Source organism: Petaurus breviceps, unplaced genomic scaffold (assembly GCF_028583685.1).
Source record: "Petaurus breviceps papuanus isolate PSGF00001 unplaced genomic scaffold, PetGlider_PUasm1.0 90792, whole genome shotgun sequence".
In the NCBI taxonomy this organism is placed as follows: Eukaryota; Metazoa; Chordata; class Mammalia; order Diprotodontia; family Petauridae; genus Petaurus; species Petaurus breviceps.
In genome coordinates, this window is record NW_027187347.1 from 17,833,773 (window position 1) to 17,894,720 (window position 60,948).

General features: G+C 39.6%; 2 protein-coding genes across 4 annotated transcripts; both read right to left on the minus strand.

Moving 5' to 3' along the window:
- Positions 1-9,888: 9,888 nt before the first annotated feature.
- Positions 9,889-40,506, minus strand: POPDC2 (popeye domain cAMP effector 2). 2 transcript variants are annotated; one of them, XM_069069990.1, is made up of 4 exons: positions 39,361-40,506; positions 23,818-23,926; positions 19,419-19,961; positions 9,889-10,248 (listed from the first exon to the last, which is right to left on the minus strand). In XM_069069990.1, the coding sequence occupies exons 1-3, from the start codon at positions 39,849-39,851 to the stop codon at positions 19,464-19,466; spliced, it is 1,098 nt and encodes a 365-aa protein (XP_068926091.1). In that variant the 5' UTR covers positions 39,852-40,506; the 3' UTR covers positions 9,889-10,248; positions 19,419-19,463. The 2 variants fall into 2 exon arrangements, with proteins under 2 accessions (XP_068926091.1, XP_068926090.1); XM_069069989.1 differs by having other exon boundaries at positions 19,556-19,961; positions 39,361-40,505.
- An 8,097-nt stretch (positions 40,507-48,603) lies between these two features.
- COX17 (cytochrome c oxidase copper chaperone COX17) lies at positions 48,604-60,717 on the minus strand. Of its 2 annotated transcripts, XR_011164812.1 has the most exons (5): positions 60,560-60,717; positions 60,256-60,399; positions 53,390-53,499; positions 52,121-52,255; positions 48,604-48,744 (listed from the first exon to the last, which is right to left on the minus strand). XR_011164812.1 is itself a non-coding variant. In XM_069069984.1 (4 exons), exons 2-3 carry the CDS (start codon positions 60,369-60,371, stop codon positions 53,415-53,417), a joined length of 201 nt encoding a protein of 66 aa, XP_068926085.1. In that variant the 5' UTR covers positions 60,372-60,399; positions 60,560-60,717; the 3' UTR covers positions 48,604-48,744; positions 53,390-53,414. The 2 variants fall into 2 exon arrangements, 1 of the variants encoding a protein (XP_068926085.1); XM_069069984.1 differs by lacking the exon at positions 52,121-52,255.
- Positions 60,718-60,948: the final 231 nt, after the last annotated feature.

Here is a 60,948-nt window from a genome sequence, read left to right on the forward strand (position 1 = left end):
AACCAAAAGTTGATTGAACTTATTCTGGTTATTTTTGGAATTGTGAAAAGTGAAAATTATCACTCTTAACTTGATCCTAAAGATAAGCCAGAATTCATTATACTATTTGGCATTAAGGCAACTTGAGAAAATACAAAGACCTGAAAAAGAAATACCTCAGAGGTGAAGCTTTAAGCTCTCCAGTACAGGGGAGAGGGGACATGGTGCCACTGGATCTATTTCCAGAGTGCCAACACACTGACTGGCAAGTTAAAAGTTCTCACTATCAAAGAAGTTTTTAAGGAATAAACATAGAAATGAAGTTTACTGAAGTAAAAGTTAAATCAGCTGAAAACATTTTACAAAAATTTATTAAAGCTTCTCATCCCAGATCAGATTAAAAAAGAGAGTGCTGAAGAATAAGAGAAAATTGAATTACCCTCTCCAATTTGACAAAAGGGAGGAACATACCAATTATATCAAGGACCCCACTGGTAACAGCCCTGGGCACCCTGAAGCCCACACTTTTAGGCAAGCAGATGAACCTCTCCTTTCAAACTCCAAAATCCACAATCAGACTCTGCAACTATGGGGAGAGAAGAAAAACCTCTGCACTTGATAAGCCCAATTTTTTATCAGTAATTTTTGTATGTGATGATTTGGAAATGCAATTAATATCATTGTGTTATTATGGTATTCCTAAACTATAGTAAAATTCTATTATATAGTAAAAAATTGAATGTAAGGAGGAGACTGGGTGAAAGCTTCATTCAGATTAATTCTGCCCATTCAGAACATTCCTCCTGCATGTATGAGAGTTGGCAAAGCAGGGACATCACCAATGGCCCCTCCCTAGGGTCCATGCCAATTCTCCTTATTTTTGTAAAACTGCCAAGGCCCCTGGAAACCATTTCTATAGGCAGGGTCATCAGCCTGGGAAAGGAACTTGTTTTAGTTATATAGTTCCTAAACAATGAACCTAACTTGCTGAGAAGTTGCAAGTCTATGTACAATAAGCAGAAGTAATTTCTAAAAACTGGCTTTTATACCAGGACAAGTTTAAATTTGAGAAAGAAAGAAGTTAAATGGAATCCCTTATGTATGAGAGACCTAGTAAATCTTTATTGTTTATTAAAGCTCCATGAGAATAAAATTAACTGTGATTGGCTCTAAGCTGTGATTGGTGAAAATTGCTGTTTAAGATAAAAAGCTCTTAAGACTATATTTAATTCACATATTCCTACTTTTTTCCTTCTATAGCAAATTTCTATGATCAGAGCAAGTAATCAGTAAAGGATATGAACTCTTTTGTGCTATCTTACTGGGAAATCTAATATTATTTTTCACCAAGAATTAGAACATGTAGAGAAATCTATACAAACTATTTAAGGCTCACCTTAAGATATTCCCATTGTTAGAGGAATTCTAAAACTAATAGCTTTTAAAAGTACTGTGATCATATTCAATTACTATACCTTTTTTGACTAAAAAAAACTTTGTGATATCTAAGAACTTCTACAATTAACTAGAAATTTAGTTTGTTAATAATACTTTGAGAGTTTATATTACTTAAGGATATTACACCAACTTAATTTTAATAAATCTTAATTTTAAAAGTTTGTTTTTGCTTTAAGGCAAAAAAACCCCCCAAAAACTGAAACTAAAACCCCAAACTATCATGTTATAAGTTTTCAATCAATGTTCTTCATAAAAGTTTAGTGATTATTTATAAATCTTAAAACTAGAAATATAGCCTACAAATTGATTCTAATTATAAAGTTATTAATATTCACTTAACTTCTTCTCAAAATGCAATGCTTTCAGCTATCATATTATTGTTAAATGATTTTCCTTCTTCTCCCTTTAATATTGTGTCAGATAGCAAATATTCAGTGTATATATGCCAACATATTTATGCTGCTAAACTTAAACACACACAGAATACAGATCTTTTTAAACTTTTTCAAAAATTACAAACCCTCATAAGATAGAGGCCACAACCTATATTACAGCCCATTCTTCACTTCCTGGACCTCTTTCCCAACTAATGTGACTATTGATTAAAAAGTTCAAGTTTTTCCAACTCTGTTTTCTTCAAATATTCATAAAAAAGCTATGTTATCTCACTCTCATTCGCATCAAAATGTACATACTCTTGGGGTGGTGGCTAGGTGGTACAGTGAATAGAGCACTGGCCCTGGAGTCAGGAGGACCTGAGTTCAAATCTGGCCTCAAACCCTTTACATAAAAACTAACCATGTGACCTTGGGCAAGTCACTTAACCCCAATTGCCCTCCAAAAAGAAAAAAAATGTACACATCCTATATAAACAATTCCATATTACTAGGGAACAAGCTAGACAGATCATTAAAAACTGCCCTCAATGTGTTATCTATACTACTCCCCTAGTTATTGCCATTAACCCACAGGGAATTAAACCTAACCATATCTGGCAGATGAATGAGACTCATTATCCTTCTTTTGGTAAATTATCATATATAAATATTACAATAGATACTTTTTCTTCTTTTACCTTTGCTTCCCTTTAGACAGGGGAAGCAGTAAAAAATGTAATTAACCATATGTTATAGTCATTTGCTTCAACGGGCATTCCAAAACAATTGAAAACTGATAATGCCCCTGCTTACCCTAGCAAAATCATTTCAATCTTTCTGTGATCATTTTCAAATAAAGTTAATTACAGGCATAACCCTTATAATCCCTTTGGTTAAGATATAGTCTAGAGAAGAAATAAGGATATTAAAACCTATTTACAAAAAAAGGAGGGGAACGTAGACCAATATGCCACAAAGTCAACTAGCTACTGCCTTATACACTCTAAAAAATTTTAAACACCACTAAAAATGGTATACACCAACAGAAAAACAATTTGAAAAGGTGCATACTCCCCAAATTGAGGTAATGTGGAGAGATCCCCAAACAACGAAATGGGAAGGGTCTGACCCTTTACTAATGTGGGGGCGAGGCTATGCTTATGTTTTTCCAGAAGCTGCTGAATGACCAGTGAGGGTGCCAGAACAGAATGTCTGAGCGTGTTCCACAACTCACCACCTAGATGCAGAAACTGAGAATTCAGAGAAAGAGGATTGGGAGATCCCTTGCACAAAGACAACTCAAGAAGACGTGGCTCAGTGTCCCACCTTTTCACAAGATAATACTACCCTCTAATGGAACATTACTTGTTTAAATTATCCCCTTGAACAATGTATTAGTGGTTATGATGTCATTGTTCTATTTGTAGAACCACCCTCTTTTGCTGTTTTTTCCACTAATCTTTCTCATAATTGGTTTCAGACTTCGGGGGGACATGCACTTCAAATAATATCTGATTCTCTAGCTAGAAAAAAGTAATTTCTGAACTTTTAATCATGAGACTAATTGCCATAGCCTCTCTCTCTCTCTCTCTCTCTCTCTCTCTCTCTCTCTCTTTAAAGCAATTGGGGTTAAGTAACTTGCTCAAGGTTACACAGCCAGCTGTTTCTGGGTGGGTGCTAAGTGTCTGAGCCCGGATTTGATCCCAGGTCATCCTGACTCTTGGGCCAGTGCTCTTACTCTCTGTGCTACCTGACCACCCCCATAGCCTCTCTTTTAATATCAACAACTATGTCTTCCATTTCTTCACTAAGTGAAATACAAACTGCTCAATTTGTGAATGGATTGGCAAAGTATATTAGCTTGGCTTTAAAAACCAAAGAATCTACAGATAAAACATAATTTATAAAAATCAACTTGTTGGAACAGTCATATATCTCTGGACTAGTTAGAAACACTTAAGACCAGACCCCTCCAATGTAATTATGGATGTACCTATATATGTATAACTCCTATGTATGGAATATTACTTGAATTAATTGTACTCTTACTTAATGTATATCTAGTAGAGATTCTGTTATAGTAATTGTTGAACAACTTTCATTTGCTTTTTCCAACTAATTTAACTCATGCTTTGTATCAAACATATGCATTACATATGATTTTTGATTTCTTAAAAAGAGAGGGGACATGTATGCCCTGGGGAATATTACAGAACAAATTGAACATAGCCACAATGCAGGAATTGATCCCTCTGATTTAAGTAATAAGATTCTTCATAATTTTGATAAGGTCAATCCTTTCCAGAATATTAATGTCCATGTTATTACACTTTGTACCTATGCTTATTATATTATTCATCCTTTGTGCTTGCTTCCCATGTATACTGCGTTTTGTATCCATAAACTTGAGCACCCTTATTGCTGAAATTCATGGCATTAAGTTACTTGCAAAGAAAGGGGGAGGACCATCTCTAAAGTTAGGCAGGTAGAAGCAGCCAGCTCCTCGCAGCGGCTCTCAGGCCAACAGGATGTTGGCTCACCACTCTCCGTGGTGTGCAAAGAATAGAGCAGCCTGAATTCTTGCTCATCCTGTATGGGAACAATAAATGAAGAAAGGACATGAAAGCCTTCAAGGTCTGCCTGACATTATGGGAATATAATGACCAATAGTTACCTTCTTTGTCTCTTTGCTCTATAAAAATCTTGTTCAGAGAATCAATAAACGGAGTTATATCCTGAACTGCCCTCCTGGCCTGGTTCATCTCACATCTCTGCTTACACTTGATGCTGGCAGCAAGTGGCCCCTGGTAAATGGCACCCAATGCATTATACCTGACTTTATAAAATGATACTGTGGGTTTGGAATGTGTAGATTATAGTGAAGATACAATTATATGAGGTGATATACTGGGGAACTCTGGATCAATTTTTTTTAGAAGAGCTGTGATTTCACTGATTAAAGGGAACTCCCAATGAGATAATTCCCTTTGTCAATGCAGATCAGCATTTGCTCTGCAAATTAAAGTCTTAGATTAAGGTGAGGTAAGAAACTGAGATCTATCAAAGACCTTAGCTTAATAAGGCCAAGGTCTCCCACTGAATCCAGGGCCATTTCCAGTTGTCTTGATCTATATCTGCCCACTGGACCCACATGGCTTTGGAGGAGAAAATGAGGCTGGTGACTTTGCACAGCCCTCTCTCACTCAAATTCAATTCACTTGGATGTCATGGCATTGCCTCCCTGACATCATGGTCCTCTTAGAGAACAGAGGACAAACAACCACAGTCTTAGAGAACTTCCTGAATCACTGAGAGGGTTAAGTGGCTTGTCTAGGTTGATACAAACATCAAAAGGCAAGATTCGAACACAGGTCTTCCAGACTCTGAGGGCAATTCTTGATCCTGTATGCTGTGCTGTCTTCAAGGAAATTGAGCTGAAGCAATTTAGCAGCAAAAGCAGAAGAGCTGTGGGGAGAGGAGAGTGAAGAGGAAATTAATATAAGGAAATTGTCAGTTCAATAAGGAGGAGAAAGTTGTTGAAGAGGAAAGAAGAAAAGACGGACCATTTACAATGTGTTAGTTTCCTGGGCTCTAGATTCAGGTAAGAGATAGACTGTATTAGGAAGACTTCTGTGCAGGAGTGGGGCCCTGGGCAGACATTGTGGCTGAGATCTCAGGAGGCTGCCTAGAGTCTAACCTGGGAGAAAGGAGACATATAGGACCTCAGTGTTCAAGGGAGCCAGAGTGAAAGGGAAAGCACCCCTGGCTTGAACTGAAGGGAAAAAGGACAAAGAGGAACTGGGAGGAGAACTAGAGAGGCCTGTAAAACCCTGGGTTATGTCAAACTGAGCTGTGCTGCCAGTGAGTCATGAGATACCTTGTTCCAGTAACTTACTCAGTCTGGTGTTTTGTACTCTGAGATGGAAGAAAGTTGTTTTGTGCTTTAAATGACTGTTTGTATCACCAAGATTCTATATATGATCTATTGAAAATGAACTATTCTACATAAAATTTTTTTTTCAATAGATCATATATAGAATCTTGGTGATACAAACAGGTAAATGACAGATACAAAGTGCAGTTATAGATCCATATTCATTGAGTTTAATAATATGTCTGACTTCTCTCTTCAAATCTCCCCCTTGTTTCTCTCCTAGGTCAGCCATTCTCTGTCTTTCTGTCTCTGTCTCTGTCTCTCCTCTCCCTGTCCCTGTCTCTCTCTCTCTGTCTCTCCTCTCCCTGTCCCTGTCTCTCTCTCTCTCTCTCTCTCTCTCTCTCTCTCTCTCTCTCTCTCTCTCTCTCTCTTTTGCCTTAGACAAGGAACTCTGTGAGCTATTATGGCCAAAAGAATGCCATTGTCTTGTGGCCAAAGACCTCTTGTCCTCTGTCTGTGAACTGTTCCAACATAGCTAGGGTGATGCTATGGACCAATCATTTCAAGCATTCTCTAAATTCTGTCCCTTCTGATTTTCCCTTCTCATTCTCTATTCCCTCTGGAGATTTCAGGACCTCAAAAACACTCTCCAGGTACGTGATAAGAGATCAAAGTTTCAGTCCCCTGCTGGGATCACTGCACAGGGACCAGCCCTAGGATCCCAAACTTCTGGATCTCTAGTAGCATTACAGACATGGGGCCAACCTATAACTCATTCCTCAAACGAAAATAATTAATAATAGCTAGTAATTTCATAGCACTTTATGATTTGCAAAACACTCTACATACATTATCTCATTTTATCTCTCAACAACCCTGGGAGGTAGGTGCTATTACATCTCAATTTTACAGATGGGGGAACTGAGGCAGATTGAGGTTAAGTGTCTTGCCCAGAGTCACACAGCAGGTGAACATTTGAACTCTGATCTTCCTGACTACAAGATCACCATGTTATCCCCTATCATCCTGGATGCCAAACTAAACCCAGAACTGGCTCCAAGGACCTACTCTCAGAGCCATCCTGGTACACTAGTTACCAAAGTGGGTTCCATGCCAAGAGAGTGTTCCTTTCTTCTGACACTCACCTCTCTACTACACACATACAACCAATGATTCACACTTTTCATACTTTCTCCCTCTCAGTCTCACTCTGCATGTCACCCCTTCTATAACCACTTGGGCTGGTTCGCAGTGCCTGACCCACCGCTCTCCCAGCAGTTACAGATATACTGATCACTCCTCTATAGCTGCGGGGAAGGTAGTAAGATGGGAATCAATGATAGTAGGTAGCTTTTCATAAGCTGCCTTACCCACAGACAGGTGTCTTGCTTTCTAGCCTTAACAGCTGGTCCTTAAACAATAGACATAGAGTCCTTTTACCTTCAACCTTTCTAAACTGACAGGACCTGCCAGATATTGTGTTCTGTTGACATAGCTTTTGAGAATACAGGATCACTTCACATGAGGATGAAAGAGGACTTTATGTTAGTAAAAAGCATAAAATTATTTTCAGGAGCTGAGAGATAATATTATCATAATCCTATTCAACTTAACTCAACATCTCCAAAACAGTTTTTAAATGTCTGCTATGTTAAAGTCACTGTAGTCAAATGACAGGCATACATGTGTGCAAACCTCTGCAATAGACTTCTTATTTGCTAATAGCTAGAAAGTCAGACTGTTGAGAGTTTATTCACTATTCTCCAGCCCTCTGGATATATATGGGACTCTATAGGAAGCAATGACACAAGGTATAAAACGTAAAGACTCATAGTTTGAATCAATTTTTGCTCTTTCCCCTCTCCCTTTTCTTCCACATCCAGTCAGATTCTTAGATCTATAGATATTTAATAGGTCACTTTTTTATAGAACTTTATGGTTTATAGAACTCTACCACTCCCACAGAAACCCTGTGAAGTAAGTAATTCAAATTTAAACATGTCCATTTTATAACAGAGGGAACTGAGGAGCCAAGGGGTGAATTATTTGCCCATCATAGCACACCAACAAAGTTTAAGGGGTCAAGAAGTGAACCCAGGCTTTCTATTCCTAAGATGAGTTCTCTTTTAACTATACCACACTAATTTCACAGTGTGTCCAGGACTTGTCCCCTTCTTTTCATTCCCACTACCATTCTTCCTAGACCTTTATTGACTCACTCCTAGAAAACTGTAGCCTCATTATAAGTCCCCCAATTAGTCTTCTTACCTTCAATCTCTTTTCTCTCCAATTAATCCTGTGCTCACTGGCACAAACTTTTGAAAGTATCATTTTGATCATGTCACTGTACTGCTCAGAAACCTTCAGTGGCTCCCCATCACCCTCTCCCAATAAAGTCAAACTCCTTACCTTATATTCAAGGCTTACCACAAAATCATCCCACTCTATTTTCCCATCCTTTTCACCCACTACTACCATATATGAATTCTATGTTCAACCCAAATCGGACAACTTGCCATGCTCTGAAATAGAGTAGTCTATGCCACTTCTAAGGTCTTTGATAATGAGCTTTCCTGTCTCATCCCGCCCCATCTTTGGCCATCAAACATTTTTTTCTATACTTCAAGTCCCAACTCAAATGCTACCTCTTCCATAAAGATTTCCCTGACCACACCAGATGAAAATAATCCCTCCTTCCATTGAACTCCTATGTAGTATCTTGTTTCTACCATTTATTTGATTCATCACATATGGGCCTATATTAAAGTCATTTGTGCCTATTTTTGGTCTTTCTCTAAGATCTCTGTGAAAGGTAATTCTTTGTATATTCTATAGCAGTTTGGATATAGGAGATGCTTAATACATGTCTATTGAATGGTTATATAAGCAGCCAGATTTAAAATACATGTTTTGGGCCATATGCTGAAGAAATTCTTCTTCTTCAAAATATGTACAGCAGCAGCTCCCCACATATGCTGCTATGATCATTTCCTAGACCCAGGTTTTGGCAAACTATAACATGTGACAAAGGTAATACCAATATGACCAGGGATGGGACATGTTATGAAGGAGGGGGAGTTTTTCTTTGGTGTCCTCTGTCTGCCCTGTTCAACTGTGACTCCACTGTCCATAGCCTTAGTTACTTCTCAATAGCCTATGGCAGAATCCCACCGCCTCACTTTCAGATGGCACCTGAAATCTATGAAATCACACAGCAGAGCTTCTTTACTCCCCAGTTGCCTCCTGATCAAAACTAAGACCAGGCAAATGGGACTTTGCCCCTGGTTGCCGAAATTTAGAGGGGGGCACTATTAGCACTTTCAGACCTTAAGTAGCTTTAAAATTAAGCTTAACACTTAGTTAACAAGAATAATTGATTAAAATATGAAGCAATCAGATTGGCAGCTTCTCCCAGCAGCCACACCTCACTTTAGTTCCTAACTAGCCTAACTCTGCTTCCTTAGCAACAATACCCTCATGATTTTTTCTCCCTACCTCTTATACCTAACTATAGGGGGTACATTAGATAGATTGCCAGGCCTGGAGTCAGGAAGACCTGAGTTTGAATGTGGCCTTACACACTTTCTAGCTGTGTGACCCTGGCTAAGTTACTTAACCACTGTCGGCCTCAGTTTCGTCAACTGCAAAATGGAGAAAATAATGGCACCTTCCTCCCAGGGTTGTTGAGAGGATCAAATGAAATAATATTTATAAAGCACTTTGCACAGTACCTGGTACATAGTGTTGTCATCCAGTCGTATCTGACTTTTCACGACTCTGTTTAGGGTTTTACTGGCAAAGACATAGGAGTGATTTGTTCTTTTCTTCTCCAGCAGATTAAGGCAAACAGAGGTTAAGTGACTTGCCCATGGTCACATAGCTAGTGAGTGTCTGAAGCTGGATTTGAACTCAGGTCTCCACATAGTAGCTATTAATAAATGCTTGTTTTCTTTCTTCTTTCCCTCTCTAAATAAAAAAATCATAACAGATTAGAGCATAGTGGAGTGTGTATGTGTGTGTGGGGGAGACCTGAGGCCTTGAGGCCACATGTGGCCTGGGGGGCCGCAGGTTCCCCACCCCTTAGACCAATCCAACCCACTTATTTTATTGGTTGGCCTGGAAAGATCAGGTGACTTGCATGAAGTTAGACAGCAAGCCACAACGGCGGCACTGAATGAAAAAGAAACATGAATCAGGACTTTAGACAGTTTAATCCCATGGTACTTTCTAGGCATTTTAATTAAATGACCCAGAGGGAAGGAGTGGGGAAAATACAAAATGGCACACATGGTGATCACTGTGGTGTCACTCAGGTGAGGAGTCTTGTGCATCCCAATGGAAGGTGCAGGTGAGGAATCTGGTGCATGAAAATTCAGGTGTTCAAGTTCATTGGTGGCCTCCTTGTGAGCACAAGCTTGTGCAAAGAGTGGGGCTGGTCATCACCATAAGAGTTACCAGCTGATCCCTAAAGTTCGGGGGTATGTGTTGGAGCCAAAGGGGCCTGTCCCTTTGAGCATTTGGCTTTGACGTGAGGATGGCTCCTAAGAGGACTTCCAGAATCTGGAGAGAGAGAGAGAGAGAGAAAAGCAAATTCAGAACTGAGATTCCCAATAGTTTGCCAAGCTCCAACTGGAGCCTTTGCTAGGTTTTGTAAATACAGTTATCCCTTCCACATCAAGACTTTCCCCATCATGATTTCAATGTATCACGGGCTGGCATAAGAAATTAAATGGGGATTTTGGGGGGAGTTTTCAGGAAGCTGCAGACAACATATGAAGGCCGGCAGATGACACAGAAGAAGCTTAGACACCCAGAAAAGCTTGAAATATGTGTATAGGATTATATAATATAAACATTTTTTATTTTTTAATACTGTAAACACCCCATAAAAGAAAAAGAAAAAATTCATCCTTCTTCTCTGGTACAAAGGGAGGGCCCCAAAATTTTACTCGGATTTTCCAGATCTCAGGGGTACCAGGCCCCTAACCCCTGTGATGTGGAAGGGATAACTGTATTTAACTTGGTTTTCTATTTTCTGCTTCAGTTGCCCGAGTTGTAACAATCTTAAAGTAAATTGGTGAGAAAAGCATTGCAGCTGTAATGGCTCTAGCTAGTAAAATAGTTCATAGAATTATAACTAAAAGAAGCAGTTTCAAATCCTACTTGGTGGTATTCAGGGTTTTTTTTTTCTCTACTAAGGAACAGAGATTTGGAGTGTACAGTAAACTTTGGGTTATTGAAGGGCTAATTAACCATTTTGTAGTTTTCCTGGGCCTCTCACTTCTCCTTCTCCAATATCCTTGGTAAATGGACTAAGGACTAATCTCTTTTACAATAAGATGGGGCTAGGGCAGCTAGGTTTCCCTCAGGCTATTCCACTGAACTTCATCTTTCCCCTAAAATTTCTTCTTTCTGACTTCACTGTTTCAATGAATGGTGTCACCATCTTCCCAACTTGACTAAAAGTTCTCTTTTATTCCTAAACCTCACCTCTCCAATTAGCCACCAAATTCTTTATGTTCTACCCCACTCTCCCCATTACGGAAAACGTCAGGATCTGGGCTGGGACATAGGCTGGCAATTGGAAGCACTCAGTTCTAGACTCCTGGATGAACCACAAACCAGCTATGTCACCTTGGAAAAATTGTCACCTTAAGTAGGATAAGGAGAATGACTGATGTGATGATTGTAATGATGGAAAGGAAAAGAATAATGAAAGCCTTCAGAATTCTGATTAATGAGGTGACCCATCATGTCTTCAGAGGTAGCTGTTGGTGCAGTGGATAGAGAACTGGGCTTGGAATCAGGAAAATGAGTTCAAATCCAACCTCAGATACTTAGTAGTGGTGTGACCCTGGGCAAATCATTTAACTCCCCCATTCCTCAGTTTCTTCAACTGTAAAATGGGGATAAAAATAGCACACATTTATTGATGTGAGAATCAATTGATTTATAAAAAGTGCTTAGCACAGTGCCTGGAACATGGTAGAAGCTATATATGAAAGCTTGTTCCCTTCCTGTCTACCCCTACACCACCTTCAGAAGACCAATGGAGAAGTATATCCCCTACTTCTCAGAAGAGAGTTGTGGAATGAGGCATACATGGGAAGGATCTGGAGGTGGAGAGCAGAGAGAGAGAAGCAATAAGAAGTGATTTGGGGAAAAGTATCAATAAGACTTTGTAAAAATTCACTTCCTTTATCAGAACTGTGTTTTTATTATCTAGAAGATAATGGGGTGAAAATAGGTGATAACTATGACTCACTTCTTAAATTCTCTTTATTTTACAACTTAATTCTTTAGGCTCTGGTATTATGTGACATGCAGCTATACTGTATCTCTGGAAGCATATTTATACTTTAAAAGGCTCAACCTCTTTTATCAGGACAAGTTCGTGGTCATTAAAAACATTTAGCAATTTTCCAAAGTAAGTATGGCCATGTTTCTCTTCCTCCTGAATTCTGATACCAGCTCATTGTTCAAAGTGCCCATCCAAAAAGTAAGTATTTTTGAACCACCTCTATGGATTATCCAACTGACCAAAAATTATAGTCTAGACCTGAGTTCCAATCCTGCCTCAGATACTTAATAGCTGTGTTACTGTGGGTAAGTCACTTCACCATGCTCACTGTTAGTTTTCTCATCTGTAAAATAGGGATGATAACAGCACTTATTTCCCAGGATTGTTGCAAAGATCAAATTAGGTAATATTTGTAAAGCACTTAGCAAACCTTAAATAAATACTACATAAACACTAGTTATTACAACTATTACTTTCAGACAATAAGCATTCTTTCACATATTTGTGTGTGTTTTCCTATGAAGATAGACCAAATTCTTCTGATCTTATTTAAGATTGCTTTGCAATATTCTGGGACTCAAAATAATTAGCTTGATATCAACAAACGGGAACCACTGGAGGACCTTTCTACCTATGACATAAGAAATTAAATGGGAATTTTGAGAGTTTTCAAGAAGCTGCAGACAACATGTGAATGCCAGTAGATGACACAGAAAAAGTTTATAAATCCAGAAAGGCTTAAAATATATGTATAGAATTATATAATATCAACATATTTTATCTTGTAATACTGCAAACACCCTACAAAAGAAAAAGAAAAAATTTAGCCTTCTCCTCTGGTACAAAGGGAGGGCCCAAAAATTTTACTCGAATTTTCTAGATCTCAGGGGTACCAGGCCCCTAACCCCTGTGATGTGGAAGGGATAACTTGACTTGACATGACTTTCTGTTTCCTACTTCTGTTGCCCAAGTTGTAACAATCTTAAAGTAAATTGGTGAGATTTAATACCAAGGTGGGCATGGTACATCCTGCAAAGTTGAGTGGTAAAAGCGCCTTTGGCAAACATACCACCTAGTTTTATATGTCACCTGATATTAATAACCAGGGGGTCATCAAACAGACATGGGATGATAACTTTCAAGGAATCATGTCATTTTGACAATATACATTGAAGAAACCTTTTGGAGGAGAGTCTTTCAAGGTAGTTCCAAATCAAATTCATTTTGAGAGTCAACAAACAGTGGTTTCTTGCAATTTTTTAAGACCTTTCTGTCAAGTGTGTGCAGCGAAATGTGCTCTGCTGATACTGTTTTTAAAAGTCTGACCATTCCCTTCTCAAGTTAGGTCCTATCTGGTACTAAAATCAAGGATACTAAAGATTTTTTCTGTGCTTACATCAATTTTATATTATATTATTAATTATATTATATTATATCATAAAGATTTTGTAGGGATGGGAAAATAAACAAATGAGGAAGTAATTGTAGATATTTTCTCAGTCACTTTTTTTTAAAAGGCCTATATTTTTTCCACAAAATGTTTGGCATTTTCCTCTCTTCTAGGTATCTGAAGAATTGATTTCTCAATGTCCTCAAAATTATGTTATGTCCAGCATGGGCTTTCTTTATGATAGGTTACCTCGGCAAAGTGCTATGTCCATCTCTGTTTTCTTTAGTATCATTTCTACTTCCTCAAGCAACACATGAAAGCCTATGAAATTAGAATATAAATGTGGTGGTTCTACTGTTATTGATGGAGAAGAGAATTTGTTGAAGCAATCTTAACAGATTTCCCTCCACCTTTTTTTTTGTCTGTTTATTGTTCATCCACTTTCATCCTTAAATGCTCTTAGAATTATCTGATTTAATTAGACCCCATATCAAACTTTCTATAAATCTGTTTTTCTCTTTACTGTTTCTCTGATTTGTGAGATGATATTACTCATGATCTTCTATCATCCTGTAAGATTTCACAAATAAGTTTATATTCTAAGCCAGTGGTGCCCTTGTCTACCATACTTCTCTGCTTGTCAAGGAGATAATATTTTTTCTGGCTAAGGCAGTTCCCAGGCTCTTCTAGTATCCTTATTTTAGGGACAGCTTTACATTGGTTAAAATTTTTTAAGAAATGTTGGTGGGGCAGCTAGGTGACATAGTGAATAGAGCACCAGCGCTGGAGTCAGAAGGACCTCAGTTCAAATCCAACCTCAGATACTTGACCCCCTACCAGCTATGTGACCTTGGACAAGTCATTTAACCCCAATTTCCTTGCCTTCCCCCCTCCAAAAAAGAAGAAATGTTGATAATCTATATAAATGTCTGTTCATTTATCAATTATCCATCTCCAGATTTTAGTTACCTAACCTGGACATTATAATTTCTTATTTTTATTCACAGGTGATTTGGAAATGATTCCATCATCAGTAACTAGACATTTCCTGTCTGTTAAAACATAATCAGTTTCATTATTTGTGATGTTATTGTCTAGAATGTTTTACCTCTTTTCTTGAAGAAAGTATTATAAGCTTTTGGTCTCTCTCTCTCTCTCTCTCTCTCTCTCCATATATACACACACACACACACACACACACACACACACATATAACTTGGTCTATTTATAGCTTTTGGTCTATCTTGTTTCTTACTCCTAAACTATATGTGTATGTGTGTGTGTTATGTGTGTGTGCAAGCATGCTCATGCTTGCATGCATACACATGGATATATGTATGTATGCATATAAAATATATTATATAATGTATATTATATATCACATTAAACATATGTATATCAATATGTGCCTATATATGTATATACAGACATATGTATTGATGAATATGTTATATGTCGTGAATATAATATATACATATATACATGTATATAAACGTGTGTATATACATGCATGTGCATTGATAAGCATATATTATAATATCATTAATATAATATATACACATAGATATATATACATGTATATCTATGTGTGTGTACACACACCTTTCATGTTCACCTTGGTATTAAAATCACAGAGTATTAAATTATGGTGATTTAATTTGGAGAGTCTTATTGGGATCCTAGGCTGTTTTGATCTCCCTCTTGTGGGTACTGATTTGCATTAGCCTTCCTAGATTTATGTACTAGCACAGAAAGTTCAAAACATGAAGTTGCCAGAAATACTACTAGCAGCTTCCCATCTGGACTCAGTTTCCCTAACTGTAACATGAAGCTGCAAAGCTCCGAATTTTGTTTTGTTGATACTAAATGCGTGTCACTTAGCAGTGTATGTCCCTAGAGTCATATGAGGTAGCTTTGGCTGTTGCTTCTCCTTCTTCTAAAGTTATAGGAAAGGATGAATATGGAAGAAAAACTTTAGACAAGACAGTATTAGTGACAGGGCAGGACTTAGAGGCTTTGTTTCAGAAACCTTAGTAGATGTCAGGGAGTCCTAAGGACTCTTAAGTTTCAATCAGCTGTAAAATGATCCTAACAGGTGCAGGATGATTGGGAATCCCAGTCACCAGGGGAGGGGGACATTCCAAGGTCACCAGATAGAATTGAGTGGCATGAAGACAGCATGTTGCAATGGAGAAAAACCCTATGCTAGCCCAGGCTCAGTCACCAAATGTATCACTGTAAGAAACAGATAAATCACCTAATTATTCTGTGTATTTGCTCTTATAAAATTGAAGCAATTATAATAGTTATTATATTATGTTAATATTATATAAAATATTAATGGTATATTAATAATATATAACATTATGGCAATGTATTGTTTTAATAGTATGTTAATAATATATAATATTGTACATTATGTTAATAGTATATAAATAATATATAATACTATGTATTATGTTAATAGTATATTAATAATGTGTTGTATTGATAGTGTATCAGTAGTATAGTATAATATTAATAGTCTATTAATAATATCATAACAATTGTATACTATTATATATTATATTGATAGCATGTATTTAGAACTTTAAGGTTTGCAAAGCCCTTTATAGATATTATCCCATTCAATCCTGAGAGGTGACTTGTATTATTATCCCCATTTTAAAGATGACGAAATTAAGACTGAGAGTGGTTAAATGATTTGCCTAGGGTCATACAGCTAGTAGGTGTCTGAAGCAGGATTTGAACTCAGGTCTTCCTGACTCCAATTCTAGCATTGTTATCACCCAGAAAGTTTTGTGATTATTATCCCTTACTACTTCAAAGGGATACTTGAATTTTAGAATTGAAGAAGTCTTCAAAACTAATCAATCCGGTGCCCTTATACTCAAAAGGAAGAGCCTGAGGTCTAAAAGTAGGTTGACTTTTTTTTTTAAAGTGACTTGCTTAAATCCACACCGCTGGAAGTACCAGGACTTGTTCCTAGTTTTCCTGACTCCAAATCCAGCGTTCCTTCTATCTCATCATTCTTGCTTTAGAAGACAACATGATCACCATAGAAGGTGACCAAGAAGAGAAGAACAATGAGAAAGCTAAACATGAACTGAATGGGAGGATGGGAGAGAAAGCATCTGGGCAGGTGTAGGTGGTTGGTCAAGCAGCTGCAGGCTTCAGGACTTGCTACTGAACCAAACCTATGATATCTAGCACTCCAGCATGTATACTGCTTTGAGAAATGCTTTTTCTGTCTACAAAACAAAATCCATCATTTTAAGGGCTTTAAGGAACTTAGCAGATCGCTTAGTCGAAAATCTCCCATTTTGCCGATGAACCAGAGAGGTTAAGTGATTTGCCTGAGGTCACACAGCTGGTAAGTAGGACTGAGGCTTCAATTCAGGCCCTGTTTCCAAACCCAGGGTTCTTTCCCACTTTTTTTGGGGCTTTTTTTTTGGAGGAGGGAATGCATGGCAATTGGGGTTAAGTGACTTGCCCAAGGTCACATGGCTAGTAAGTGTTAAGTGTCTGAGTCCAGATTTGAATTCAGGTCCTCCTGACTTCAGGGCCGATGCTCTATTAACTGAACCACCCCATCCTTCCCACTTTTTTTCACTCTGACTCTCCTCTATAATTCTCCTGTTTGTTCTACAATAACTAACATGTATAATGATCATTACTTATATAATTTGTCTTCCAAAATATGCAACCATTCATTAATCTCTGTGGTACTGTCATAGATATCACACTGTTCTCATTTTGAAGCCTTGCATCTGGAGAAACATCCCCCCACTGATCCCTGTTTTGAGCAGAGAAGTGGATGGATGGCATTTTTATAACTGGAGGGGAAAGTATTCCATATGAAAGGAATTAGGAAAGTGAAAGGACAAAGGCAAAGGTGACCATGAGCTAGCCTAACTAAAATGGAAGATGTGTGCTGGCAATTAATGGGAAATGAGACTGGACAGGCAGGATGGGATTAGCTAATGGAGGACGCTGAGAACTGGGTAGAGAAATTTGCTTAGATAAGGCAGTAGGCAGTAATGGGCTAGAGTGGGATGTGAAAACTCAAAAGAGCTGATTGTTAAATTTTCAGTGTGAGCATTTACACCTTAGAAATTGGTGAATGCTACAAATCAGGGCTTGATTTATTGTTTTGTTGATTTTATTGTCTAGACTTAAGAAAGTGATGGAAAATGTTAGTAATGCAAATTAAACTTAAAAGTCTAGCTTGCTTCCTAAGGTACTCCCCCAGACAATTGTTAAACATTTACTAGGATACCCCTAGCAATAGGCAATGATGAGTCCTATGGGATCCTGGACCAATTTTACTGGGCATCAGTTTCCTCATTAATAATCTAAGAAGGCTGGATTAGATTGTCACCAAAGTAATTTCTAACATTTTGTAATTCTGCAATTTTTGCTCAAAAGTGTCTTCCTGGGAGATGTTCTCTGCATCAAACACAGTGGGATTTTCCTCCGGAAGACCCATGCAAGATCTGGCCATGATTAGGTAGAGTCCCTTGGGGAAGTATTATAGCCCTGTGAGAGACCAGTGTGGGAAAATATGCCAACAAGTCTCTGGAATTTGTTCAATGGGAGCTTTTTGGGCACTGTCCCCTGCTAGGAGAGGAAATCCCATGAGCCGTCCCAAGCATTATGAGATTCATTTGAGGAAGTGCTGCTGGGCCACCTTGATAGGTGTGGTTTTGGGGGGAATGCCATCTTCTGGCACACACCTCAGTCAGCTAGCAAGATCTCATCAGGGTGGTATCTGCTTCTTCCTGAATGCAAGTGGATCCTCCACTCTGTCTTTGACAGTAAATTAGTCCAGCATTTTGGATCTTCTGCAGGATGGGCATTTCCCAGTTATAGAGAGCACCTACCTCTTCCCAGCACCAGGCCCAAGGGACTTTTAGCCTATTTCCAGTAGTGACTAAAAGCCAATAAGACAGCCTGCCTAGAATTGATGCTGTCATCTTTTCTGATTGAACTAATACCACAAATGAAATTCATTTCAATACTAGCAGCAACATCCAGCATTTAGCACAATTTTGCAAACCAGGGAGAGCAATCTGCCAGCCCACACAAGCAGTTAACCAGTCCATATTATGTAAACAGGGATGGGAGAGATAGACCAGTAATTTCAGTGGCGGAGACACAAAAGCAGGTCAGGATTCTCTTTTGTAACATCTACTCTTAGTGACCTAGAGAACTCAGAGGTTAAGTGACTTGATTAGGGTCACACAATCAGAGACAGGACTTATACCAGATCTTCTTGTCTCTAAGACCTGATCTCTATCTGTTATACTACACTATAAATTACAGACATATACACATACACATAAACACACACACATATACTATGTACATATAAACCACATCTATTTACATACATAACAATTACACAATACAGAATACATAAATTGTGTGTGCATATAAATATATATTTACATTGTCACACTATAAAGTACATACATATACACATATTTTACATATATACATAAATATTAGACATATACATACTTATAAATTATACAATATAGACTGGCAAATGTAGAAGTGTATATGTTTATAGATAAATAAATATATATTTGCCATACTATAAATTTCACACACACATTTTACATGCACATCACATAAGCATATACAAATATTTACATGCATATATACATATATTATACATACATATACATACTTCTAAATTACACATACAGACAACAGAAAATGTATTATATATGCATGGTGTGTGTGTATATGTTTATGTAAATATATTTTGTTCTTTAAGGAACACAAAATTACCAAACATCTACATAACATATGTTATGAGTGCATTACTATATGCAAAGTTGGATTAGTGTTTCTTAATTAAGGAGTCCATTCTGACATTGGCATCCCTAAGGGAAAGGGCCTTTCAGATCATCTGGGTCTGGTCCTTGAAAGCAAAATTAATGCTAAGCTCTCATAGCTGCATGCATCAGCCATCTGCAAACCACAGGCATGGTTAGGAGTGCCCCCTTCCTTGGGCAGGCATGTACTTACACGGGGGTCTTAAACCAGATGGCTGTGCCCATATTAGAACTTCCCTCATCTCATATACTCCCCTTCACTCCCATAATCCATAAACGATCCTGGCAACTCTGCAAAATCTTCCAACACAAGACTGGTAGAGTCCTCACCCAGAGTATCACTGCCAAATCGAGATGCCCTGGCCGGGGCAGGAGGCACAGCGGGGGCAGCAGGGACTGGAGGAGAAGGGAGTGGGGGAGCTTTCTGAACTGCCACAGACAGAGGGTGAGGAGGGAGGACTGGTTCCTTGCTTTCCTCGGCCTCCTTCTCAGCTTCAGGCTCTGAGGAAGAAGCAGCAGGACCTAGGACATGATAGAGGCTGGGAAGGCGGATGTCGAAACGCAGGCCAAACTTGGCAAAGAGCTTGTCGTTGAGGGCGTACAGCTTCTCGGAGATGTCATAGCCGAGCAGGGCCGAAAAAAGGCGGGAGACGTAGCGCTCTTTGTCCAAGAGGTGGTAGAGAGTCTTTCGGGGCCAGGAAATGTAGGTGCAGTCTGTCTCAGCAGTCAGGGTGACCTGAGGGTAAATTAGATGGTGCAAGAAGAGGAACATTAGGCTAGGGATTTCCTGGTGCCACTGACAGCTGGGCGATCAGTAAATTATTTTAGGTGAAGATCTTGTGTTCTGAATTAATTTCCCCATTGTCTTAAAATTTATTTTATTTTTTTTAAGCAATCGGGGTTAAATAACTTGCTCAAGGTTACATGGCCAGTTATTTCTGGGTGTGGTGCTAAGTATCTGAGCCTAGTTAGATCCCCAAGTCTTCCCGACACTGGGGACGGTGCTCTTACTCGCTGAGCCACCTGGCTGCCCCTAAAATTTATTTTAAGTGCCTACTGTGTGCTAGGTACTGTTCAAAGTGTTGGGGATACAAAGAGGCAAAAGTACCTACCCTCGAGGAGTTTACAATCTACAGGAGGAGGCACCATGTAAACAGATACATACAAAGTTTTCCTCTGACACTGCCATTAGTCTGGTGCAGGCCCTCATCACTCCTGGACTGTTGCAATAGCCTTCTGGTTGCTCTTTCCCCACTCCAGCCCATTCTTCCCTCAGCTGTCAAAGTGATCTTCCTAAAGTACAGGTCTGACCATGTCACTCCCCTACTCAATAAACTGCTGGGACTCCCTATTACCTCAAGGATCAAATATAAAATTCTCTGTTTGTCTCTTAACACTCTTTCTACCTTTCCAGTTTTCTTATGCCTTACGGCCCTCCAAGCGCTCAGCAATTCAGTGACTCTGGCCTCCTTGGTCTTCTTTAAACATATGACACCATTTCCTGACTCCATTTTCCCTTTCTGTGGCATGTCCAGATGCCTTTCCCTTTCCACCTCCACCTCCTGACTTGCTTTAAATGCCAGCTAAAATCCCACCTTTTACAAGAAGCCTTTCCCTAATCCCCACCAATGCTGAGACCTCCCTTCTGTTGACTCCCCTCTATTCCCTCTAAGTAATCATATATATAACATATATATATATATACACACATACATATCCATATCTTATTTGAACAAAGTTATTTGCATGTTGTCTCCCCAGTGAGACTGTATTTTGCCTTTCTTTGTATTTCTAGCAATTAACATAGTACCTGTCATAGAGTAGGCAATAAATTCTTGGTGAAGGGGAGGAAAGAATTACCATTTATATAGCACCTACTATGTGTCAGACTTGATTTATATTGTCAAGTCATATGTGTTATGGTAATGGCTCAAAGATTTTAGTCCAATAATATACAGGAAATGCGTGTCTCAATGGGCAACTGGGTGGTGCAGTAAATAGAGTGTTGAGCCTAGAGTCAAGAAGACTCATCTTCTTGAGTTCAAATCCTGCCTCAGACACTTACTAGCTGTATGACCTTGGCAAGTCACTTAACCCTGTTTGCCTCAGTTTCTTTACTTGTAAAATGAACTGAAGAAGGAAATAGCAAACCACTTTAGTATCTTGCCAAGAAAACCCCAAAGGGGGAGTCATGAAGAGCTGGACATGACTGAAAAAACAACTGAACAACAAAAACATTTTCCAAACCTTGTCTAGGGATACAATATTCTTTGTCCCAAAAGCTGCATTTAGTACTAGCTAGTTTCTTTGCAAATACATGTCACCATGGGAAGCAGAGGCATTGTATCTAAGGGTCTAAGTTTAGGCCAGTCTTCCAAAGACTTGAATATCTTTTTTTTTTAAACTTTTCAAACATCTTTTTAAAAACCTCAGAGTCATCCTAGTCTCCTTCCACATTCCCAATCAGCTGCCAGATTTTGTTGTTTTTTTGTGTAGTGGTATACTTCAACAAGCAACTGAGGTTCCATCTTACACCCATCAGATTTTCAAAGATGACCCCCCAAAAAAAGGAAAATGGAGGAGCCTTGGGAAAATAAATGTATTAATGTTTTTGGTTGATGGAGCTGGGAATTACTCAGATCATTCTAGAAAGTCATTTGGGACTATGTCCCCAAAGTCACTAAACTGTCTATGACTTTTGACCCAATGAAACCACTGCTAGACCTATATGCCAAAGAGATCAAAGAAAGAACATAGCATCAATATAGGGAGGGGAGGAGGAGAGAGAGAGGGAAACACAAGGCTGTCTAAGGAGAGCAAAGCTACTCAGGTCAGAAATGAACCATGGAATTAGGCCTGTGAGTAGCCACTGTACTTTCAGCCTAGGCAAGATGAGAAATACAATCTCTTTCTTTTTAAAAAAAAATTTTTTTTAAATAAAAAAAGTTTATTGTGCAAATATGGTGGTAACATTTATTAATGATATTTAATCTAAAAAAATTATTGGAGAGAACTCTTTTGGTTGAGTTATGTAACTGGAAAACATTTTATAAGAGGTTGAGAAATGAGGGAGAGGAGAGGAGAGGAGGCAATGAGAAAAAGCAATATTTTCTAGAAGTTTGGTTGTGAAAAGGAGGAGAGACAATAATCTGATAGACTGACTTGACCAGGGTCACACAGGTAGTACCTGAGAACTAGGAGTCAAATCGAGGTTTTCTGACTCTAAGACCAGTGTGCTGTCCACTACACCACACTGCTTTTCAGCTTACAAAATCATTTCCGCAAGCTATCTCCATTCATTGCCTCTACTTCTTCTCCTTTCACTCCTTTTTCAACCCTGTTAGGTTGGTAGCACAGATAGTATCATACCCATTTTGCAGATAAGAAAATTGAGTCTCAGAGAGGTTAAACCCACAATCATGGAAGAGTAAGGGACTTATTCCAAGTCCAGTAAACTTTCCTCTGTACATTCAGCTTCTTAAAATCACATAGTAAATATTTACACTTGATAAATCTTTGTTGAACGAGTGAGCTTTCAGTCTACGAGGGTCACATCTACTTTGTGAAGGTCAGTTTTTGCTCACACGCTCCTACAAGGTGGCCCTTCGGGGCTCTCTGGGAAGAAGGTGGTTCCATGTCTTTCAGTATCTCTGAGGTCCACAGGGCTCATCACTGGGATAGATCAGGGGACAACAAAAGACGTCTCCTGCATCGGTAATCATAGAAGTTAGGTGGGCATAGTAAATGTAAGGAAGACCTGAGTTCAAATCTTGCCTTAGATGCTTGCTAGCTGTGTGACTCTGAGCAAGTCACTTTACCTTACAAAATTCCATCTGTAAAATGGAAATAATAATATCAACTACTTCTCAGCGTTGTTGTGAAGACCAAATAGTAGTTTCTTACAGTCCTATCCAGAAGGACAAGGGTCAAATTTTTAATTATCTTCGTACCAATTGTATCTTTTGTATCAATCAACAAGCATATATTAAGTGCCTACTATTTGCTAGGCACCACATTAGATGCAGGAGATACAAAGACAAAAATGAAATGAGCTCCTGACCTCAAGGAACTTACATTCTGTTAAGGAAAGATACATACAGCTATATGTTCCATACAAAATAAATGCAAGGTAATGGTGGGGGAGGGCAAATAGCTGGAGTAGAGAGATGGGATCAAGAAAAACTTCCTGTAGAAGGTAGCAGTTACAGTTTACAAAGCGCTTTACAAATATCTCATCTGATTTTCACAACAACCCTGGGAGGCAGGTGGTGTTACTATTCTCATTCTACAAGAAAAGGAAATTGAGGCACAGAAAGGCTGTGAGGTTTGTTGCTGGGCTTCAATCATAACGTTCTCTCCGCTGCACCACTAGCTGCCATCATACCTGTCTCTATATCTTATCCTCACATGTGAGGTCGCACAGATATCTAGTGTCTAAGGCAGGATTGGAACCTAGGTCTTCCAGACTCTTAAGTCCAGTGCCCTCTTTAGCACATGTATCACAAATGTTTTTCCATTCATTCATGCATGCATTCATTAGAGATTAGTTTAGGTTATTCTGTAGCAACCATCCCAATGGGCCTCCAACTTACCTGGAATATCCCTTCCTCAGATGGTTGCAATGATTCCCACTCTGGGGAGTCCATGAACTGGTAAGGGAAGACATAATGCAGAAACTGCCCATCCTGGCTCACACGAATCCTGAACAATGGAGAAAACACAGGATTAAAAAAATCCAGGTTCTGGTGCCAGCTCTCAGCTAACTAGTGGTACAGCTTTGGGCAAGTCACTTAAACCTGCTTTGTCATCTGTAAAAACTGCCAAGGAAAGAGAAAAGAGTTAACAGATGTCATTTTTTAGTGTTTTAAAGGTTGCAAAGTGTTGTGCATACTTGTCTCATTTGAGCCTTACAACAAACCTGGGAGGAAGCACTACATACATTATTGTCCTCACTTTACAATTAGGAAACTAAACTTAAGAAAGGTCAGAGTACTTGCCCATGATCACACAGAATCCATATCTGTTTGTTGTTCAGTTGTGTCCAATTCTTCGTGACCCTGAGGACCATACAGTCCATGGGGCTTTCTTGGCAAAGATACTGAAGTGGTTTGCTATTTCCTTCTCTAGTGGATTAAAATAAAGAGAGGTTAAGTGACTGGCCCAGGGTCACACAGCTAGTAAGTTTCTGAGGCTGGGTTTGAATTCAGATCTTCCTGACTCTAGGCCCAATACCCTATTCACTAAGCCATGTAGCCATCTACTATATCTTACTACATGAGATCTTTTCCATCTCTAATATTCTAGGGTTATCTACACCTGTGTTAAATAGGGACCCTCCAGTGGGGCCAATCCAGTCTTGATCCTATGGTTGAACTGTTCAGCATTATACTGTCATTCTTGGTCCCTCATCCTCTCATTGTTCAGGCCTTGCCAAACTTTGGCCCTGGATGACTTCCACCATCTGCCTCCTCTTCTCCCTCTGACACGGGGCTGAACAGATCTGGAGGAAGTCACTCAACTATACTAGCTGGCTCCACAACAAAATTATGTATAACCCTCCATTTGGATTTCTGCCAAAAGGTTTTGAAACAGAGCAAGGGGAGATAAGAACATCAAGACTGCCTGCTGTCTGCTTTCCAGAATTTCCAAGAGGATTTCATACTTTCCCTGAGGGGAAATTACCTAGAATGCCTTTGACTCTAACCTTGGGAGAAAGTGTATTAGGTCAAAGAGGTGGAAACCAAACCAAGCAAGTGAAACACACACACACACACACACACACACACACACACACAGCAAAAAAAAAAAAGAGGAAAAAGCAGATGACATTGTAGGTACACGCGAGTCTGGGAGCAACCTACAGGAGTCCTGAGTTAGGGCACTGAAGACAATGCAAATAGGAATTGTGTCTGGAGGGACCCTGTGCTATTACTCCCATCTGACTTGGAGACAGTGATCAAAGACCTTCTCCCTATCCTCCAGTGCCCCCACCCACCCTGGCCTGTGTCTTGTAGACTGTGCCACCAATTTTAGAACTACTCTTTCTATAAAAGGTGCTGCCTCCAGTGTTTTTGCATGTGTATCATGATGTATTAAAATCCAGACAGCCACTCGAATTTGTGCCAGTTCTGCTTATTTGAATGATAGGGGTGAAATCAGGAGTGGAGAACATATGCCTGAAAGGAAAGCAAATTTAAAGTATTGAGGTTTTATAAATCTGGTATGGATTTTTTCAGTGCAAACTGGCTAGAGGTTTGAGCAACATATTTAATTGTAAGTATCATGATACAGGGAGAAAGAAAATATTTGGGGCCACATTCCTTCTGAGACATCAGCCAATAAGCAAGTGCCCCACAGGATGCTAAGGGAACAGGTAATCTTCCTTTTATTTTCAAACCAGTGGTGGGCATCAGCACTAAGGTTTTAAAGAAAGATCTGCTCTTGGGCAGGAATGAGTTGAGAGACACCCATTCCTCCCTAAAACACAGAGGAAGGAAATTTCTCCCTCCCCCCTAAGATTGACATTTCAGCCTGACACATTCACTAGAAGCAACAGCGGCTTGTATGTTTCCTAATCTCGATCGTTGTTGTTGTTCAGTCATTTCAGTTGTTTCTAACTCTTCGTGACCCCATTGGAGGCTTCTTGGCAATGGTTTGCCATTTCCTTCTCAAGCTCATTTTACAAATAAGGAACCTGGGGCAACCAGGGTTAAGTGACTTATCCAGGGTCACACAGCTAGGAAGTGTCTGAGGCCATATTTGAACTCAGGAAGATGAGTCATCCTTGACTCCAGGCCCAGCGCTCTATCCACCGCCTCATCTAGCTGTAGCCCAGTCTCAACCAAGTCCTCACTAAAGCAAGGCAATCCTTAATTCCTCTCTATAGAGGCTGTTCAAAATGTTCTCTTCAAACTTCCTACAGCACCCCCTTCTCTCAACCTCTCACCTGAGGCCTTGCCTCTTGTTTAACTGAGAAAATAGAGACCATTCTCAATTTTCTCCCCTTCCTATATGTCCAAACTCTTTGACGTCATCCTTTATCTCTGCTCCATTACTCTATTCTCTGATGAAGAAATGGGCCTTCTCTACTTTTAGCCTTGAACATTTATCTCTTATCTCCTCTGGCAGTTTGCTCCCGCAAATCATCCCCTGTCTCTAACATTCATTCTCTCCCTGTTTAGAGCCTCATTACCTATAGACTACATACAGGAACAGGTCTCCCCACCCTTTATAAAGCAGCACCAATGGGACAAGTAGGTGGTACTGTATTTACAGCACCAGTCCTGGAGTCAGGAGGACTTGAATTCAAATCCAGCCTCAAATGTTTACTACCGTGTTTCCCCAATAATAAGACCTATCCCGAAAATAAGCCCTCCCCTTACTGTGTAGGATTCCTCTAAAATAAGCCCTCCCCTGAAAATAAGCCCTATTGAGATTGCTACTGTAGTGAAGGTGATCCCCTGCGCTACACGCTACATTAGGGTACCCTCTGTATGCACCGTTCCTCCCCCCCCCCCCCCCCGCCACATTCCCCGCCCCCCCATCCCCCCCCCCCCCCCCCCCCCCCCCCGGTGAAACGTACACTGGGCTCCGAGCTGCATCCAATCAGAGCTGCAGCAGTGAGCGCGTCATCCTGTTCTTCCCCAGTGATTTGCTTATTGAATAAAGGTACATTTTTTTGTTCACATTTACCTGTTTATTAAAATTGCTGTCAATGTTCATTAAAATAAGCCCTCCCCTGAAAATAAGCCCTCTGGTGTTTTTCTGTCCAAAAAAATTAATAAGACAGTGTCTTGTTATCAGGGAAACATGGTAGCTGTGTTACCCTGGACAAGTAATTTAACTCTGCATCAGTTTCCTCATCTGCAAAATGAGCTGGAGAAGGAAATGGGAAACCATTCCAATATCTTTGCCAAAAAAAAAAAAAAATCCCAACCCCAAAAAGGGTCACAAAAAGTCAGAGACAACTCCAACAGTTGATCAACATTAAAATACTGATGGTTACTGCATACAATGATCTCATGGTTCTGCTCACTTTACTCTGCATCAATTCATATAGGTCTTCCCAGGTTTTTCTGAACTCATCTCCCTCATTATTTCTTATAGCTCAATAGCATTCATTCCATCATAATCATATTATACCAAAACTTGTTCAGCCATCCCCCAAGTGATGGGCAACCCCTCAGTTTCCAATTCTTTGCCACCACAAATAGAGCTGCTATAAATATTTTTGTACATATGGAAACTTTTCCTTTTTTATTTTTTAATTAAAAATTTTTTTTTGCCTTTTTGGAGGGCAATTGGGGTTAAGTAACTTGCCCAAGTTTTTTTTTTGTGTGGGTGTTAAGTTTTTTTGTGTGGGTGTTAAGTGTCTGAGGCTGGAACTGAACTTGGGTCCTCCTGGGGCAATGCTTTACTCACTGAGCCATCTAGCCGCCCTGCTTTTTTATTTTTTTGCTCTCTTTGGGATGCAGACCTAGCAGTGATATTGCTGGGTCAAAGTATTTGCATAGTTTTAGACTCTTTAAGCATAGTTACCAATTGTTCTCCAGAATGGTTGGACCAGTTCACAATTCTACTAACAATGCATTCGTGTCTCTACTTTCTCTATCTCCTCCAGCATTTTCCATTTTCCTTTTCTGTCATGTTAGCCAATCTGATAGGTATGAGAAGGAAGTACCTCAGAGTTGTTTTAATCGGCATTCCTCTAATCAATAGTGATTTTTTCATATCACTAAATAGCTTTGATTTCTTCTTCTGAAAACTATTAATATCTTTTGACCATTTATCAATTGGGGAATGGCTCTTATTCATAGAAGGCACTGAACAAATGCTAATTGTCTACCTGAACATTCCCCTTCAGTTTATTTTGCTAGATTAACAATCATATCCTATCATGAAGTATGGATGTACCCCCAAGGTTCTGTCCTAGGTTTTCTTCTCTCTCTATTCTCTGTCCCTGTCTCTCTATGACTTCATCAGCTATCATAGATTCAATTAGCATCTCTATGCAGATTTCCCAGATGTATATATCTAAGACTAGTCTCTCTCCTGAACTCCTGCCCCATACCGTCAACTGCCTATCAAACATTTAGAACTGAATGGATTGTAAGCAGCTAAAACTCAACATGTCCAAAATAGAACTCATTTTCTTTCCTCCTAAACCTAACCCTTCTTTCTAACTTATCTGTTTCTATGAAGGGCATCATTATCATCCCAATCTTGCAGATCTACAATCTTAGTCATGTTTGGATCTTCACTCCCATCCATCTCTCCACATACTTAATCAGGTAACAAATCTTGTCAAGACTACGTCTACAGTATCTGCTGCTGCCATTCCTTTTTCTCCACTCACACAGCTAGCATTGTAGTTCAGGTGCCTCTCCTCTGAATCATCATAAGAGCTTCCTAATTAGTCGCTCTGCTTTCAGTATTTCCCCGCTCCAATCCATCCTCCACACAGTTGCCAAAGTGATATTCCTAAAGCAAAGGTGTGAGACCATGTCACAATTCTGCTTAATCAATTCCACTGGCTGCCTCTTGCCTCTGGGATCAAACACAAACTCCTCCATTTGGCATTTAAAGTCCTTCACAATCTGGCTCCAATCTACCTCTCCAGCCTTTTTAGATGCTACTCCCCTTCATGTACTCTTTGGTCCAGCCAAACTGACCTTCTTGCTTTAGGTTACACATGAAACTCCATTTCCCACTGCCATGTCTTTGCATAGGCTGTGCTCCCATGAATGCATTCAAAGTTCAGTTCAAACATCACCTCCTACATGAAGCCTTTCCTAACTCACCTAGCTTCTAGTGCCTCTCCACAAAAGTTAGCTTATGTTAATTTTGTATGTACCTGCATGTGTACATGTTGTCTCCTCCTGTAGCTGGTGTCCTTAACCTTCTGTGTTATGGATTCCTTTGGCAGAATTTGAACCCCTTCTCAGAACCATGTTTTTTTTTAAATTATAACTCAAAGAAATGCTAAATTTCAGTTAGAAGTTAATAAAAATAAAGATGTATTTTTTCCATCCAAACTCATAGATTCCTTGAAATCTATTCATATTCCTTCCCTTTCCTCCCTCCCCTCCCCTTAAGGAATTTTTGTCCTATACAGTCCCTTTAGACAGAGACTATTTCATTTTTGTCTTTGTATTCCCCAGTGCCTAGCACAGCATCTGGAAAACAGTGTTGTTGTTCAGTCTTTCAGTCAAGTCTAACTTTTCATGACTCCATTTTGAGGTTTTCTTGGCAAAGATACTGGAGTGCTTTTGTCATTTCCTTCCCTAGCTCATCTTACAGATGAGGAAACTGAGGCAAACAGATTTAAATGACTTACCCAGTATCACCCAACTAGTGCCTGAGGTAAAATTTGAACTCAGAAAGATGAGCCTGGTACTTTATGTACTTTGCCACCTAGTTGCCCTCTGGAAAACAGTAGGCATTTAATTAATGCTTGTTGATTAGCTGACATACTCTGTATTCCCAGATAGAGCATAGGAGATGATATGAGATATGACTGTATGAAGATAGGTTTTAGAAAGCATGTTGGTGTTCCTGGATCTTCTCCCTCCTACATAAGGGGACCACTTCCCCACCCTCTGAAACCCAAACTCAGCTATTTTAGAATGCACATATTTTACAAAGCCTTCTTATGTTTTTACTTTCCAGGCTTTAAGTGGGGCACTTGTGCAGAGTAGCTGCGTTTGTTTTGTTTTGTTTTGTTTTTGGTAACTACCAATATTCTGAGTCAACACAAATGACAAATTTAGACCTACTCTCCCTCCCACTGATGACCACCTGCTCAGATTTTGCAATAGAGGCTTGAAAATAAACCTATTAATTGTGTCACTTTCTGTAAATGCTTACGTGGCTGGGCCCACATAGAATATGGGGCACGGGCTGTGTAACTTTCACTCATTTCTCGAAAGAACGAAGTAGAAGTGAAGATAATTTTCACTGGGGAGGCACTAGGAATCAGCTGAGTGAGGAAAGGTTTCATGTAAGGAGGTGATGTTTGAACTGAGCTTTGAAGGAGACTAAGCATTCTAAGAGGCAAAGGTGAAGAATGAATGCATTTCAGGCATGGGAGCACAGCCTATGCAAAGACATGGCAGTGGGAAATGCAGTTTCATGTGTAACTTAAAGCAAGAAGGTCAGTTTGGCTGGACCAAAGAGTATATGAAGGCGAGTAACATATAAAAAGACTGGAGAGGTAGATTGGAGTCAGACTGTGAAGGGCTTTAAATGTGAAATGGAGGAGTTTGTGTTTGATCCTAGAGGCAAGAGGCAGACAGTGGAACTGATTAAGCAGGATTGTGACATGGTCTCACACCTTTGCTTTAGGAATATCACTTTGGCAACTGTGTGGAGGATGGATTGGAGAGGAGAAATACTGAAGGCAGAGTGATTAAATAGGAATCCTAGTGATAATTCATAAGACAATTATGATAATTCATAATTCAGCTAGGTGTCACAGTATAAAGAGCTCCAAGTCTGGAGTCAGGAAGACTCATCTTCCTGAGCGCAAATCTGACCTCAGACACTTACTAGCTGTGTGACCCTGGGCAAGTCACATAACCCTGTTTGCCTCAATTTCCTCATATATAAAATGAGCTGGAGAAGGAAATCACAAATCACTCCAGCCTCTTTGCCAAGAAAACCCCAAGAGGAGTCATGAAGAGTCGGACATCACTGGAACAATTGAATAATCACAAATGATAGCTCAGGGGAGAGGTGATAAGTCCCTGAAGTAGGGTGCCAGCCATGTGAGTTGAGAAAAGGGGAGGGAGGAAACAGATGCTGTAGAGGTGGTCTTCTCAAGACTCATCACCTGATTGAATATGTGGAGGAGATGAGAGTGAGGAGTTGAGGATAACCCTGAGATCATGCATCTGCATGATGGAAGGGTGGTGCCTGGCATACAGTAAGTGCTTAATAAATGTTTGCTGATTGATTTAAGGTATTAGACTAGGGTAATTAGTCTAGGGTAATGACCTCTAGGGTAATTTTTTTTTTTTTAGCACCAAATCCATTACCCAGTGATATTAATCTGATAAAAGAATCCACTAGACTCTCCCTGGAGATAATCAGTAACAGCATGAAACCTTCAGATGTATGTTTGGGTATTTTATTTTTTACAAATAGTGTTTATGTAAGAGTCTAGAGAATTAATTTTTTCAGGGTAAATAATTCAGGGATTGGTAAAGTATGAAGGAGCCGGGAAGAAGGGAGAGGTGAAAATAGGCTTTAGGGCAGGTTTGAACAAGTATGTGTAAAGCTGTTGGGTGTAGCAGAGGTAGAGATTTTGAATTAGGAAGGGGAAATTGTACTATGGGAGATTAGAAAGGCATAGGGATAAGGATGGGGTTGGGGAGATGAGGAAGCACAGAGGGCAGGAGGGAAACGGAGAGAGAAAAAGGAGCCTTGGGTCAGGTTTTGAGTTTGAGGTCTTACAACCCAGCAGTGAAGTTCACACCTCACCCCCGCTTCACTTCATTTCCTTGGCTCTGCTAATCAATTTGTATTGGCTCCTTCTCCAGCTGCTTTAGGAGTGGGAATGGACTCAAAACACCCTAAAACCTGTTATACTTTATATTGCATGTGAACAGAGAATCAGACATTTTTGCACCTAGCACAAGTACATCCAAGGTAATCATGAAGGAAAGATAGAAGGCTGTTTATCTGGAGTATCAAGCATTTAGGGGTGCCAGTTGCCTAATAGCTTCTATTTAAATTGATTATTCTTTTTTGGGGGGTGGGGAAAGCAATCAGGTTAAGTGACTTGCCCAGGGTCACACAGTTAGTAAGTGAATGAGGACAGATTTGAACTCAGGTCCTCCTGACTTCAGGGCTGGTGCTCTATCCACAGTGTCGCCTAGCTGCCCCTAAAATGATTATTCTTGATAACTAGGTACTAAGCTCAGTTGTTTCAAGTACTATAGGCACCCCCCAAATTTTGATGCTCTATTGTAAACTCTCGGTTTCCCCACTGTAGTAATAGTGCTGCACAAGAACACAGTTATCTCATAAAATATATACATATGGCATAACATAAAAATATAAATTTGAGGGCATGTCTATTCTCAAAGGGATGACGGGTCCAACTCCTCTCTTCTTCTCATAACCTGAAGACACAGTACCCTATTTAACACTTCATTATTTCAAAATATCTGTAACTTCTTCTGTGTAAGTACTCCCTCTACTCCAGGGGATGATGGTTCCTCTATGCCTTAATAGCCCACTGATTTCAGGAGTTGTTCCGACCAAATAACAACTTCACTCATGGAAATGACCTTGTGGCCTCAAAAAAGGGAAATTTGCTTGGCTTCCTCTGTGGAAACCCTAAACATGATTCATTTTTAAAATCAAATATTTAAGTTTATGAAATATAATAATGTCTAATTTGGTAAGGAAAAAAAAAAAAACAGCTCACCACCACATAAAGGAAAAAACCCAGAACAGAAAATTCTTATAGACTGCTAGGTTTGAGGTAGTTTTACTAAACAACCATGAGTAATGGGGTTCTTTCCCCTTTAACTAACTACAAGAGCAAAAGAAAGTGGGATTTTTCCCCCTAGCTTGCGAATGTGGATAAAAAGGGAAGAAGACTAAACATTAAAATGCATGGAATCATAGGTTTAAAGGAGTAAGGAAGTTCAGAAGCAAACTAGGCTGTCTCTCATTTTACAGATGAGAAAATTGAGAGCTAGGGAGGATTGACACTCAGATCCTGTGACTCCAGGCTCATCACTCTTTCTGCTGCTCAGTAACTGGGGTTCAATGTAGTGTGGGTTTTTGTACATTAGTCTAGGAGCCTAACTATAATTGTTATATTGTAATTAAAGTTGTTAAATTGTTAATTTTGATAATTGTTCATTGTCATTTGCAAGGAGAAAAAAGTTTTGAACAACTGATTAACAAATACAACAATCTCATTTTTAACTCTTTTAATGGGGCATGTAAATGGCTTTCTGAATTCTGATTTTACTTAAAAGAAGACTTGATCCTATGTTTCCATGTTCAGAATAGGATATTGCTTATAGTCACAGGTAATGAATTTGGATTTTTGTTTGTTTCCTTACAACAGCACTCCCTTATGCTTACCTTCTGTGTTCTTTCTACTGGTGAGTTCGAGAGGCTTTTAGGGAAGTAACAGATTGTGGGAGAAAGAGCCCCCACTTTGTACAAAGAGACTTGGGTTACCTACTTCCTAGCTATGTGACCCTTGGAAGTCAATCTCACTAAATCTATTTTATTCATCTGTATTGTGAGGATTCTTATTTCTGAATTTCCTACCTCATGGTAGTTGTGAATAAAGTACTTTGTAAGTTGCACACTGCTCTAGGCACCATGGTGTAGTGGATAGGCAGCCAGCCTCAGAGTCAGGAAGGTGGGAGTTTAAGCCCTACCTTTATCCAGGCTGACTGTGAGACCCTGAAATTAATCTGTCAGTTTCCCCACTGTAGTAATAGGGCTGCACAAGAATACAATTCTGTCAGGCAATCCTCTCAGAATTACAGAATAATTGCTGATCTGTTCCATCACAGGGGAATTTTCTTGTTGGGAGTTCCCAAACCAGTAGTGTTAAACTCAAATAGAAACGGGGTCTACTAAACAATGCATAAAAATCGCTGGACCACATAATGACTTAGGTTTAAAATGCAATATTATCATGTTTTACTGGATTTTTATTTATTTTGTCAAATACTTCCCAATTGCATTTTAATCTGATTTGGGCAGTACTTGGGACTGTTGTATTTGATGGGGTCATGTATTTGATACCTTTGCCTTATACCAGTGGAAAGTCTCCAGGGGTAGGGAGCCTGTGACCTTGAAGCCACATGTGGCCCTCTAGGTCCTCAAGTACGGTCCTCTGACTGAATCGAAACTTCACAGAACAAATCCCCTTAATAAAAGGATTTGTTCTGTAAATTTGGACTCAGTCAAAAAACATCACAGAAGGATATAGAAGGCCATGTGTGGCCTTGAGGCCAAAGGTTCCCCTCCCCTGGTCTAGACTAATCCTTTCCATCCCTACCCTATATGTGTCTGTCTAGATCAATGTGTAAGGTAGTTGGAGCAATTTTTATTTGTCCCTTTACCCATTTTAGTGTTGTACCAGACAGTGTATGATCAATAAATGCCAATTGATGATGGATAGTCACATCTAGCTGTGAAATGGTTTAATCATACAATTGATAAAGGACCACAGAGTTCTCTACCTCTAAATTGATCACAGACCCTGATTGATCACAGACAGTTCTGATTGACCCTGACAGAAAGCCATTTCTAACCAGTTTGTTTAAACAATTTAATGAACCAGGTATTTTCATTAAACTCTTAGTGGAGACAACTGTAAATATAAGTCTTTTTCCTCTTCTTTCCCAGAATCATGCTGTTCATAGGTTCATAGCTGGAAAGGAATTCAAAAGCCCACGTGGTCCAACCCCTTTATTTTGAGACATGAGGAAAGAGAATGAGAGATTTGCCTAGCATCACACAACTAATAAATAGCATTTCAACTCAACAAACCTTGTTTAGGACCTACTATGTGTAAGGCATTAAACTATGTACTGGGAATACAAAGACAAAAAATGACATGGTCTCTGGCCTCAAGAAATTTATAGTCCCTTGGAAAGATGAAACATATAAATGCAAGGGGATTGAGGAGAGAGAGCATTATGGATTGGGGAAAGCAGAAGGCTTCATGGAGGAAGTAGAAAGAAGATAAAGGAAAAAAAGACAAGGATGCTGAGGTCCCTTCAAAATTAGAGTAGTCAGGGAAAAAATTCATAGCTACAACAAAGGCAACGGAGTTTTATCAGCACAGAAACAGGCAAAGGGGGGAATTTTGTGGAGGGGAGGAAAGGGAAACTCCAGACCTATGATTTCAGCAAACAAATTAGATAACATATGTAAATGATGATTATGTATATGATAATATAGGTAAAGGATCTTGCAAACCTTAGAGTACTATCTGATAGTTAGTTAGTAGTAGTAGCAATAGTACTTATTTTGTTGGTTTAGAGAACTCCAGGTAATTGCTTTCTCCAAACATTTCCAGGTCTCGCTTGGCATCCAAAAAGCCTTTGGTTGTCCATGCCATCCTTTACTATGTTTTTTCCTTGGATTTTCAGATCACGGTGGCACCATAGTGCACAGAATACTTGGGCATGGAGTCAGGAAGATAGGAGTTCAAATCTAGACTCAGACTCTTACTAGCTGTGTGATCTGGGCAAATCACTTAACCTGGTTTGCCTCAGTTTCCTCATCTGGAAAATGAACTGGAGAAGGAAATGGCAAACCGCTCCAGTATCTTTACCAAGAAAACTCAGAAAGGGATCTTGAAGAGTCAGACATAACTGAAAACAATTAAACAAGAAACAACACAAAAACTTGGACAGGTACCCTTCTTAGACTTTTTTGGAGTAATTGTTGGGGTGACCCGCATTGTACTGCTTCCCCCGTCTACTCTTCTACATTGGTCTCTCTCCTCTAGAAAACCCTCTACCACTGCAGATCTGAAATTGTCATATAATTTATAGTTTTAGGGAGTTGCTTGGGGCACTGAGAGCTTCAATGATTTGCCTACAATCACACAGACAGCATATGTCGGACTTAAGCCCAGCTTTTCCAGAATCCAAGGCCAGTTCTCTGTTCACTATGTCACACTGACTTTCAAACATCATTGTTGCTCACATTTTGTTAAAATTGATGTTATCATTAGTATTTATTTTCTACTGTCTACCACCCTTGAATCCCTTGTCCCACTATCCTCCTTCCATTCATATCCTGCCACTTTTTAAAAGCAGACCACCCCACCCTCTGCCTTTACTGTTCCTGCTTCTGGGATGCTGAACATGAGAAAGTCATTCAGCAGCATTGGCTGGAAATGCTACAAATTATTCTCAGCCCAACTCTTACTTCTGTTTGGCAAAACTTTCATTGTTCCCTCATTGACCTATTCTCTTCTTCCCCATAAACACTTCTATAAAACTTTGCCTCTCCTTAGAAGCTCACTCCAACTCCCACACCTTTGTTTCTCAACTGATGACCTCCCCACCTCCTCTCTTGAGAATGGTTTCCATTGAAGCCATGGGTTGTAAACTCCCTTGTCTCCTCTATTCCATATTTCAAAACCTCTTAGTATATTTACCCATCTTCTCCTTCTTCGTTCCATTCTCTGAAAATGAGATCACTCTTTGCCTTGCCAAAGATAAGCCCTCTATTTGCACCTCAACTCTAACCCTTCCCATCTCTTCCTGGAGCTTTTTACATCCATCATTCCACCCCTCTCTCTCATCTACTATGTTTCCCCTTCAACTGGCTCCTTCATTGCTTTCTCCAAACATTTCCAGGTCTTGCTTGGCATCCAAAAAGCTTTTGGTTGTCCATGCCATCCTCTCAAGATATCACCACGTCTGTCACCTTCCTTTCACTGCCAAACTCCCCAAAAGACCTTTTTTTATACTTTCTGTCACTTTTTTCTCATCATCCAATAACTTCTCAGCTCCCTAAATTTGATTTCCAGCTTCACCACTCCACTGAAATTTCTGATCTCTTATTCACTAAATACAAAGACCTTTTTGTTGTTTTGGGGAGAGTAAGGAGTCAGGAATGATACTGAGGCTAAGAATCTGCATGCCCAGGAGAGCGGTGCCCTCAGCAAAAAAATAGGGAAGTTTAGAAGAGGAATGGTTTGGGGGGTGAGAGGGATGATGAGTTCTAACTTGGACATGTTGAGTTTGTGATGCCCATTGAGCATCTAATCCTAAATCATCAATAGGCAGCTGGTGGTGCAGGACACTATTCAGAGACTCTAGAAACAGATCATCCTCCCGGACCCCTCTGCAGATGCTGACACAGATGACCAGGCCACCCCAAATGTTCTCTGCTGCCTTGGATTCCATGACACAGTGATCTCCTGGCTCTCGTGCTACCAACTTGACTAGTCCTCTATTTCCTTTGCTAGATCTAGAGTTGAAAGGACCTCAGTGGTCATCTAATTCAATCCCCTCTTTTTTTTTTTTTGCAAATGAGGAAACTGAAGTCCAGAGAAGTTAAGTGACATTCCCCAGGTCATATAAGTAGCAAGTTGTCAAAATCAGGATTTGAACCCAGGTTCTCTGACTAGAGCCAGGGCTTTCTCTTGACTCTAAGTGTGAACAGCTTACCAGGTTCTGTTATCATCGCTATACAACTGACTCACAAATCTAAATAGTCAGTCTTAGCTTTTCTCTGTAACTTCCAAACTGCCTTTAGAACAGCTCCACCAGAGGGGCAGCTAGGTGGCGCAGTGGAGAACTTGAGTTCAAATTTAGCCTCAGACACTTACTAGCTATATGACCCTGGCCAAGTCATTTAACCCTGATTGCCTTAAAACAACAACACACATCTCCACCAGGATGTCCTGTTGATGTCTCAAATTCGACGTTTCACCCCAGTTTGATCACCTTGATCTTCCCTCTCCCTCACTTCCCATATCCAATTAGCTGTCAAGTCTTTCTGATCTACCCTCATAAAATCTCACAGATCTACCTATCTCTTTCTCTCCATTCACTGGACCCTTGTCCTGGTCCAGGGCCTTGTCACCTATATCCCTATGGGGGAGGTGCTGTGTTACAGAGGGAGAAGCTATGGCCTTGGAATTAGAAGACCTGGGTTCAAATCCTGGACTAAGATGTTTACTACTTTTATAAATAAGTTGCCTGATCTCCTTGGGCCTCAGTTTCCCCATCTATACAATGAGGGGGTTGGGCTAGATGACTTTTGAGGCCCCTTTCTGTTCTAACTCTGATTCCATAGTTGGCCTCTTGCTTCTAGGCTCTTCCCTCTCTGATAACACTTCCACAGAATTGCAAAAATAATGGCCGAGGTCTGACCAGATCACTTCCCTACTCAAAAACCTTCAGGCGCTCCCTATAGCCTTGAAGATAAAATGTAAACTCCTCTTCTAGTATTGAAAGCCTTATATAATCTGACTACTACCTACCTGCCTGTTCAGCCTTATTTCATATTATTTCTCTTCATGCTCTCTATGTTCCATTGAAATTAGGCTCCTAGCTGCTCCCCAAACTCTGAACAGTCTATCTCCAGCTTACATATATTTCCATAACTTATTTCCTATGCCTGGAATGCACACTCTTCTCATCTCTGTCTCTCATCAATATCCTCAGCATCACCCTAGCTCACAGCTGCATAGAACTTTGAGAGAAGCTAAGTAGTGCAGTGAACAGAGTGCCAGTCCCAGAATCAGGAAGACTCGTCTTCCTGAGTTCAAATCCAGCCTCAGACACTTACTAGCTGTGTGACCCTGGGCAAGTCACTTAATGCTCTTTGCCTCAGTTTCCTCATCTGTAAAATGAACTGGAGAAGGAAATGGCAAACTAATCCAGTACCTTTGCTAAGAAAACCCCAAATGGAATCATGAAGAGTTGGACCTCACTGAGGAACAACAAAATAGCTTCATTATTTCATGGCTGAGCCTCTACCATACTTTGTGAGGTAAATACTATTATCATTTTCATTTTGCAGAGGAACAAAATGAAGGCTCAAAGACATTAAGTGACTTCCCCAGGGTCATCCAGCTAGTAATTGCCTGAGATGGAATTTGAACTCAGGTCTCCCTGACTCCAAGCCTACCAGGCTCTACAATTCTTTCTCCAAGGCTCAGCTCAAGCACCACCTTTTCTGTGAAGCCTTCCCTGGCTCCTCTCTCTCCCCAAATCACCTTGTATTTACCTGCCTGTGTGACGCTGTTAGACCTGCTCTTGTGTCCCTCAGAAGGATATGTAAAGCACTTTGCAAACCTCAGAGTGCTATGTAAATATTAACAACTATTATCATTTAATTATCAGACCTTTGAAGATAGAGACCATCATTTTTTTTCCTTCTATCGCAAGAACACAGCAGCACAGTACATGGAATATAGTAGGCACTTCCTAATGTTTCTTGCATTTTGCTGTATTTCTCATTCTCACACAGTTAGTAAAGAGCAAATTTGGGATTCTAACCCAGGCTCTCTGCCTCCAAATACAATGCTCTTTTTAGGATTCCAGATGCAGCCACTTGCCCTTCACATGAAGGGGGGTTGAAGTCGGGCCAGGAAAGGAATTAGGATGAAAAAGGAGACTTACCTGCCTTCAAGCAACAGAGAAAGGCGGTTGATAGGTGTCTCACCTTCCACAGCATAGGTTTGTTCAGTAGCTAGCGACAAGACTCTCTCCTCACAGCAGTGCACAATTTCTTTGTACACCTGCAGGGGTACCTGCAAGGGCAGGTACAGGGTCTTATAGAGGTGATCAAACTCTTCCACAAAGACGTTCTTCCTCAGCTGGTACACCAAATGAGCCAGCTGTGTCAGGCAGACCATGACCAGTAGGAAACTCCAGACAAAGATGTCCAGCCCGCAGGCGAAAAACCAACCCCACAATGCATAGCACAAGAAGCCAGTCCCTAGGAAGCTGAAGAGATAGAAACAACCATAGACTCCACTTCCTCCCATGAAACCCATCAGTAGAAGGCAATTGGAGAGGTGATAAAGTGCCCCTTCAGAGTCATACTTCCAGCGTTCACACAGGGGCACCTGCCAAAGAAGTTGGTCCCAGATCGTACTATTGTGACCCATCTTTCAAAGGGGTCCAGTCTCTGTGTACTTGGCTTAAAACTGCCCTGACATGTGAAATCAAGAAAATAAAAAAAAAAAACCTTCTCACCTCCTGGCACCTTCCTGGCCCAACTCAGACCGCCTTCTCAGTTGAAAGTTTCAGTCCAATCTTGGAGTTAAAAGCACGACAGTGTCCAAAGGCTGGGGCCTGGTGGATCTCTTTGGCTACAAGCCCCTATCAAGGACCCCCAACTGCTCAAATTAGAAATTAAAAAAGCTTCAAGAAATTTGCATTAGAAAAAAATACATATGGCCTGTGACTAAGATTTCTCCAGGTTACTGAAGAAAGCCAGTCTCAGGCTGTTCACCGCTTCGCAGGAGGGAGAATAAGGGGAAAGAGAGTGAGAGCACGCCACGTGTTTCACTTGGAATGCCTATCTCTTGGCCACGGAAATAGGAGTGACCCCACATGGATACCATGTTTGGAATTAGAATGCTAGGCGGAGGGATGGTGAGAAAAAGCAGGAACCAGCAGGACAGGCAGGCAGGCATGCAAAGGTCACTTAACATAGCTCGGGAGAATTAGATAAGCCCATAGCATAAGTGAGGGGAGAAAGTATTAGAAGGGAGTAGAAGTAACCCCTTTATTTAGAAAACAGTGACGCATACGTACCTTCTCTCCATCAAGATTCCCTTGTTTTTCAGTACTGAAGTTAATGGAAGTTTAAGTTAAGCTTTCTAAGCTTGTATGAAAGTCTTAATATGATAGGAAGTGGTTACTCTAGAATATATTATATCTATACATTTTAACCAATAGTTTTTGTTTTAGGGGTTGAGAAACCACCTTTTATAAGAATATTTAGTCTGCTTTGTCCCTTTAGGATGATTGAATATTATCTCCAGAGATAATATCAGAGACAAATAATACAGAATATTATATTTTCTAACATATTACAAAAACATGAGATTATTGTAGGAAAGAAATGGTGTTGTCTGTGTGCCATGTAATAAGCTCTTTTGAATTCTACTTTCACTAAATTGTCAGCATCACTGACAAATAGTCATTCTTTACTGGCCAGAGGATAATAGGTATATGGGATTTAGAACTGGCAGGGGTGTTAGAAGTGATGCCTCTAAACTGATCTCATTTTCTCACATTCCTGGAATCATGGATTTAGAGGTCGAAAGTCCTTATTTTTTGAGGAAACCCAGATCACTTAACACTGCTTGCCTCAGTTTTCTCACCTGTAAAATGAGCTGGAGAAGGAAATGGCAAGCCACTTCCAATGCCAAGAAAATCCCACATGGGGCCACAAAAAGTAGGACATGACTGAGAAATGACTGAACCACAACAAAAAGGCCCAGAGAAGTGATAGGACCAAGGTCACTGAGGAAGGAGCAGAACCAGGATGCAAATCCAGCTCCTCTGGCTCTAAATCTAGAATTCTTTCAATCATATCACTTCCATTTTGCAAAACAAAATTACTAGAAGCACAGTTTGCATTCGACGCTGATTTCTCAGGACCATCTGGCATACTTTGGAAAGAACACCGGAATGGCAAGTCTTAATTCTAGAACTGCTCCCAGCACTGCTCCCTCTAGTGGCTGTATGATGTTGGACAAGTCACTTAACCTCTCTGGGACTCAGTTTCTTCATCTGTAAAATGAGTGAGTGACTTCTACATGACCTCTAAGGTCCCTTTCTAGTCCCCAAATCTAGAATCCAATGAGCCACAATGAATCACTAGCCCTCTTCTACAAAATGTGGTAAGGACAATACACTGTGCTTAGCCCCATATAAGCAGTTCTTTGTAAACCCTTAGGTACCACATAAATGTCCGATGTTGTTCAGTCCTTTTTCAGTCACGTCTGGCTCTTCATGACCCTATTTGGAGTTTTCTCAGCAAAGATACTAGAGGGATTTACTATTTCTTTCTCCAGTTCATTTTACAGATGAGGAAACTGAGACAAACAGGGTTAAATGACTTTTTTTTTTTTTGCTTTTTTGCAGGGCAATTGGGGTTAAGTGACTTGCCCAAGATCGCACGGCTAGTAAGTGTCAAGTGTCTGAGGTTGGATTTGAACTCAGGTCCTCCTGACTCCAGGGCCCAGTACTTTATTCACTGTGCCATTTAGCTGCCCCCTGTTAAGTGATTTGCCCATGAACACACAGCCACTAAGTGTCTGAGGCCAGATTTAAACTCAGGTTTTCCAGACTTCAGGCCCAGTGCCACCAGCTGCCTCCCAAATGTCAGTATCGTGATTATTATCACTGCTTCTGAAATGAAATGTCACAGTTATAAAGGTGATTGGGCTGCCCAAGTCAAGGCCTCCTTCCCTATTTCGCACTATATAAACATTCTAAATCAAAAGCAGCATATAAATAGATGTTTTGGTTTTGATGTTTACAAAGATTCTGTTCCGGTTTCAAACATAGCTACAATCTGAGAGGCAGATTAATTTACTGTAAACTGGGAAACTAAATTTGACATCAAGGGCTAACTTGGTCATCGACTCTGAGGGACCACAAATAAATCTTCACCTCCCTGTACCTCAGTTTTCTCACGGATAAAATAGGCCACCTGATACTTTGATTATCTTCATTATGACTGGATGAAGATGATGTCTGTTGAAATAGCTAATAGTAATAATAGCCAGTGGGCAGCTGGGTGGTACAGTGGATAGACCACCCAGGCATGGAATCAGGAAGACCTGAGTTCAAATCTGGCCTTAGACAATTACTAGCTGTGAGACCCTGGGCAAATAGCTGACCCCTGTTTGCCTCAGTTTTCTCATCTGTAAAGTGAGTTGGAGAAGGAAATGACAAATTCACTCCAGTATCTTTGCCAAGAAAATCCCAAATGTGGGGTCATGGAGAGTCAGACACAGCTGAAAATAACTGAACAGCAATAGCTAGCATTTATTTAGTGCCTACTATATGCCAGTCACTTTGCAAATATTTTCTTATTTCTACCCTGGGAAGTAGGTGCTCATATAACCCATTTTACAGATGCAGAAACTGAGGCAAACAGAAATTAAGTGACTTGCCCAAGGTCATACAGTTAGTGTCTAATTTGAACTTGTCTTACTGACTCCAGGCTTAGAGCTCTATTCATTGTAACCACCTGGACGCCCTTATTTTGCTGCTTCATTCATTCATTTTACATTTTGTTTTTGGTTCACCCATTTGAACATAGTCCATTTCCAAATGGGGCATTTCCAAATATTGTACACACATCCACATCTCATTCATCAGAAGAGAGCGGTGTGATGAGAGCTCAAGGAAGTAGCAAAGGAAGGCTGTTAAGATCTGGATAAGTGGAAGTGAGGGAGTGGGAGAATTCAGAAAGAGGAATTGCAATTGGAGATATTGGAGGTGAATAAACTGCGATGGTGGTGAACAGTAACGCTGAGGTCCAAGATGTAGCCATGCTGGTAGCTAACTAAAGTATAGCTGAGGTACAGAACTTGTGAGGCCATTAACAGTCATTCACATAGATTCTGACGTCTCCATGGAGAGGGAAAGCACAAGCCAGGGAGTGAAGTCATGGGAAGCTTGCCCAAATTCTGAATTCACAAGATCTAGAACGATGAGAATTTACAACATTATAATGTGAAAGAAGATAATCTGAGAAATAAAACCTTCACATGTGCCAGGCAAGAGATGACTTTCCTTACACACACTCACACACACACACACACACACACACACACACACACACACACACACACAACCTCTGCCCTCACCGTCCTGTGGGGCTCTAAAGCACTATGGCAGGTACTAGAAGTGCAAAGATGAAAAATGCCTCCTTAAGGTGGAGAAAGGAAACTAAGTCCCCAGAAAAGAAAGGATGGGGTAAAAGGACATCTCTTCCTTATGGATTACATGCTGTCATTTCAGTAGTTAAACCAGGGGATTTCTACTTCTTTCCTTTTGCATCCCCCACCTTATATTCCTTTATTTTAAGAGGCAGTTATAATTTTCCACTTTATTCATTTACATTTGGGGCTGCCAAAAAAATTTTTTTTTTTTTACCTCGAGCCTTAGGAAGGCTGTAAGAGAGCCACCAAAACAGTGAAATGCTATAATCCTCTGCATGAGATAGAATTTCAAAGTAGGTCATCTTTCTGGGCTGAATTCCCAGTAAGCATACTTGACATACTATTGTTGCTGGCGTCGGTCCTTTAAAGAAACACGAGCATTTTGTGACTGTTTACTGGCCAGTCACCTGGTCTCACATCTATTCATTCATTCTATCTTTCCTACCAAACTCTGTACCCTTTTATATATCTACCCATGCACTCTTTGGAGTTTGCCAATCTCTATGGATATGCCTATTTCTACACATAGTACTATGACAATTGGGAATCCCCTTTGTGATCTCCAGTTTCATATACCAGTGAGTTATTAGCTAGAATAATATCTTGTAGTCAGCTCGGGTAAATTAACATTTAAAAAATGCCTACTATGTGTAAGGCACTATGCCAAGCACTAGGGATACAATGACGAAACATGCTACTGCCTTCAAAGAACTTACACCATGATGGGGATGGGGATAGAGTATCTATATAAATATGTATAAATATTAACATAACATCATGCAAAAATATGTGTCTATGTATCTCTCCACACACACACACACACACATTTAAATGTGTGTGATGTAAAGCAGCTGGGTGAATTGAGTCCTGGATCTGGAGTCAGAAAGACCTGAGCTCAAAGTCCTCCCTCAGACACTTAATGGCTGAGACCCTGGACAAATGACTCAACCACTGTTTGCCTCAGTTTCCTTATATGTAAAATGGGGATAATAATACTATCGACCTGCCAGGATTGTTATGAGGATAAATTAGATATTTCTAAAGTATTTTGCAAACCTTAAGTGAGAGTTATTGTTGTTATTGTTGTGATGATGATGATGTAGTAAAAAAAGGCAAAAGAGAAAGTTGTTTTTTTTTTCCAGAAAATTTAAGAAGATAGAGACTCCTTTTAGTTTTACAGTGGAGGGCATTGGGGAAGGCTTCGTGGAAGAAGTGGTACATGAGCTGGGCCTAAAGGAAGAGATTTTGATAGGTGGAGAGAAAAAGAGAAAGAAAATACCAAAAAGGAGGGAGGTGATTGACCTATGCAAATGCAAGGAGGTAAGAGAGGGCAGAGCAAGATTGGAAAACAGAAGCCTAATTTTTCTGGATTGGAAGTAATATGAAATAAGGCTAGAAAGTATGTAAGCTGTAATCACATTGTGAATCCCCCTTTACCCTCGTCTCTGAGGAAGGTGTTTCTCCTTACCCAGGAAGACACCTTTGCTATTTCTGCACTCAATCTCATTACTTCCTGTCTCTTCCAAGATTTCAACCACAGTAATTCTGTCTTTCCCTTCCTCTCTCTCCGTGTCTCTCTTTCTCTCTCTCTGTCTTTCTCTGTCTCTGTCTGTCTGTCTGTCTGTCTCTCTCTCTCTGTCTGTCTCTCACTCCCTACAAACCTGCTCAAGTCTATCCTATCCCCTTAGGTAATCTCCCTTCAAGCATCCTGAGTTGCTGTTAATACCTCTATCAGAATGCTTCTTATTTACTTTTCTCTGCAGGAAAGTATCACGCTTTCTCACCAGTTCTCGTTCAAAAGGACCAGGTTTACTAAATAATTCCCAAACAATCCTGTTAATGGTTGTCTCATTAACAATACCAGAATTTAGGCAAACAATCTGACCCAGCCACGCAAACACCTTAAATGGTTCTCTATTGCCTATAGAAAAAAGTACATTACAGCTTGGCATTTAAAATACTTCAATCCAACTCCCACCTCCTTTCCAGCCTCATTTCATACTATTTCTCTTCATGTGTTCTATGTTCCGTTCAGAATGAACTACCAGCCATTCATTTCCCAAACGATACACCCATCTCCTGTTCCCTCATGTATTTACATGTTATTTCTCATGTCTGAAATGTGCTCACCATTACCTCTCAAATCTTAAAAATCCTCCAAGACTGGGGGCGGCCAGGTAGCACTGCGAGTAAGAGCACCAGCTCCAGTGTTGAGAAGACCTGGAGATGGAATCCCAGGCTCAGGCACTTAGCACCCACCCAGAAACACCTGGGCCGTGTAACCTTGAGCAAGTTACTTAACCCCAGTTGCTTAGGGGTGGCCAGGTCGCTCAGCGAGTAAGAGCACAAGCTCCAGTGTCGGGATGACCTGGATCACATCTGGGCTCAGATACTCAGCACCACACCCAGAAATAACTGGCCGTGTAATCTTGAGCAAGTTACTTAACCCCAATTGCTTTAAAAAAAAAAAGATCCTTCAAGACTTCACTCACGTGCCACATCTTCAGCAGTCTTTCCTAATTCCGACAAACATTAATTGCCCTCTCAATTTTTCTTACACTCTGCTTACTATCAATACTTGTTTTACTCCCGGTAGAACTTTTTTTTTCTTTATATTGCCTTTTTGGGGAAACTATTAATTTATGGAATAAAACAACCATTTCCATAATAAAAAGATGATTGCACATAAACTGCAATCATATACAACTTGCTATTCCTTTTAAATATAATAATGTAAATGTTTTTCCTTTTTTTCTTCCCTCCCCCCTCCCACCCTTGAAATGGCTACCATTAGACACAAACACACACGTGTATATACATATATGTATATATAAAATTATTCTATACGTACTTCTATTTATTACTTTTTTCTCTGGATGCAGATAGCATCTTGCTTCATATGCCCTTTATAGTTAATTTGGGTCTTTTATGGTAGTCAACAGTGTTAGGATAATTATGGTCTAGGAAAAACTGTTTACTCCCTGGACGAAGACTCACATGCCAGGGAACTTATAGTGAAGAACTGGTATCTTAACAGAGTTAAGCCCATTAAGATGGTTAAAGATGGTATCTGTGATTACAATTTTGTGAATATGACTGAACTTAAATGAGATTTCCAAAGTTAGTACAAATTCTCCACACAAGCTTTTACAAGTCAGTGCCTACCTTAGGAATTTGTTCACAAAAAAAAGTTCATTAACTGCTTAGCTGACACAAAAGGCTATTAGTACTGTTAATGCTATCAACTCTTCATTACTTCTTTAGACAGCATCGTGGCAGCTCCAGAATCTTGCAGGCTGCTCTGGCAGGGAGGAATCCCAAGGAAATCCACCCAACTGAGAAGTGCATCGGGTGAGGAGCAGATTGATATGATGGAGAGTGGCTAGTTTGGAGGCAGAAGGCCTGCTGGGTTTGAATCCTGGCTCTGTCACTTTAGGCAAGTCCCTTAATTTTTCTGAGCCTCTGGTTCTTTACCGGAAAAGTGAAGGGGCTAGACAAAATAATCATTAAGGTTCCTTCCAACTATGATCTCATGCTCAAAATTACTAAGTATGAACTCTCCTCTACCTACCAAAGTAATAAAACTAATAAATCAGTAGCAGGGCATATAGTTTTCCCCAATACTATCGATTTGTTTACAATGATCTAGCTCTGCTCTTGCCCCTTCTAACCAAGATAGTTTTTTTTAAGGCCATAGAATAAGGATAACTGGCCTATGTCAGCACTTGAACACTTGATTTTGGTCTCAGCAATTAAGTTCAACATAGACTGGTTAGCTTTTGAACAGAGATCTTCCAAGTCAAGGCACTGATGGAGTTCAGAATTCGGACAGTTCTTCCAAATGCATATAGGTGAAGAACTCCAGCAGTGACATAAATACAAGACTGAAACCTGGTTTAGTTTTTGCCCGTTACCAGTTACTCCGATATTTCAGTGATCTATAATTGCTTTAGTGAGTACTCCTACTAACTATAGATCATAAGCCCTTTATGTCCCTTAATAAATGGTCTTCACAAGTTGTTGTAGCCAAAAAAAATCTCTCGGTGGCAAATGCTCTGATGAGGAACCTCCCCAAAGCTAGTCTGAAGGAATCTCAGAAGATCCTCACCCCCTTGATTCCACATAAGGAAGGCCTGGAAAGGTCAAAGTTCTCGCCTGAGGTTAGACCACCAATAATCTAGAGCTGGGATTCATAGCTCAGACTCTGACTTCACATGCATAGAGACTCCTAACTCCCACACATACAACTGTTTCGAGTTTAGTAGGATCTCCTAGAGCCAATCTTCTCCCAGCATAGGTTTTTTAATTCCAGGGTTACCTCTAGTATAAATCCCACCTGGTCATACTGTATAATCCTTGTAATTGCCCTGCTAGCATTTTGTTCAAAATTTTTGCATCAAAATTCATTAGGAAAATTGATCTACAATTTTCTTTATCTCTTCTTGGTTCAGATGTCAGCACCATATGTGTGTCATTCCAGAGTTACCCCCAAGTCACATAAGGAAGGATCACTAAGCATTTTTAGTGGAGTTAGTAAAATTAGTAACAATCCAAGGAGGCCTGCAGGGGAGTGATAACAGTCAAGCTCTTGGTTTTGAATTGGTGGAAGGGCCTGCCTCCCAAGAAGTATTAGAATTTCCTCTGAAAAGAACAGTCTCTTACCAAAAGCTTCCAGATGTCTCCTCCACCCTCCAAAAAAGCAGCCACATAGCATGAATTCTTTTAAGAAAAAAGTTGGGGCAGCTAGGTGGCACCATGAATAGAGCACCAGCCCTGGAGTCAGGAGGACCTGAGTTCAAATCTGACCTCAGACACTTAACACTTACTAGCCTGTGACCTTGGGCAAGTCACTTAACCACAACTGCCCTGGCCTCCCCCCCCCCCCAAAAAAGCAAAAAAAAAAAAAAAAAAGAAGAAAAAAGTTGCAATATATATCCGAATAAAGAAACACTTTGCCAGGTATGTATATATATTTTATTTTTTAAAGAAATTATAAATATTCACACATATAAGAATTTTATTCTTCAAAGAAGCCCCCAAATAATTTAATCCCATTCATTCCTTAGGAACTATTCTTCCAACATCGGACAACCTAGGGGTAAAAAAAAGATATTTTAGAGAATTGGATGTCAAAAAAAACATGCTATTTACTCTGACATCAATGAACAAACAATACTTGGAATGTCTCCCCTGGGAAACTGTCACAGCTCCCCTAATGTCAATGAAATTATATTAAAGGTAAAATTTTTAATGGTTCTAGTTTCACTGAACTTAAAAACACTTATTAAATAAGTTTTCAAAACTTAAAATGTATTTAAATCAAACAGTTTAATCTCAGGAAGTCTTTGAACTAGGGCATCTATTTTCTTAAAAACATCTTCCAATAAAAGTAAAAGGCATTTTGTTATTCTAAAGCTACCGAGAACAGAGAGGCCAGCAGGGCATTTTGTTTGTGTAAGCCTATTTGGCAAAGATAGGTGAGACTGAAATTTCCAAGGTCAGTTCAGTACGTCACTGACTTCCTGTTTTTCAATTAGTATCTAGAGTAAACTATGAATTAGAGCTGCTAAGTCCACTCTGAAAGAACAAAAAGGAACACTGGTACAGATGATATCAGTTAAAACAGCAGGCTTCCTCCCCTACCACATTTATTCACAGTTTGGGACCACAAGGCAGCCAAGTATTAAAAAAGTAACGAGATAAATCGGGCCGTTCTGTTCCTCAAGTTTCAAGCAAAAGCCTTTCCATCAAACACAATATTCTGTGCACACTAAAAGCTCTTTTCTAAAGTCTGTGGAAAGTAAAAAAGTAGGTAAGGTTTTGTCAATCAAGAGGACTAGTAAATTAACCCACACTCCTGCTCAGTTCCTCTTCTGAGAGATCTGTTCATCGTTTTTATATTTTCATTTTCCAATAATTCATTAACAGATCACCATAAAATGAGCCACAGGAGTAGGTAATATTATTTGGTATGCACATTCTATCATCATTCATTTGTGGACACATTAAGCTGCTGGAGGAGAGGAACTTATTCTTCTTTATGAATCCAATCTCTATTTATCCAACTGTACCCTGCAGAGTGTTCTGCCCATAGCAGGGCCCAATAAACAGTTTAGATGTATACACAGCAGAGATGTTTCCAGATACTCCCTTTCATGGGTAGCTTTTTTTTATTCGCAATTCTTCATAAACTGCATATTGGCACATTTCACCTATTATAATGTTTGGTCCAATTAAATAAGCACCCTTACATTGTCTTTTCTCCAACCAAAAACTCTAGAGCTCCAGGACTGATAGGGTTAATAGTTATTAACTGTCACATCTTCCTTAGAATTCTCCCCTTCAGTAGAGAGACAGGTTACTATCATTACATTTCTCTTAATCTTAGTTTCTTCAACTGCAAAACGCGTGGCTTAGACTAGATCTCATAGACCCTTCTAGTTTGAAAATTCTATGGTTTTCTTAAATTGGGTTGGCTTCTTTGGAATCACATTGTCCACTGGCACAAGGAAAATATTTGAATTTACTATCTTCTGTATTTTTCTTAATGTAGAGTTCTGCTTCTTAATTGCTTTGGCAATTAGTCTTGCTAAACTTAGATTAATGCCTCCTTGGATTAGTGTTTTCCAAATGCTATAGATAACATAAAACCCTGATATTTCACATAATTAGAGATTCTTTAAAGAAATACTGATGCTAGAGATATTCTTCCCTAAAATACCAAACAGAACAATTATGCGGAAAAATTATATACAGCTATTTTTTCAGTATGAAAATTAAACCTATTTTGCTTCATAATTTATTCCACCTCCCTTTACTCCAATGATGTTCCATGCCATCCAGCATTTATGGATTTTATCAATATATATCCAGCCTAAATGTGAACAAACTTCATTTTAAACTCTTTCAACTATCTCCAGAAAAAAAAAAAAACCTTAATAGTGTAAGAAGCAGCTAGTTAGATTTACCCTCAGAGTAGTACAGAGAGTTCTGTACTAAGTGTAATCACTTTGAGTGCTGTGACCTAGTTCACATTTACCCACCCTTTTTGGCAATGGAGCTTTATAAATAGCTTTCATAATAAGAGTTTTAAGGTTTATAGCACAAAGCTTATATATAAGCCTAACAACTAACATTATGGCAATAAAAGCTTCCCACAGTGACAAGGCAGCGTAAGAAAAAAGCTTATAATTTGGAAAGTCCAAAGACCTTGGTTTAGCCTTAGCTCTACTATGAATTCATTTCTGTGACCTTGAACTAGTTAGAAGTTTCTCATGGCCCACAGGGATACAAAGGCCTTTTAAAAAATACCTATTCTTATTTCATAGGGACTGCAGAATCATAGATTTTGTGCTAGAAGGGACCTCAAATGTCATCTAGTCTAAGGCCCTCATTTTACAGATGTAGAAACTGATATTAGAGATCAAGTGACCTGCCCAAGGTAATTCAGATAATAAGGAAAAGCGAGCCAGGAATTAAACTCAGGACCAAATCCAGCACATACTTTCCACTAAATATCCTACTCTCATAAAGAAAAGGTAAATGAAAGGTACCAATTTCCTGGAATGGTCTCTCAAATTCAAGTTGTAACCAGGATTACTGTCTTCCTTCTCACCCTAACATGGGAAATGAAACTGTAGTACCTTTTGCTCACAGGGGACACTATGCATAAAGCAGAGTCCTGGTGATGTCATCAACTTACTTCATGCTAAAATGCTAATAGGTAGAGGAGTAGGAGGCTGCTCCTAATGTCAGTATTACTCACTCTCATAAGGCTAGGCTAACTAAAATCCAGATTTAGTTAGCAAGAAACCTTCAGATCCTAAAGGTTAAAGATAACAGGAATTTAAGTCTACAAGTGTAGCTCCACTAAAATCAAACTATACAAAAATCTGGGATCACCAAACTAATTAGAGGGGAAGTTGCTATATAAAAGGATTGGCTATGATTTAATTAGCTAAAAGCCTAAATTTGCTTAGAATAATTTGATTTACATCTGTATTAACTTTGATTATATCTGCCATATAATGAATTTTAAAACTGGAAGACAGTAATCTGAATAAATAAATAAAATAAAAAATAATCTAGGCCAACCTCTTCAATTTACAGAGCAGAAAATAGGTCAGATGAGAGGAAGTAACTTACCTAAGGCCAAAAGGCTAGTGTGGCTCTAGAGGGCCACATGTGGCCTTGAGGCCAAAGATCCCCCACCCCTAGACTAAGGCTTAGATATCCTTTCTCAGCCCAGTGCTCAGGTTCCATTTCCTTGCCCTTCCTCTTTCCAGCCCAGGGAGCAAGAACAATCCTAGAACCCCTTGGGAGATAGAAAACAGAGACATATAGAAATGTGGGTATCAAGAGATGTGACTTTGTTATCACTCTGATCTTTAAACTGGCAGTGCAGTTTTGTGGAAAGAACACTAGACTTAAAAAAAAAATTTGGTTCTAGCCTCATCTATGACACTTACTAGCTATGTGACCTTAGAGAAGACTTCATGTCTCTGGGTCTAAGATGTTTAATTGCTAAGACTCCTTCCAATTCTAAATGCCTGATTCAAAATATTCCACCAAAGGCTCAGGTTTCAATGTAGAGAGGAACAAGTCTGAAACATAAGAGATGTCATGTAGGTTGTGGAAACTTAATTTAATTACATTTTGTACTCAATCCATGCACTTCCGGTTCATCTAGCTCCTATCCCCACAGTTCTGTAAGAGCTCAATGGCATCCAAGAGTAGGAGTTTTAAAATCAGTTTTAGCCAAGTAGCTTCTCACTAGCCACTCACCAATTTCCACACATCTGAATAACAGCCCCCACCTTTTTTTATTCACTATAGCTAACCATCACTGCCTTGTCTAAACAACCTCTCAAGCTCCAATAAAATTAAGCAATCTTATATTACTCTCCCCATCCCACCTCCCAACTTTTTCAAGATACACAAGTTGTGCTTTCTATTTTGAAAGCAAATCATTACATTCCACAACATTAGTTAATTAAAAAGATCTGGATGGCAATTAGCTGAGGTTTTTATAACAAAGACTTACTTGATTTAAAAATGTTTTGCATGAACACTTGTGAGGAATGACAGGTCAAAGGAGAGAATAGAATAAATGGAGGGAAATATAGTTAAGTGTTTCACAATATGACTGTTATGGAAGTATTTTGCATGACTACACATATATAACTTATATAAAACTGCTTGCCTTTTCAATGAGGGCAGGTGGGGAGGGAAGAAGGGAGAGAATGTGGAATTCAAAGTTTTAAAAATGAATATTAAAAATAATTTTATCATACAACTGGGAAATAAGATATACAGGCAATGGGGTATAGAAATCTATCTTGCTCTACAGGAAAATAGAAGGGAAGGGGATAAGAGATAGGGGAGGGGTGACAGAAAGGAGGGCAGATTGGGGGAAGGGGTAACCAGAATGCATACTGTCTTGGAGTGTGAGGAGAGGAGAGATGGGGAGAAAATCTGGAATTCAAAATCTTATGGCAGTGAATGCTAAAAACTAAAAAAAAAAAAAATTTAATTAAATAAAAAAATTTTTAAATGCTATGCTTGACTAGTTAAACAGTTACTTTAATTCCTTTCTCTGAAAGCTACCACTTCAGATGAGGTACTGCCTAAGAGGTAAAATGTTGATTTAAAAAAAAAAAACTTTCATCAATTTGTAAAACAGCTTAAACTTAAGTCAGAGCAGTACCCACATTCTCCCCTTTTCACCTAGTACTCACCATCCATACTCATTTCTTTTTTCATTCATATTTTGAATCCCAGGGCTCTCATACACTCCTTGTGAGCTTCAATTAGATGTCCACAGTGTTCTTCTCCTTTCTCAATGATACTGTAAAACACAGGTTAGTCACTATCCAGCAAAATAGGCATTAAGCTCCTCAGGTGAAAAATATGGACAATCATGGCAGGAAAGGAGGCAATGTGTATTGAGTGGTGGTTAAGCTATAAAAATTTGTTATGAGAAATGCTGTTACAAATAGCCCTTTATAATCAAAGCTATTTTGATGCCACAGATAACAAAAGAGTCCACCTACAACATGTTTAAATCCCATATAACAAGTGCAGCATGGTATAGATAAGTCTCCAGAATTTTTAAAACTTGATCGAATACAAATTACATGGGCAGCAAGACAAAAACTGAGTTTTGGATCTGCCATCAAATAGGAATTACTGTCTCCTCTTAATTGAGTTTCACGTTCCCTCTAGCTTAAACCTTATGTTAACCACACAAATAAAATCCTTCTAAATTCTTAAAGGATCCAGCAACATAAAGACAAAAAAATATTCCAAGGGCTGTGGCAACCTGGCTGTACACTCCTTCCTCCACTGGGTTTAGAGAGTATTTTTTCCTCTTGTTACTAGAGATTAGAATTCAGAGATTTCTTCAGGTCTTTAGACTTGGTTTTCTAGCAATTCAACTATTGAAATAAAATTCCATTGTAACTATAGCAGATCCACAAACACTATCCCGTTGGCCCAAAGTGTTTGTCATATGGCTATTTGTGTGTATTTCTCAAATATTTTCCATGAGTGAAAAAAATTTCTTTAGTGTTTTTTGGCTTCATACTTTACAAGGGGCTAGAGGAGAATTCCTGTTCCCAAAGTGAAGGATGTAGAATGGGATAAAAAAAAGAACTAAACAATTTCCTCAAATGAGGTGGCCTATACGTTGGAATTTCTTTAAGTCGACAAGTAAGAGGCATCAAAAAATAACTCTCACAGTCCAGTTTTAGAACCACTGGCAAAGACATATATTCCTAGGTATCTACCCAGCAGCATGGCATTTTTCCCCATGGAAAAGAATCCAAAAGTGCTGAGATACAAATATACATTTATACATTAAAGTATATTTAATTCATGTATTCTAAGTGTACTCTGTACCCAGCCCAGTAGTAAGGGAGCAAATAGAAGAATAAGAACAGTTCTTTACTTTCCACAAACAATCTAATTGATGTGGTAAGAAACCTACACATAAAACAGGCAATCATATATTGTTCTGAACCTGTCAAAAGATATACATTTCTGTAGCCTTGAGTATTATAATACCATTGGACAGATGATTAAAAAAAAATTATCCAGGCAAATAGGTAAACAAGCATGCCAGATGGGAGAAGGTGGACAAAAAGAAAGGAGAAAAATGGGGAACTAAATAATAATAGTAATAACAGTTGACCTTCACATAGCACTTTAAAGTTTGCAAAGTACTTTATATACAAAAGAGTCTCACAACAACTCTGTGATATGGGCACTATGGGTATTGTCCCCATTTTACAGATGAGGAAACTAAGAGGCTCAGGAGTGACTTGCCCATAGATACATAGCTAGGAAATGTGAGAAGGGTAGATTAAGCCAGGTCTTCCTGCCTCCAAACAAGGCAGAAGAGGAAGTAAAAGGCTGAGTAAGTGAGAATATTGGCATAGATTAAGCCATGTGAGACAGGAGAGGGGAAAAGAAAACACAGAGGCACTGACAACACCCTGAAAAATTAATATACTAAGTGCCATGACAAGTACTTAAAGTGAGTCTCTAAAACAACCTGTGCAGGTGATGAAGCATAAGGTTAGCCTGTCTGTTTGCTTGCTGACTAGTACAGAGATGACAGAAGCAAGAATCAAACGCTAGACACACTGTAATAATGGACCAAACATAACAAAAGTACATTTTATAGGAAATGTTAAATCCTGCACTTAAAAGAAAAATTAACTGTACAAGCAGCAAACAAGGGAGAGCTGGTATGATAATAATCCATATGAAAAAAAGCCAAGGAGTTTTAAGTTTATTTTAAGGGTAATGTGACTGCTAGAGGAGTGAATAAAGCATTAGACTGGAATGATGGAAATAATAGAAATGATGGAAGCAAAAGAGGTACAGCATTTACACTGGCCAGACATCCGGAGTACTGGGTTAAAATGCCAATTTTTAAGAGAGAGAATGGAAGTGCCCATGGTTCTAGAAGTCATGCTACATGAGGATTAGTGGATGGATTAAGGATATGAAATTCATGAATTTTGCATTTGCTGCATAGATTTTCTACGTTAATATTCATTTTACAAATGAGTAAATTGAAGCACAGAGGTTAACTGCCTATCCAAAACTGGAGTTATTTTGTGGTGATCTAGAGAAGAAAAACTAAGATAAAGACACTTTTAGATTTCAAATGAATGTAAAAAATAAATCTCTAAAACTTTGAACTGTTCAACAATAGAATGAATTGCTCTGTGAGATAATGACCTCTCTATCATTTGAAGTACCATCAACAAGCAGATGCTAAATCAACTTCAATCAGGGATGTTGCAGAAAGAATTTCTATGAGATTTCAAAGGTAATTTTAAGGTAGCTTTTATACTTTTCCATCTCAAACATCCCAACATCATCCCAACAGAAAGTACTCTCTCATCTGATAGTATTATGTACTATTCATATACCTATTATAATTATAATATATATTTAACCATATGGATGTTTTTACCCTTACAAGATTATAAACTCTATGATGGTTTTCTTACTTTTCTTTGTTTCTTCCAGTACAATGAACAGAGAAATCATACCAAAACCCTCTTCCAAATCTAAGATTCTGTTAATTGTATACTGGAGTGGAAAGAACACAGCATTCATTCATTCACTCAACAAGCACTTAATATGTGCCAATCAAAGCATACCTCAAGTATTGTTTTCAGTTGTGAGCAAAAATCAATCAACAACCACTTATTAAGAATCCACTATGTGCTGCTGGACACTGTGCTATAACAGAAAGACAAAAAAAAAAGACAGTTCCTTCCCACAAGTTGTGTTTCCATTCTATACAGGAAACAACATTTAAGTTGATACAAAACACATACAAAGTAATTGTGAGTGAAGTAAGGAACAAGGTGTTTATGTGTGGAAGATGTAGGAGATGGCACTTGGACTAAACTGAAGTAGAGGTGAAGAGGAAGAGTATTACAAACTTGGAAAGGAAAGACACAGAAATGGGAAAAGGGATGTTATGCATGAGACATCAAACAGGTCTGTTTGGTTAGAACACAGACCACATAAAGGGAATTAATGTGTAATTCTGGAGGGCTTTAAATGACGACAAAAAAGAGGTTGTAATTTGATCCTAGAAGCAACAGGGAACTGAGCTTTCTGAGCAGGAAACTGATATTGTCAGAATTATTCTTGAGGGTTATCACTTGGGCCTCTGGGTAGAGTATATACTGGGAGGCATGAGACTTGAGGTTGGAAGACCAGTTGGGAAGTCATTTGGATGGTACAAGGGACAGGTGAGGAGTGCCAAAAGCAGGATGGTGACAGTGTGAGTGGAGAGAAGATGGTAGGAGGGACCTAATTTGGGCCTTCCAAAGACTAGAAGGGTTGTCATACATTTAAATTGGGTAGTATGTTATAATAGATTGTGCTAGACTTAGAAGTTAGAAAGACCTAGGTTCAAATCCCCTCAGACACTTAGCAGCATGATTCTGGGCAAATCACATAACATCTCTGAGTCTTGGTTTCCTCATCTGTAAAATCAAAAGATTAGACTAAATGGTTCCTAAGATCTTACTCAGCTTTTTCATATGGGAGCTGAAGAATGGATCAGTGGACAAAAAATTTAAAAGGGATGCAGATTTCAATACTAACATAAAGACAACTATTAGAACAATCCAAAGATGAAACTGTCTTTTTTATAGGGTAGTGAGTTCAGCATTGCTGAAAGCTCTCACAAAGAAGACGAATGACTACTTGTCAGAAGTAGATGGGATTTATGGTTTGGATAATAGCTAGACTAGATGACGTCAAAGTCTTATACTTTTGTTATCTGAAAAGAATGGAGTGTTGATGAGAATATTGAGTTCCATATTTTGGAATCTCCTACATGCCATTATATAGCTACACACAGACAAAAGAAAAGAACAATGAGGATGAGTGACTAAAAATAATAAGCTAAGAATAGTAAAGTGATCAGGAATATACTGTTTTCTTTTTTAAAGTAAAATTTTATTTTTTTACATAACCAAAATTTTCCCAGTATGCCTTCTCCCTCTTCCCAGAGAGCCAATCCATTTACAAATAGTTTCTCGAGAAAAAAAAATAGGAAAAAAAAAACACAGGAAGAACTAATCAAAACATCAAAAAAGGCCTGTAAAAATAGTAATATATCCCAAACATGGACCTCCAACCTCTGCAAAGGAGTGACATGGTGGTATCTTCTCCTACCTCTTCTCAGGGATCATGTATGTTCTTTGTAATTGTGTAGCATTCGCTTTCTTACTGTTTTGTGATTGTTCTTTCTATTTATGCTCTTATAGTCCTAGTGAACATTGTTTTCTTGGCCCTCCTTATTTCACTGTACATCAGATTCTTTAAATATTTCCATGATCCTATCATATTTTTCACTTCTTACAGCACAGCAATATCCCATTACATTCATGAACCACAATTTGCTTAGTCATTCCCCAATCTATGGGCACTTACTTCGTTTTCAATTTTTTGCTACAACATAAAGTAATCCTATAAATATTATGGTGTATATGGGGGCTTTTTTCTTCTTATCAATGATTTCCTTGGGTATAAGTATAGTAGTGGACTCTATGGGTAAAAATTTGATCCAGATATTTTAGTCACTTTATTCGTATAATTCCATCTCATCTCCTCCAACAGATTGTCCTTTCTGCCATCCCCACTCATCAGTTACCTATGCCTCCTCCATCCTGAAAAAACCTTTACTTGACCTTTCCTTCCTTGCTATCTTCCTATATTTCTTCTACTCTTAGCTGCCAAATCCAAAGGACTTTTCTCTCTCCTCCACATCTTTTCAGCCTTTAACCTATTGACCACCATCTCCTCTTCTCAGGGTTCTGTCCTGAGCCCTCTTTCTTCCCCAATATACCATTTCACTTGGTGATATCATCAGCTTCTACAGATTTAATTACCATCTCAATGCTGATGATTCTCAAATCTATCTATCCCACTCCAATTTCTCTGCTGATCTCCAATCTCACATCTCCAAGGTGATGTCCAGTAGACATCTTAAACTCAACATGTTCAAAATGGAATCTTTTCCCCAAACCCTCCCACCCTCCTACCTTCCTTACTACTATAGAGGTCAGCATCATCCTCCCAATCCCTCAGAACTACAATTTAGAAGAAATCCTGGTCTTCTCATGATCTCTAATCCCTCCCATATTCAATATGTCCTGTCAATTTCACCTTTGCAACATCTTTTTAATATACCCCCTACTCTCTTCTGACACTACACTCTAGTGCGGGCCCTCATCCCCTCACACCTGCCCCAAGTCTCTCTTCACTCCAATCCATTCCCTATTCAGCCAATAAATGGTTTTCCTAAAGTGCATCTCTGATCATGCTCTTCCTCTATTCAATAAACTCCAATAGCTCCCTATCACCTCCAGGATCAAATTAAAAAGCTCACTTTGGCATTCAAAGACCTTTGTGACCTACCTAGGGGTGGGAAACCGGGGGTCTCAAGGTCACAAGTGGTCCAGCAGGTCCTCAAGCACATCCCTTTGACAGCTTCCAAACTGCACAGAACAAATCCCCTTAATAAAAGGATTTGTTCTGTAAAACTGGGACTCGGTCAAAAGGCTACACACAATGACCTAAAAGGAAAACACATGGCTTCGGGGCCACAGGTTCCCCATTCCTTGGCTAGACCACTGAAGGAGAAGTAAAAAATGAACTGCCCTTAGAGGATACTGAGTTTCCTATCCTTAAAGGTTTTAAAATAAAATGTGGATAACTATTTGTCAGAAGTACTGTAGACAGAATTCACCTTTTGAGGATGGGCTAGACTTTAGAGGTGATCTAGTTTCCCAAATTGTAAGTTGTAGAGAATGTGTTAACCTGCATTAACATGTAGGGAGTTCTCTATACTACAGGATTGCAAGACATAGCTACTGAGGCACCAGTATTCCCAAAAATATAACTGGGAAACATTAACAAGATAAATACATTAGAACAGTTTATGTTTATTGAATACATGGTTTTCTAAATCAACATGCTGAAATCCAGGGATCTTTATACACGATTTGAGTTAGACACCACAGCTCCATCTCAAAGGGATAACAGATACAGTCCTTCCTCTTCCTAGCCCTAAAGCATATATAAATAGAAAGTAGCAATCACAAAGCAGCCTCAAAAGAAAGGCAATGTGAGAGATGAAAGTTTTTTTTCTTTAATTAAACCTTTTCATTTTAAGGATGCAGACATGAAGGCTTTGAGAAGCGACTTCCCCAAGGTCACAGAAGGTAGGTGACAGAGCAAGGTCATACTTAGGACCTTCCCCTGGGCCACTTGCTTGGTGCTTGGCAGGCATGAAAATGAAAAGAATTAGGGCCGCGTTAGTCCTGGGCTGCTGCTGGCTCCCTGGAAAAAGGGGAAGCTGGTCTGCTCCAGAGAGGAGGTTCTTAATTTGGGGGGGGTGGGGGGGAAGGGGGTCTGAACTAAAGAAATAAGTTTTGTAATTACTTTTCTGTATAATTGGTTTCCTTTGTAATAATCCTACTTATTTTATTTTACGCACTGAAAAAACGTGATTGTGCGAAGGGGTCCACAGGAGCACAACGCCGGCCATGACACCACTTACCAGGCATCCCGGGCTTTCTTGGTCTCCGGGCATGCGCAGCACGGTTTCAGCGGCTTCTTCTCAGAGGCCTTTTCCGAGGAGTCGGAGTCGCAGCTGGCGGCCGCCAGAGTGGACATCTCCGGAGCACGCGCAGAGGGAGGCTCCCTGGGCACCCGGAACAACAGGGGTCATTTATTACACAGTGGCCGGCTCACCGTCCCTCCCTCCTTCCACCCCACGGGATTCCCTTAGTCCCTGCGGCTAGGGCCTGGGAAGACCCCATTTCGTGAATTCCCCACTTGGCAGGAACAGAGGCGGATCTTACCTCCGAGAATTCAGTACGTGAACTGATCTTCAGGACCTCGCCGGAAGCTGGGGAGAAAAGTGGAGAACCGGAAGTTCCGCCTACCACGTCGAAGCCGCTATTCAACCGGAGAAGCCATGGAAGAAAGAGCGGTCACATGTTGCTACCCGGAAGTAGTGGAACCGGAAGTGTGCTTGATGTGAAGGACCTGACGGGGAGGGGATTTTGGGGCTGTCACCTTCTGTGTTCATAGGCATCTGCCGAGGTTCCTTCTCTCTCTTCCTTCCTTCCTTCCTTCCTTCCTTCCTTCCTTCCTTCCTTCCTTCCTTCCTTCCTTCCTTCCTTCCTTCCTTCCTGTCTCTTTCTTCCTTCCTTCCTGTCTCTTTCTTCCTTCCTTCCTGTCTCTTTCT

Coding starts and splice junctions, on each gene's coding strand:
- POPDC2 (XM_069069989.1), bottom strand. CDS start 39,851: ATGGGTCACAATAGTACGATCTGGGACCAACTTCTTTGGCAGGTGCCC. Junction 23,927..39,360: donor TCTCTGTTGCTTGAAGGCAG/GTAAGTCTCCTT, acceptor TCCATTGTTCAG/GATTCGTGTGAGCCAGGATG. Junction 10,249..19,555: donor ATTTGGCAGTGATACTCTGG/GTGAGGACTCTA, acceptor CTCTCTCTCCAG/ATTCTGGAAGTCCTCTTAGG.
- COX17 (XM_069069984.1), bottom strand. CDS start 60,371: ATGTCCACTCTGGCGGCCGCCAGCTGCGACTCCGACTCCTCGGAAAAG. Junction 53,500..60,255: donor AAGAAAGCCCGGGATGCCTG/GTAAGTGGTGTC, acceptor TGTGTTTTACAG/TATCATTGAGAAAGGAGAAG.